The 69,529-nt window shown below is 58.7% G+C and overlaps 2 protein-coding genes across 2 annotated transcripts; both read right to left on the bottom strand.

The window, feature by feature from the left end:
• Nucleotides 1-21,243: 21,243 nt before the first annotated feature.
• FOXL3 (forkhead box L3) lies at nucleotides 21,244-22,483 on the bottom strand (the record flags this gene model as incomplete). Its single annotated transcript, XM_082671016.1, has 3 exons — nucleotides 21,244-21,630; nucleotides 21,885-22,053; nucleotides 22,377-22,483. The coding sequence occupies 3 exons, from the start codon at nucleotides 22,481-22,483 to the stop codon at nucleotides 21,244-21,246; spliced, it is 663 nt and encodes a 220-aa protein (XP_082527142.1).
• A 7,871-nt stretch (nucleotides 22,484-30,354) lies between these two features.
• Nucleotides 30,355-66,403, bottom strand: FAM20C (FAM20C golgi associated secretory pathway kinase). Its single transcript, XM_082671098.1, has 10 exons — nucleotides 65,556-66,403; nucleotides 63,646-63,821; nucleotides 58,413-58,491; nucleotides 39,294-39,386; nucleotides 38,769-38,884; nucleotides 33,352-33,532; nucleotides 32,704-32,813; nucleotides 32,464-32,545; nucleotides 31,809-31,868; nucleotides 30,355-31,244 (listed from the first exon to the last, which is right to left on the bottom strand). Exons 1-10 carry the CDS (start codon nucleotides 66,167-66,169, stop codon nucleotides 30,995-30,997), a joined length of 1,761 nt encoding a protein of 586 aa, XP_082527224.1. The 5' UTR covers nucleotides 66,170-66,403; the 3' UTR covers nucleotides 30,355-30,994.
• Nucleotides 66,404-69,529: the final 3,126 nt, after the last annotated feature.

Below are 69,529 nucleotides of genomic sequence, written 5' to 3'. Positions count from 1 at the left end.
GTAGAGTCAGCCCTGCGTCACGTGACAGTGTCCTTATCAGAAGAGGGACTTGGGCAGGAGCCACGTGACCAAGGAGGCCGAGATCCCAGTGATGCACGTGCCAGGGAGCCCTGAGGGGCCGGCAGCCACCAAGAGCTGGGAGAGGCCTGAGCCAGATGCCACCTCCAGTCTCAGGGGGAGCCAGCCCTGCCCACACCTGGACTTCCAGCTTCGAATAAACGTCTGTTGTTTAAGCTGCCCAGTGTGTGGTCACTCCAGCAGCCCTGGGACTTTCATAAAACCCCTAACCTGGAGCCTGTCAGGGCACTACTGGTCCTCAAACATTGGGCGCACTGCTATAGCGCTTTCAGTTAGCGCACACTTGCTAAGCCCCAGCTGTGTGCCAGCTACAGGGGTATAGACAGGCAGGGGGTGCAGACAGGTACAGGGAGCAGACAGGTGCAGGGGTCAGACAGGCGTAGGGGTCAGATAGGTACAGGGGTCAGACAGGTGCAGGGGTCACACAGGTACAGGGGTCAGATAGGTACAGGGGTGCAGACAGGTGCAGGGGTCAGACAGGTACAGGGGTCACACAGGTACAGGGGTCAGACAGGTGCAGGGGTCAGATGACAGGTGCAGGGTGCAAGGCAGAAGGTGCCGTTTTTCCATGGGTGGAACTTGCTGCTTTAGCAGAGGCTGCTGAGGTCCCACCCCCCAGCCCGTTGGCTCACCTCCGAGGTCACCTGCAGCCTCAGCCACCAGCCCCTCCAGGCACCTGCGCCTCTGAGGGCTCTCTTCATTACCAAGGAAACGTGCCTGTTCCTGGGAGCAGCCTGAAGGTGCCAGGGCTTCGGCCCTGCAGGGCAGCCTCTGACCAGTGACAGACAGTGTCCAGGATGAGTGGCCCAAGGTTCTGTGCTCCCGTGGACGTGGACGGTGCCGAGGGCCCGACACCAGCTCCTCGTGGCCACCCGCGCTGAGAGGCGCTGTTCCCGCTGTCAGAATCTGTGCGTCAGCAGATGAACTGACACCCCTGCCCCGTCCTACTCTCGACACCACTGTGCTTCCCGAGATGCTTCCTAAAGCCCCTCGTGGGCCCTGACTGAGGAAAACCAGAGCAAGACAGTGTGTCCGGCAATGCCTCTGTGTTCGAAGAGGGCTTCCCGCGTCACCCGGGGTGGCATCAGGGCCTGCTTGAGTCTCCTGGGAAGATGGGGCCTGGTGGGGGCGGAGAGCTGGAGGGAAGAAGCATTCCTTGGCCATCTGAGCTGCCACACACACTCTTTGAGCGCCTGCTGTTTGCTTGGCTCTGAGCTGGGACGGAGAGGCGGAGAGACCTTTGCCCTCGGGGCGTTGGGGTTCACGGGCGGTAGGTCAGAGGGCTCAGAGGGCTCTGAGGACAGGTTCTGTGAGGGCTAAGCTTCTCTTAAAGCTGTGCTGAAGCGAGAGGAAGAAACCCTGGGATGCGGGGTGTCAGAGAGACAGAGCGGGAGCCTGGGGGTGCATTGGCTCAGGACAGCGGCCGAGGTGACAGTCATTACTGGTCACTTCATCCATACCTGCTGCGCTGCCAGGTGCCTTATAGCAGTCTCCCTTTTAAACCCTCCCATCCCCCCTGCGAGACCCTTCTGCCGAGTGGAGAACAGGCTGGGGAGGGGCCTGCCCTGCACCGTGAGGCAGCATGGAACCAGGGGTGCCCAGTGCCCAGCCAGGAGCGCCCAGAGGACTCTCCAAGGCCAGCATGCGGTCTGGACACTGCCACCCTCGCCGCCAGGTTGGCAGGTCCTGCTGAGGCCTGTCCTCCCGAGACCTGGGGAGGTGTGCAGGTGAGTGAGATGGATCCCCAGCTCTGCGGCTCGGGGAGTCAGCTTCCCTCTCTGGGCCTCAGTTTCCTCATCTGTGAAAGGGACCAGCAGTTCTGTAGGAGCCGGGCTGCCCAGCCAGTCACCTCTGGAGGGCGTGGGGCCCATCTCCTGCCAGGCAGGTTGGTCCCCTGGGACACCCCAGAGACAGTGGGCTCTGGGGGTTTGGGCTCCAGGCATCTCCTGGCCCCGCAGATCTGCCCAGGGTCTGGCCAGGTTCATGAGGCCTACTCTGGTGCCGCTCTGTCCCTCTGAACTGCTCAGAGCATGGGTGTCCCCGGGATGCCCTATCCAGGCGGGACTGGCGCTCCCAGCCATCCAGCCGGTCAGGACGCCCGGGAGCAATGCATCCTGCGACTGTCGGTGCCTGTGAGCACAGCTGCCAGCCTGAGCCTAATTACTTAATTTGCACTAATTCTCATGCCATTAATACACGCTGCCTAAAATAACATTGCCTAGAAAACGAACTTGTCTGTGACACTATTTTTATCATTTTTTGAGGAAAAAAAGGGGAGTCACATTGTTAGCATTTCCAGCTGTTTCCCATTTCTTTCCCTTTATTTGCTGTTTGGTGCTAAAGCTGGAGATGGGGTTCTGGGTGAACATTAAAGGGACACCAGCCCCGGTTCATGTGTCAGACTGGATGCTGTGTCCTCCCCCCACCCCTCCGCCCGCCAAAGACTCGTTGGTGGACGAGGTTCCGCCCCCTGGGGTGCCCACGCCTGGTCCTGTGACAAGCTCCTGACACAGGCTGCGCCCACACACGAGACCCCTGCATGAGTGCCCTAGCATCGAGCCCTATCCCTGGGGTCCACTGGGCATCGAGGCAGGGACCCCAGAAGTGCTGAGGCATCAATGCATCAGGAGTGACCCTCCGCCTACAAGGAAAGGGAGTTGTCCACAAATACAATCAATCCTCCAGCTGCCTCCCCTGCCCCCTGGTGGCCCACTCGGCCTCCAGCAGGTCCAGGGCTGGAACAGTAATCTCTGTGAACACCCCCCGCTCTCCGCCCCCTCCCACGGGTGTGGGTGTGGAGCAGAGGTCACAGGGCCAATTTCCCCGGGTCTGTGGGACAAATTTCAGGCCAGCCCAGCCCTGGCTCCCTGAGGACAGCACAGAGCCTCCGGACTCTCCCTGAGGGTGCATCTGTCAGAGGGCCCCTGTGTGCACACGTGTGTGGACATGGTCCTTGTGCGTCCCCGGGTGCAGATGCCCTAGTGTCCACCAGCTCCCGCGGACAGCTGGACGCCTGTATGCACACACATGTCTGCATGCGTGTGTGGACAGGACGGTGGCGTGGGACCAAGTGCCCCTGGAGACCCACACATGACACGCTTCCAAGCTGTCTCCATTGTCACGTCAACTGAATATTTCCAGCTCCACGTCCAGGAGCACGCTGTCTCCTCGCTGCTCGCAAACCCCGGCCAGACTTCCAAACCGCCAGGCAGATTTCGAGTCCCTTTTTTTAGCTGCCGAAGGAAAAAAAATAAGTGAACACAAACCTGCTGATCCCCGTCTGCCCCTTTTCTGGAGAATTTAATTTCTGAGCTTTGATCTGACACCAGGACCTGGAGGACTTGTTAGTTCTAAATAATGAGCGGAGTGCCTGTGCCCCGAGCCTCAGCTTTTCTGGTTTGAGGAAAAATATGACTTTCCATAGAAGCTCTTTGATGCGACCAGTGGCGCTGTCCACACAGGAATGAAAAGGAGTTTCAGAGGGTCAGTGGTGGCGGGGTGGACAGCCCACCTGGGAGGGGTGGGGGTGGGAGGGCCGCTGGGGGCCTCTGCCCCCTTCCTAGGGGCCTTGCACTGTCTAGCTCCACCTGCAAGCTGTCAGGGACTTATGGGGGTAAGCGAGCCCCCCAAGGCAAGGATGGATGGGGTATCCAGGATGAACTTTGGAACCCACCGCTGTCGATCTGGGGGGCTCCCGGGCCGCCTCCCCTGGGGGCTCCTTTGGAGGAAACCCTCCTACCAAGTTAGTGCCTCAAACCCAGGTTGGGGCAGGACCCCTGCTCTAGAGGAGGGGCCTGCAGGCAGGGCAGGCCGCCGAGGGCTGTCCCTGCACGTGGCACCTCCGGAGAGTCAGGGGACAGCTTCCCTGGGCAGACACGGTTCTGCAGGCGCACAGCCGGCTTGTGAGTCGAGGCAGAGGGCAAGACATAGCGTGTTGGGCAGCAGGGCTTGGGGAGCAGATGCAGGCTGGTCCTCAGTGACCCAGCTTCCTCCCCTCAGCCAGGCGCTCTCCTTGGGATCCAGAGCCTGCACCGTCTTGTATGTGGAGGTCGGGGCATGGGAGCTAGTCTGAGCCCAGTGTCCTCTGTAGAACACCGGCTGCTTCCTCCTGCCCCCGGAACCACTGGCACCTGCAGGACGGCCATACTTTCCCTGGGAAATGATCATTCCAGGTCAGGGCTGGGGTGAGCCTGGGGCCCCCTCCCCGCCTAACCCAGATTTCACACTTAAGATGGCGTTTCCCCTGGAGAGCAGCCCCACGAGCTGCAGCAGGCCTGTGCCCAGAGGCCAAGAAGCAAATGCTGTAGCCACTCGCCCCGTGAGGGGCTCTCGGGCAGTTGAGAGAAAACATCTGGCTGTTCCTGGGGCTTTGGCCTGAACCTGTCCACACCGCATCTGCTGGCAGAACTGAAGCCAGGCCAGCCGAGGGCCTCGCGGAGCCGGGGCTCGGACAAGCGTCGAAGCAGAGTGTCCCCGCCGCCCTCCCCTTGCCCCAGATGGCAGCCCTGATCCCAGAACTCACACCTGTGGCTGCCTGACCTAGTCTTGGACCTAACAGTCATGGGCCCGGGTCCACTCCTGGGTCAGAGTGGGGTCGGGACACACCTAAAAAAGAAATTAAATAATTGAATTAACAGGTAGTACAGTAACATGGTCCCAAACTCCAGGCAGGTTTGGCAGTAGCAAGGAGCCCAGCAGGAAAATGAATGAAATCCAACAAGTGTGGGCCCGTCAGTGACAGCATGTCAGCGTCAGTTCGTTATTTGTGCAGAGACACTCTTGGGACGCTAGTAACAGGGAGACCTCCAGGTGTTCAGGAACTCTGTACCGTCTTCACGATTTTTCTGTAAATCTAAAAATATGCCAAAATAAAAGGTTTATTTAAAGAAAAGTTGGGTGGGGGCTGCCATATGGGGCCCTGCCAGTGTCTTGGGCAGCTGGGTCTGTGTCTCCTGCTTTAGCTGCGTCTCTGGGGGAGGCCGAGGCCGAGGGGCGTCAGAGACCATTGTCCTAATGCAGAGGCAGGAGAAGGTCCAGCCGAGTGGCCAGCAGGGAGCGGTGGTCCAACCCCAGGCGCTTTCTGAAGGTGAAGGCTGGCCGCGGAGGCCCGGCCTTGCCTGCGGAGGACGGAGCTGCACTAACTGTGGGTGAGAGGCCGGGCCGGTGTGAGCTGGGGTTCTGTCCCAGGTGCGTCCTGACATCCTGGAGACCACGTTGTCTCCTGGAGCAATGAATCCGGGTTGGGGAGATGTCTTGGGGCCCAGTGGGTGTGCACCAGGGGCGCCTTCTCCAGTCTTTACCCCCAACACCACAGGCCGACACTCCTGCCCAGAGCGAGTCTCCTGGAGGTCCTGCGGTGAGGGCCTGGCTGCAGGGGGACCCTGGACCCCAGACGAGAGCTCTGCTGAGACGGGCCCCCACGCCCCCCTTCTCTGCCACGCTTGTCCCGGCCACGAAGGCAGCTGTGACGCTTCTGGTTGATTAAAGCCAAACCCAGACTCTTCATTCTTTTTAAAAACTGTCTTTCATTTTATGGGCTTATTATGCTTTATTGAGCAATTCCCTATGAATGGGCTTTTGGTCATTATAAATAATGGTGCAGTGAATAACTGTACAGAAGCCACCTCACCTGTGCAGGCACGGATATGGGGGAGGTTAGGCCTGCTGGACCAAGAGATGTCACCTTCAGGAAGGCGACATCGAAGCGAGAAGAGGACGCCGCAAACGAACCGCTGGTTGCGGGGTGGGGGGGTCTGGGGCCCACAGCACACCTGCCGGGTCAACGGGGGTACGTCCAACAGAACGAGACCCGCACATGACTCAACCACAGACAAACACCTCGTGTCCAGCTCACCTCACACAGACAAACGGGGAGAATTCCGGAGGCTGCCCAGGCTGGCCAATGAGATAGGGCTGCCCCTGAGTTACCGTGTTGGGAAATGACTTAATAGCATCTCGCTTGTTACTGATTAATTTTGTTTGATGTGGGAGGCTGCACGGATTTTTAACAAGCACCGCTTGTGACTGCAGACCAACCGAAGCTTCCAGAATCATGAAGTGCATTTCAGGGTATTTTAAAATACACAGGGCACGGCCGGCCTGCCCAGCACTCCTGGGCTGGTGACGAGACGGCTGTGGAAGGGAAACCTGGGGCTCCTGTGAACTAACAACATGGGATTAGAGATCCATTAGGGCCTCTGTCTGCTGCATCAGTCTCCAGCCCAGATACTTCTTTGCCTCCCACCAAGAGGTGGAGGTTTTAGCCTGTATATTCTAGAGGATTGAAAAGGGGAAGACAAAACAGAGAAAATTCCAGAGGCTCTAAAGCCAGGGGACACCCGCGTGCTCCTGCCGTCTGCGCCATGCTGCTCCATCCTTTACAAAGAGGCTGTGATGACAGCTAGGCAGCTAGACTGGGTGCTGGGCCCAGGGGCTGTGACGGCAGTTCCTACCTGCCCCGGTCTCACACAGGAACAAGCGCAAGCCTCTGTCTGAACTGTGCCTGGAGCAAGCCTGGTTTGTGGGCAGTGGCCACTTCCAGGGGCCTTTGGAGGCTTGGCCGTATGTGCCTGCTAGCTTGTAGGCAGAGCAGAGGGCTGGCCAGACTGGTGGTAGAAAGCACACCGGACAGATAGTCTCCCAATGCCTGGAGCACAGGAGAGCAAGTACAAAGACAGAAGCCAGCTGCAGCTGCAGCAAAGGGGAAGTATGTCAGTTAGGATGCATTGGGCCTCAAGTAACAGAAAAGCCAGCTGGGACTGCCTTAACTAAGAGGGTCGACTGGCTCACAGTACTAGAGGTCCCTGAGCAGGTCAGCTTTCAGGGCTGGTCTGATCCAGTGGCTCAACAATGCTGTCAGGGCCCCAATTTCTTTCCATCTCTGTCTTCTGCATAGTCAGCCTCATTCCAAATCCAGTTCTGCCTCATGAGCACAAAATAGCTGCTTCAGTTCCACACTTCACATCCAAACACCACCCTGACCAGAAGGAGAGAAAATGTGTCTGTGGCAGCAGTCCACACAGGGAATCACCCTGACTGGATCCCTTAGGTTACATGTCCATCCTTCAACAGGCGCACGTGGCGGGAATGTGTGATGGATACAAATGAACCATGGCCCCTTCGGAAGAGGGGGTGTGGGCAGCCTGGTCCCAAGCAAGTGGGCTATGGGCACTGGGGGTGCGGAGGGAGGATGGATGCTGGGTGGGCAACCTCGAACGCTCAAGACAGCACAGGTGGGGCTGGCTCTACACCATCGCAGGGCCAGACGAGGGCAGCCTGCATGCCAGGGCAAGGCATTTGGGTTTCCTGAAAATTTTTTTAAGATTTATTTATTATTTATTTTATTTATTTATTTTTGGCTGTGTTGGGTCTTAGTTGCGGCACGCGGGATTCGTTGAGGCCTGCTCGACCTTTCATTGCGGCGCACAGGTTTCTCTCTAGTTGTGGCGTGTGGGTTTTCTCTTCTCTAGTTGTGGCGTGCTGGCTCCAGGGCACGTGGGCGCTGTACTTTGCGGCACTCAGTCTCTCTAGGTGAGGCGCGCGAGCTCAGTAGTTGCAGCGCGTAGGCTTATTTGCCCCGTGCCATGTGGGATCTTAGTTCCCTGACCAGGGATCAAACCTGCGTCCCCTACATTGGAAGGCGGATTCTTTACCACTGGACCACCAGCAAAGTCCCGGCATTTAGGTTTTATTTCCAAGAAACCTGAGAGCTAGAAGTGCCTTGGGGGAGGGAGGGAGGCCCATGCAGGCCAGTGTCCCCGTGCTCACCTGGCAAGGAGGGGCTCCTGCCAGAGCTGAGCCGCGAGGCCCCAGAGGCCGGGCTTGGTGTGTGTGGGAGGAGGTGGGGGGCACAGGAAGAGAGCTGGGTGGGTGGGGGGGCTGGCATTCCTACTACTAACCAGACACCCAGCCAGCTCTGGTGCATCTTCTCTACACGTTTTGTCCTCACAGTCGCTTGGCAGGGTGGACGAATCTGCCATTCCCATTTAGCAGACGTGGAGACCCAGCCGCGGAATGGGTGGTTTTCGAGATCGCACAGCTACTAAATTGCACTCAGGATTCGAACCCAAATCTGCCAGGCTCTTCCCAACCTGCCACTCAGTACAGGCAGGCAGCTTCTCCCAGGGAGGAGGGTTGAAGACCAGACTGAGGTTACACATGGAGGACGGAGGGCTGGGAGAGAGGCCCTGGACCAGGGAGTGGACCAGCTTGGCTTCCAGGGCCTTCGCTTTTGAGGCAGTGGGAGCAAACCAGTGGCCTGGCCCACACGGGAGCCTTCCTGAAAGACGGAAATGGGTCCTGTCTGGGTTATCTCTGCCTTCTGTGTGAGCTATTTTACAGAAAACTGACAATTATGCAAGTGATTTCTGCCCATAGAAATCAAGTTTATTTTGTCTGGCCGAATGTAATTGCTGACAGCCCTGTGGGTGGACCTGCTTTGCATCATTTGTGAATTCCCTCAGTATTCCTTATTTCCCATAAATGTGGTGTTTTGAATTCTCCTGAGAGCTGGTTCTAACATGTTACTGCTTTCCTCATTAATTAATGAGCTGAATAAAATCTCTGATGATTTTTACATTTGTATGATAGTCATTATTTCACCATTTAAAAATGATCCTTTGAGGGGCTTCCCTGGTGGCGCAGTGGTTGAGAGTCCGCCTGCCGATGCAGGGGACGCGGGTTCGTGCCGCGGTCTGGGAAGATCCCACATGCCGCGGAGCGGCTGGGCCCATGAGCCATGGCCGCTGAGCCTGCGTGTCCGGAGCCTGTGCTCCGCAATGGGAGAGGCCACAACAGTGAGAGGCCCGCGTGCCACAAAAAACAAAAACAAAAACAAAAAACCAGAGGACACTAAAAGTGTGCCCCTGACCAGGATCTGGGGGCGCACCCCCAAACAGCCCCACCCATTTTCAAAATTTCTCCAACATTCCTGTTTTGTTAACTAGGATTTCATGGAAATGCTGCATTCTATTCCAGAGGGCATCTGTGTTTGTTTTAGTACAAAAAACTAGGGGACAGGTTAGAGTCAGTCTGATTTCCAAACTCCATGGCTCCCTCAAAGGGGCACCTGGGTACCGCCTTCCAAGGTCTCCCTCAAGGCAGCAGTGCAGGGGTCCCTCCTCGCGTCGGCTAAGAGCCCTGGCCTGAGGTCTGAGCAAGGCCCCTCCCCAGACAGGATGGGAGGAACTGGGCCTCAAGTTCACTCAGAGACCCTGAAAAGGTATTTGGGGACAGCTGGGAGCAGGGGGACAGGAGGGCAAACAGGAGCTGGACACCTGGATCTGAATCCGTGCCTGCTTCTCAGGGTCGGTCTCCTGTGCATCTCATGGGCAGCTGTCCTACAGGACCCCCATCAGATCACAGTGAGGGGGGCTGGGAGGGACGGGGAGGAGCTTGGCTCAGGGGAGAGCCCACGTGGGCCTGGATCACAGCCCACCCTCCCCTCGGTTTCTCTGCCTGTGCCCCAGGTGTCCCAGTGAGATGTTTCTCTAAGTGTTGGTGTAAACGGGGTCTTCTCCATAAAGATGTCAGGAGAACAGGAGTGTCAGGTGCTTAGAGAGGCCTGGCCGTTGATAAGCTCGCTTGACTGGTAGAGCCCACCTGCCCCCACCCTGCCTCCCGCACCTGCCTCCCGCATCATCCACTGCACCAATTTCTTTTCAGGAGGTGGTCCTGGAAGACCGTGGACCCCAAACCTGGGCACCTTTCAGCGGGGCCTGGGCCACGGGGCGGGGCTTGGATCTGGGGAGGGCGGGGCCCAGATCGCTACCCTCCCACCCAACACCCTCACCCCAGGCTGCCGCCTCTGTGGACCGGCCCATCCCTGGCTCTCTGCTGCCACCTGGTGGCCAGGCGCGGGCGTGCACCCTCTGGGCCTCGCCTGTGAGAGATGCGGATGCCGAGCTTTCAGGCACCCTGAGGCCGATTCGCAGGATCGCAGGTGGGGAGAGGTGGGGGTGAAGCGGAAGCTGCCCGCTCCACAAAGGCCAGCCTGGCTCAGCTTTCGTGCCCGGAGGGGTCCTTGCCAAGGGCATCGCTCCCTGCGGTGTGGAGCCACCTGCGCTGCACCTGGAGAGCTGAGGAGGGCTGTGCACCACCACCCGCTCCCCTCGTTTTACAGCTGGGGAAACGAGCTCGGGAGGCCACCGTAGCGCCTCCCACGGGCTGCTGCTACGGGCCCGTAGCCGTCCTGGCGTCTGGGGACAGCCACGGGGGGAAGGGCTGGTCTGTGGGCGGAGCCTGTATTCTAGTGGGGGATACGGGTGAACGCCAAAATATGTTAATATCGTGAATACAACACAACATCATAAAGCATGCTGGGAGTGCCGTTAAAAACCAAGCGAAGGGAGAAGACAGCGCTGCGTGGTTGCTGGCTTGGTCGCGGGCAGGAAGGCCACTGGACTGGCCGCGGCACTGAGTGGAGGCTGAGTGAGGACGAGGACTGGGGATCATTCCAGGCCTGGGGACAGCTCTCCAAGGGCGCCGCGTGGCTGGAGCCCAGTGGGCGAGGCAGGGGCGGGGGATGAGCGGAGCGGCCCTTGCCTGGTGGGGGTGAGGGCTGGAGCTGAGCTTTGCTCTGGGGGCAAGAGAGCCTGGCTGGGGCAAGGGGGGCGGCAGGGAAAGGGGTGGGCCTGGCGTGTTTCCAGCGGGCCCACTCTGGCGGCAGGTTGGAGGATGGCTGGAGGGGGCCGGCAGCAGGTAGGACACTTGCTGCCTCAAGTAAGCGAGGTGGGGCGAGGTGAGGGGCGTGGGGAGAAGGCTGTACAGAGGAGCCGCGTTCTGCTCAAAGGCTGAAGGTGCTGCTGTGGGCGGAGGCGGGTAGGGTCAAGGCCACCTCCCAGGTGTCAGGCTCGATCACCCACAGGTGTGATGGGCACAGGGCCAGGTGACGTACTGTGCATGGCCCCAGTTTGTGAGCCTCGTGTCACATCTCGTGCATTATCTCATCCAGTTGGTGCAATAACCGGGCGTTCTGTGCCTTATCGCTCTTGGTTGGCACGACAACCCTGTGAGTCAGGACTATGGCCCCAATCTTGGCACAAGGAAACTAACACTCAGACAGCGACACACGTGCGGTTTCTGTGACCAGAGGTGCTGAGCAGGGCTCTCACCCATCTTAGGTTGTGTGTGTGCAATTCTAAAATTAAGATATAATCCACATAACACAAAATTCACTGGTTTTTTTTTTTTTTTCTGTACTCAGGCCTCTCACTGTTGTGGCCTCTCCCGTTGCGGAGCACAGGCTCGGGACGTGCAGGCTCAGCGGCCATGGCTCACGGGCCCAGCCGTTCCACGGCATGTGGGATCCTCCCGGACTGGGGCACGAACCCACATCCCCTGCATCGGCAGGCGGACTCTCAACCACTGTGCCACCAGGGAAGCCCCAAAATTCACTGTTTTAAAGTGTACAGTTCAGTGGTTTTTAGCACATTCACAATGTTGGACAACCATCACCACTATCTAATTCCAGAACATCTTCATCACCTCGAAAAGAAACGCCGCATCCCCAGCCATGGCCCCCACATCCCCCCTCCCTCCTTCCATGGCAACCACCGATTCACTCTCTGCGTCCATGGACCTGCCTGTTCTGGAATCACACAACACACAGCCTGTTGTGACAGCTTCTTTAACTTGGCGTGTGTTCCAGGCTCACTCATGTTGTAGCATCACTTTTCATGGCTGAATAATATTCCATTGTATGGATAGAGCACATTTTGTTCATCCAGTTCATCCACTGGTGGACATGTGGGTGATTTCCACTTTTTGGCTCGTGTGAGTCAAGCTGCCATGAACATTTGTGTACAGGTATCTGTCTGAGTCCCTGTTTTCCATACTTTGGGTGTATTCCTAGGAGCTGAGCATCTTTTCATGAGCTTCTTGGCCATTTGTACATCTTCTTGGGAGAAATATCTGTCCAGATCCTTGGCCTGTTTTTGAATTGAATTATTTGTCTTTTTATCGTTGAATCCTACATCAGGTTTTAAATCCCACTGCCTCTACGTCCTGGTTGAAATTAGCTGGGCTTGCATAAAATTACAGGCTGCTCGGCACACGGTGGTCTCCAGCGGAGTGGAGTGGTCTGTGCTGCAGTGTGGCAGCTGGTGGCACCTCAGGGCCAGGTGAGGGGGACAAGGGGGAGCCAGCGGCTGACAGCCCCCACTCCTTCCCTTTTGACTCCTGCACCCTTAGCACGGGCCCTGGCCCCCAATCCTGCCCCACCATCGTCCCCTCCCCCAGGACCTGTGACATGAGCTGCTGGCTGGGTTCCCCCGACCTTTGTAACTGGGGCCTCTGAGGCCTCGGCCTTCTCCCCGCAGAGCTTCCCTGCTCACAGCTACTCCTCTCCCTCCTCAGATGTCCTGGAATCAGGGAGGGCGTCAGCCCCCCGGCACGTGACACGCACGGGAGAGGCTGGGGACAAGGGCCCTGCAGCTGCACAGCCTCTCATCCGCCCCATGACCTTGAGCCCTCACCTGGGGCGGGGAGCAGGGGGCTGACGCCCAGGCTGGCGTGAGGCGCCCCTGAGATCAGGCAAGTGACAGGACTGGGACACAGTGAGAACTCAGTACGGATGGTCCTGCATCACGAAGTTCTCAAGTCCTCTTTGGAGGACGCCAGGCCACACAAACAAACAGGCGAACGCGAGGTCTAAGGCTGCGTGTCTGACTCTGCCACGATCTCGCGGAGCCCGGCCGATACTGCCGATGGCTCCCTGGGGTGCACAGAGCAGGACCCGACTTGTGCAGCAGACGTGGGGTACAATTATAGGTCTGTGTCTGCAGAGAAAGCAGCGTGTGGCGCGGCACATGAAGTGTTCAGGGCGGCTGCCTCTGGGGTTTGGGATTGTGGCCAAGTGTGTGAGGTGGATAAATTATCCAGAGACACCCACCCCCTTCTTCCGTGGGAGGGGTCCTTCCTGGCCCTGGACTTGGGGTCTGGCCACGTGACTTGCTTTGGACACAGGATGTCTGCGGACCTGGTACCTGCAGAGGACTTGCAGCTGGGCTGCCCTCTCGTACCTCTGCTGCCATCACATCATGGAACGAGCTTCCTCCAGGTGGTCTGAACCCCAGAAAAAATGCAGATGGCAGCCTGAGCCCAGCCTGCCCGGGGGTGGGGCGACACGCGCGCAGTTCAGCTGTGGAGCGTAGCCGCTGGCACGTCCAGCTCTGCTCCACGTGACTGCTCCGCTACTGAGTGTCGGCGTGGCTCTCTCAGTTTTATTAGGGCAGGAGCTGATGGATACAAGGGGAGAGTGAGCAGGGGCTCACTTTTTACTTTACATCAAAGTAGTTTAAGCAAATATGTTATAGTTTACAATGAAAAGAGGAGTCATATAGAGACGCCCAGGGTGGTGGGGCGTGGGGTTACACCCAGCAGGCCCCCATGCCCCTAGCTCACTAGTCTGTGAGCTGCTCAGGGCACCTCCCGTCCTTCCTGGCAGCAGCCCCAGCTGAGACCGGCCACCGCGGCTCGGTCACTGGGTAGGACGCCTGAGGCGCTGCTTTAGAAGTGATGGGTCTGGACGGGGGGTTCAGGGTTTTCCCAACTGGTGGATCTGTTTTGGCAAATAGTCCTTGGCTTTAATTAGTTATATGTGGGAAGTTACTGGGGTTCCTTTGGGTTTCTCCTCGATGCTGAGAGAAGGATGCGCCTCCAGGTGAGAAGTCACACCTGGAGTCCAAGGTCGGCTGGGGGCGTTGGTGCTTCTCTGCTACCTCTAAGTAGACTGACCAGGAAAAAAGGAACAATGTCAGGAATGAGAGGCGACCTCCTTGCAGAGTCTATGATTACTAAGAGGATACAAAAAGGAATATTAGGAACCATTTTTATAAATTAGACAACATATATGAAGTGGACAAATCCCTTAAAAATCGGAAACCACCACAGCTTATTAAAGAATAGATAACCTGAATAGCCCTACATCTATTAAATAAATCAAGTTAGTAGTTAAAACCCTTCCCTCACAGAAAACCCATGTGGCTTCACTGGTGAATTCTACTAAAATTTCAATTCTACACCAATTCTCCATGAGATTGAGGAGGTGGGAATATTTTCAAACTCATCCTACAAGATCAGATCAGCATTACCTTGAAACCAAAGCCAGACCATGTCCTTAGAGGAAAAGTGCAGCCCAATTTCTCTTATGAACATAGAGATTAAAAGTCTAAACAAAAAAATCAAATTGAATCCAATACATATAAAAAGAAAAATATATAATGACCAGTGGAGTTCATCCCAGGAATGCAGGGAAGATTTAACATTTGCAGTCAATGCAATCAACCATATTAACAACATAAATTTGACGAAATCCAATATCCATTCCCAGTAAGCCCTTTCAGCAAACTAGGAAAAAAAAGGAACTTCTCAACCTGATAAACAACATCTATTTACAAAATAAATGTAAATAAATTTACAGCTGGGTTCACACATCACAGTGGAAGGTGGAATTCTTTCCCCTCAAGGATACCGACTCGTGCCACTTCCATTCAACGTTGCACTGGAGGTTCTACCCTGTGCAAAAGAGCAAGGAAATAAGGCGCATCCAGATTGCAAGCCACGAGACGAAACTTGTAATTTATTCGCCGAAGACATGGCCATCCACGCAGAAAACCTGATGGAAACTACAAAAAGCTAGTAAGTGGGTTTAGCAAGGTTTTGGAATTCAAGATCAATATACAAGAATTAATTGTATTTCTGTAGACTACCGACAAGCAATCAGACCTTTAAAATTTAAAAATACAATTCATAGTAGTATCAAAAATATGAACTAATGTCAATTTTCCCGCAATTGATCTATGGCTTCAACACTATACTAATCCCTCCCAGCAGGTTTCTCGTAGCAATTCACAAACTGATTCTAAAATTTATTTGGCATTTCAAAGGCTCTAGAATAGCCCAACCAACTTTGAAAAAGAAAAGCAAAGCTGTGAGACTAACACTCCACACCTTCCATATGTATTTTAAAGCTATAGCCATAGATACAGTGTGGTATTTGTGCCGAATAGACGAGCAGATCAATGGAACAGAATGAGAGTTTAGAAAGAGACCCATACACGGACAACTGACTTCCAACAGAGACATCAAAATAATCCCACAGGGAGAGGGAATTAATGGTGCTGAAATGACCCTATGGGGAAAATAAACTTTAACGCATTCCTGATGCCATACCCAAAGCTTTATTCAAGAAGGAGCGTATAACTATGTGTAAAGTATAATACTGTGAGCTTCCAGATAATATAAGACGTTTATAACCTGGGGTTACAGGATGGGCAGTGGGGAAGGTTCCTGGATGAGGCAGGGCACAAGCATGAGTTAGCAAGGCTGAGAGCAAAGGCGCCCAAGGGGAGGGCCTGACGTTTGGCCCTTCACGGGGAGCGGAGAGCCGGGCAGCCAGGCGCACTCAGCTCGGAAGCTGGCCCTCGGCTCTGGGTGGGCGGGCAGGACGCGGTCATGGTCTCTTGAGGCAGAGAGAGGGGAAGTGGCCTCTTTTATTTACTGCAGTTGTAGAAATGCTAAAAAATGAAGAATTATTTTTTTTAAATGGAGTAACTGACCAAACAGGGCTGTGAGTTTTAAGAGTAGTTTTAATGCTTACATTTAACAATGTTAAATACCGACTGCAAAGCATCATCTCATTTGGAGATAATATAGAAAGTGTACCTGCAGCCCTTTGCAGATGTAAGGCCTGGAGCCCCGACATCCCGCCACGGCTCAGGCCCTGCGCTCGATCCTGCCTGTCAGAGGCTGCCTGGAGGCCCTGGGGAGAGTCTTGGCCTCATTTGGAGTGTCCGGCGTGAGGCTGGCAGCCACAGGCAGACAGAAGGCACTGGGGCCTCGACCGAGCGGGGCAGGAAACAGGCTGCGTGGGGAGCTCTTGGGGAGGAAGGCGTCTGCTGAGCTTTCTGTCAGGCTCCTCAGGGACGATCCCAGGATGCACGTGCTCTCGGGCCATTTGGAAAGTTCTCGTGGCCTGACCCCGTGTTTGTGACGCGTCCTGGATGTCCTCAGCACCAGCAGACCCGCGCCTGAGCGCTGGACACACGCTCCCACCTGGGAGGCAGCAGAGACTTGCGTCTGGAGTGAGGGGCCATCAGTCTGGGGATGTTACGGACGTGATTCTTCTGAGGTTCCGTGAGCAAGTGCCCAGCGCTTGGTCCTGCTCCAAGTTATGCCTCCACCAGTGTTAGAAGGCATTTGACATTTCCTTTTGATTTATGCACTAACCTTTACAACCATCAGCTCTGATCATGTTCATCAGCTGTGGCTGCCCCTCTCTGAGAGCACGTCTCACCTCGTCCTGCTGAGCGGCTCCAGCAAATGGGGCTCACCACGGAGACCCCAGTGGGACCCCCACCAGCCACCCCACAGAGGAGCTGGTCCTGCAAGACCTGGGGAGCTCCCAGGCACCTTTGCTTTGCATACACGTTTCTTGGCACAAAAAGGACCGGAAAAGATGTTGATGTGACACACACTCACGAGTGTACACTGGTATGTGCACACACTCTTGTATGCACACCCATCTGAGCACACTCGCAGGTGTATGCTCTGCTCAACCATGTGCACACACAATGTACACTCATTCACACCCACACGTGCACACTCACCAGGGCTCACAGAAGCACAGCTGGGAAACACACACACATGGCCCGTGCACGCCCAGCGTTCAGATACACACAGAGCACCCCAGGTGGGGAACCCTCTCTGCTCCCAGTGGCCAGGGCCCAGGGCAGACAGGACTTCCCATCGCACCTGGTGGACGCAGCGATCCCACTGACGGTGCCCTTGGCCTGGACCAGTATCTGAGGGAGGCGGCGTGCTGAGCCCCTGACCTGCCCCCGCAAATTGCACCAGGCCTCCCTCCCGTGTCCCTCCTCTGGCTGAAATGCCAGGCTCCCTGCGTGTGGATGGAGTCCAGGCTCCAGTGCCCCAGAACCAGTGGCGTGGCCTCCTCAGGCTTCTCGCGGGGAGCAGACCCTCCTGTCCCCGTCACCTGAGTGAGACTCTGTAATCCAGGATGCCCGTAAGTGGGTGGGGCGGGGGCAGGCGGTGTCACCCTCAGGAGCCTGGCCTCTCGCGCCTCGGGCTTTGCTGTGCCCGCCACGTCTCCCACACCGAGAGGCCCCGGGACTTGCGGTCTGTGGCTCCCCATCTACGTTTGAAGGGATGGAGAAGGGTATGAAGCAATTAATGGCAGGAGTGGTTACGGATCCCCTCACCCTCTGGAGCCCAGTGCTTTTCGTGGGCGTCTGAAGAGACAGCTGGTCTGAACTCTCTCTTCTTGCCCCCAGTTCAGGGACAAACAGTGTGGTCTCTTGGATCGTGGGGCCCTGGGCTTGGCAGGGCGGGGGGCACACATCGGCTGCCCCAGTGGACGGCGGGCTCCTGGGTGAGAAGTGTGGACGGAAAACCACCACCTGATGGGCAACAGGGTGAGGGCCGGGCAGGAGCCCGGGAAGGGAGCGCCCGTCCTCCCACCTCCCCACTCGCATCCCGCACAGAGCCAAGCAAAGTCGGACGGGGAGCTCCAAAGTTCCCACCCCATTTCCGCTTTTTGAAAACGGCACAGCCGCGCAACCTCTCTCAGTTTATTATAAATCTAATACTGTGAGATTCAGCTGAATGAACTCACGTCTTGTTTGGACTCTGGGCCTGAAGTCACCTAAAGCTGGGGAAACGTAATTGCACAGCCGCACGTGAGGACAGTTAATTTGTCCTCAGCGGCAGCCTGAGGAGCTGTGTCTTCGGTTCTGGGGAACCGGCTTCTCCAGAAAGGCAAGGCCCATTTACATAAGATGCGCTTGGTATTTTAATGGGATGGAAACAGCAGTTTTGCAAATGTTTATGGACTGTTAATTTGTCCTTCCTGGGTTCCTCCTGAAGCCAGGCCTGGGGGCCTCACACCAGGCTGGCCCCGTGGTGGGGGCGAGGGCAGTGCTGGCGCCCCCTGGCGGGGGGCGGAAGGTCGGTCTGCTCGGGGCGGGCAGTGCTGACGCCCCCGACGGGGGAGGGGGGGGTTGGTTTGCTCGGGGCGGGTAGTGCTGGCGCCCCCTGGCGGGGGGCGGAAGGTTGGTCTGCTCGAGGCCACGCCCTCGAAGTCCCAGATTCGGGTCCCTGGCACTTGCTCAGGGCTCGAACGCTAGTGGACGCAGTGAGTGGCTGGAGGGGGCCCGGAGTGTGGTTACCTCTAACCTCCTGGCCAGAGGGCGTTACCTCCTCCTCAGCTAGGCATCCTGGGCACTTGGAGTGGGGAGGGGGGGCCCAGGACCTGCCCCCCTGAACCTCAGTTTCCCCATCTGTGAAATAGAGCTGTGTGTCTGCCTGTCCCTGCTCACCGGGCTGCTGGAGCTGGCAGGACAAGGCCACTCGTGTTTACATATAGGCTTGGCAGTCGAGGGCCCTGGAGAGGGGAGCCACCCCTGTGGGGTGGCCCTGTGGGGATGAGGGGATGCCGCAAGAGGGGGCATCCACCCTCCCCTTGGTTGTCATTACCCTGTCCTCCCCTCACCCCTGCAGCACCCAGCTTGGGTGGAGGCCCCTCTCTCGGCCGGCTGCTCTGAACAGGGACACCCCACGGTCCGTGGGCGGGAGGCCGCACAGCCCGGGAACCTGCTCTGCACAGTGGCAGTTCGCACGCGTCGCCCACACGCGGGTCCCCGACTTCGCTAATGGAAACCTGGTGATCCATGACGCGTGTGGCAGACATCTGCTTGGGGTAATGTGCTGGTGATGTACGTATCGGTGGTCAATCAGCGGATTTGCAAGAGAGGCATAAAGTGTTTAATTATAATTGCGTTGGGCAGGTGTGGCTGGTGGAGGCGACATTTGAATAGGTCAGGCCAGCCCTCGCCCCGCTGTGTTGTTGGGGATTAAATGCCATTCACTCTGAGGGCTGGGAGGCTTTCTGAAGTCGCAAGGTGTCATACGCTGGCAAATTGAAAATGTCCCTTTGCTTCTAAAAACGTGATTGATATCCTTTGCAAAACAAATGCTACACCTCACAGTACACAGGTCTCGCGGCCCGGTGCCGCCCCGTGGCTGCGGCCGCCGTGGGCCTTTGCCCAGGAACGTGTGCAGGGAGGCCGACCCGAGGCCTCCTTCCTCTCCAAGGCTGGTGCGTCCAGATTGTCTGTTCAGGGCAAAGGGTCTTTCCATCTCCGTGAGGCTTGATCACCGGAACGAAACTCAGGAAGAGAACTCGAAAGATAAAGTGAAACGTTATTTGCTCAGTTGGTAGCAGAAAAATATATCTTCAGATACTCTATATGCCGTATACTTGCGTATAGAACCACCTGTATCCTGTCACCATCTGAATTACACCTGGTATAATTTAAAATGATGCTTTCGGCACAACTGACAAGGGGATATAAGTAAGAGGAATGAGACAGACATAACACATGCCCATGAGGCACATGCATGCACACATGCATGTGACCACGGCATGGAGGAAGCCGTATGTTAGCAGCCTGACCCCGGAGTCACACGCCTGCGTCCTGGACCTGGGCCTGCTGTGCCGCAGGTCCCCGATTTGTAAATGGGATGAGGGGAACAGGGCTGGGGTGCTAGCCAGTGGACAGTTGGCACTGGGGGCTCAGCACTGTGCCTGGCCAGCCCTGAGAGCCCACAGACACTGGCTGCTTCCCCAGCAAAGAGTTCTGGCCGTGGGTGTTTGCGAAGGCGCAGTGATCTCCACGTTACAGACCCTGGTCCTCTCCCACTGACAGAGGCTGCCTTTGGTGGCCTGGCCAGGCCGAGAGGACGCTGGCGGAGCGAGGGAGCACATCACCGCCAGTGCCCATCTCTGGAGTCAGGGCTCGGCACCTCACACGAGTAACCCCCCTCTTCTCAAAACCACCCAGAAGGAACACGTGGGGTTTCTATTCACAGGGCCGGTGAAGGAAGGAATTCCGTGATTTAATGAAATGCCCAGCCTTCTCTGAATCAGCGTGTATTTTGCGTGATTCGGCCTGTCTAGCTGCTGCCTACCTGCATCTACCCCCAGCCCCAGTTTCTCCGAGTCCAATAAAGCAAGACTATAGTTCCCAGTCGAGACAGCCGGCCTCCTTGGGTGTGTTTTTGCCGTTTACAAAATTAGCCAATCATTGTCACCTAGTGAATCAGATTAGGTGTAATCCATACTAATGTTCAAATTAAGTCATGGAAAGCAATTAACTCTGCAAAAAAGGACTGGTGAAAAATGATAAGGTTGGTCAAATAGTTTCACTGCGCATAATTGTGTTTTTTAAATGCCCATCTCTACACGGTAATTAAATCATTTCCATTTCAGATGGGTGCACCCACCTCCATTGCTTGTAATTGTGCAGTCCCTAACCTCACAGTGTAGCAGGAATTTACCAGCCGCCTGCCTCGGAATGTCTGCTTTCTCGGGAAACCAGCTGGATGGAACATGCCAGGACAGGGCTTACTCCCTGCTCAGAACAATCAAGAAAAGTGCACTTTGCGCCCATGCTGTCCCAGATTTGGACCTCCCTCCCTTCGCCCTCCCACCCTTCCTTCCTTCCTTCTTTCGTTTATAAAAAAAGTACACAGAAGTTTTAAAACAATCATCAAATATTCTGCCCACAACACGAGATGCATTTGTCACTTCCAATCACATTACCCATAACAGGGACACAGTCAAAAACCTTGGGCAACATTCACGGGATTGATTAATAGCCGACTCGACCGTCTGCACTGTATTATTATTGCCTTCAGCTCTAAAGGAAGATGCCCACCAGCTTCACTGACTGGACACTTAGCTCATCGGCAGCTTCGTGCGCATCCGTCCATGAAGCAAACGCTCCAGCGTTACCTTGACTCTAAGTGAATGTGACCCTGAACCCACGTTCTTCGTCCTCAAGCAGGATCACCCGGTGAGTCTAGAGCAAACCCTTAAGTCGACAAACGGGAACCCGATGGGTTTCATCTGAAGGGATCAAGCCACAATATGGAAATGAGTGCCTTTCATCAGATCGCCTTCTTTCCCTCCAACCTAGGCTGGTTTCAGCGTTGAGCCTGAGTCTTTGGAAGTTTGTGGGATGTGGCAGAACCTCACTTCTCCACTTGAGGTGGGCCAAAACCACTCAGAAGACCCCAGACTGATTGGCTGCCAGCCCCGGAGGCGGAGGAGCCTCAGCCCCTCTCACATCGTCCAAAGGTGAAGATTCATTTGCTGGGCCTCCAGCCGGGGTATCTGCCCTCCTGCGCGTAGGGCGACCTGAGCCCGGGAAAGGGGTCGGGGGTGGAGAGGATGTAGTCGATGCTGAACTTGATGTCCCTGTGTGCCTCCCTCCCCAGGGCGGCGGGGCTGGCTGGGATTGGGGCCTCGCGGCGGGGGACGGGGTTCCCCCTCGCAGTGGCCGGCTCAGGGGGACTCCGGGGCGCTTCCGCTTCTGCCGCGCGCGTCCCCCTCGCCTCCTCGAGTTTGGGGCCGCGCCGCCGCCGCCTCCGCCTGTAGTTGCCGTTCTCGAAAAGGTCCAGTAGCGACTCGCAGCCGCCGGCGAAGGTCCAGTAGTTGCCTTTGCCTTTCTCGTGGCCGTGGGTCCGCGGCACCTGTGGGAGCGAGGGGCTCAGCGCCCGGCTGGCTCCCAGGTGCGACCCGCCCACCGAGAGCGCTCACTTAGGGCCGCTTAGGGTGAGCCCTGGGCAGCCCTGGAACGACGCGCCCGGACCTGGGGCTTGGGGGTGTCGCCCGGTGAGCCGGTACACCCCCGCTCCCCCCGCCAATCAGGGATGACTTGGTCCAGGTGTCGCAAGACCTGGGACCCTCAGGGGCCGCTCGGGGGCGGGGGAGGGAAGGGGCTCACCTTGACGAAGCAGCTGTTGAGGGACAGGTTGTGGCGGATGGAGTTCTGCCAGGCGCGCTGGTTGGCGCGGTAATAGGGGAACTTGTGCATGATGAAGTCGTAGATGCCCGACAGGGTCACCTTGCCTGTCGGGCTCTGCTGAATGGCCATGGCGATCAGCGCGATGTAGCTGCAAACAGGGGCGCTCAGGCCAGGCGGGCGCCGGAGGTGGGACCCCGGAGCGAGTCTGGAGCCTCCCCCGCCTGCCCTTCCCGGCCGGACCCGCTCTGCTCTGCCTTCCCCCAGCGCGCTGAGAACTCCCAGCGCCGTTCTGCGCAGACCCCAGAAGCTCTGCCTCACACCTGGGGGTTCCCCGGGGAGGGTGGAGAACCTTCTCGGCTACCTCCAGACGTGCGGACGAGAAGAGACCCCTCCCTCATCCCAGGCGCGTCTTGGCCCCCTCGCGGAGGAAGGCCGATGTCCCCTGCGGCCCCGCCCCGGCTCCGCGGTCACCTGTACGCCGGCCTCGTGAGCCGCTTCTCCTCGTCCGAGCTGCCCGCGGGGTAGTCGTCGGCGTCGTAATTGAAGCAATTGTAGGGATACTGCGAGCTGTCAAACATCGTGGTGCGCCGGACGCCTGCGGGGCCGCCGCTGCTGCCGCCTCCTCCGCGCCGCCCGCCGACGCTCCAGGTCTGCGCGGAGGTTCTCGCTGGCGCGGCGCAGCAGCGTCTGAACTGCCGGCTGCTCTCCTCCTGAGCTGGGAACCCGGGTTTCTGGGGTCCCCCCGCCCGCCCCCACCCCGTCCTCTCGCATCCAATCCCGAAGCGGGGGAGGCCCCAGTCACCGGTAGAGCGTCCGAGGGGAGCGGAGCGGGCTCGCAGTGGGCCTCTGACCGGCGGCAGGAGGAGGGAGCCGCGCGCTGGGTGGACCGACGGGCGGGGCGCCCACCGTCACCACTCTGGCCTGATGCACCTCGCGCTTCCCGCGCCGGCCCCAGACTTCAGGGCAGAGCTCGCTGGGTCCCCCAAGCCTGGGCGCACCCCGAGACATGTAGGTTCTTCCCTGGCTCCTGGATCCCCATAGTGGGCTCCTGCGCTGCCAGGAGCCAGGCCACAGAGAGGGCGGGGGCTATCGCCCCTCCCCACCAGGCTCTGCACCTCCGGCCTGCAGCCCCAGAGCAGCAGTGGTCCAGGGTGTGTCCTGCCTGGACACTGGATCAGAGCCAGGCCAGAGACACAGGGTCCAACACATCCTCCAGCGCCCTGTGTCCCTGACGCACTGTCTCTCACTGTCCCCTCCTCCAGGGGCCCGGTGCAGGGCTCTGAGCCCAGTGACCACCTGCCCTGTACCCGGCACCTGCGGCCTGGGGTGAAGAGCTTGCTCTTCTCATCAGCCAAGCCGCTGCGTCACCGGCCCCTTCTGGGGGGAGTGGGCCGCTGGTGGGCGCACGTGGGAGAGAAGACGGGGAGGACGCTTTAGGAAGAAGTGAGGTGGGATCTTAAGGGGGCCCCTTTGTTTCAAGTTGGATGTCCACCCAAAGGCATTTCCGTGAATAATCTGCAAAATTCCAGCCATGAGACTCCAGACTGTGAGTCTGCCCAAGGCCAGGACACCTGGATCGTCTTCCAGAAGATTTCGCCTTCAAAGCTGCACCTGTAGCTCTGAAATGACCTGTGCTCAGTCCAGCCCATTGGCCCAGGAGGGCCTGCTGCTGCCCACCTTGCTGAAGAAGAGTGGTCGCCTGCTGGGGTGGGGCGTGTCCAGGACCTGGGGCCACCGGGGCAGCTACACCAGCGCCCTTCCTGCTCTGGCTCCTGTCCGGGTGGGATCTGAGGTGCACTCGGGCTCAGATGCATTCATTGGCTCCAGCTTCCTCTCTGCCAGGTGTCAAAATTTAAAATGCTGGAACGCGGGAACGTAAACCGGTACAGCCTTTGGGAAAACATTTTGGTTGTTTCTTTAAAAACTAAACTTGCAGCTACCATGTGACCCAGCAGTTGCACTCTTGGGCGTTTATCCCAAGTGAAGACTCAACTTCACACAAGCACTTGTGACACGTGTTCATAGTGGCTTTATTCCTCTTTTCCCCAAACTGGAATCAGCCCAGATGTCCTTCAACAGGGAAGCATTGGACAAGCTGCGGTCCAGCCACATCACGGACACCACCAGCAGCACAAAGGGACCAGCGGCTGATATAGCTGAGACCTGGGTGAAGCTCTGACAGAGGCAGGTCTGCACAGTGAAAGTAGCAGGACTCCTACCCTCACAGCAGTAAAACCAGAGCTCTGCACAATCATGACTCTACTTGAATCTGTCAGAGAACTAAGGTTTCAGGGCAACCGGCTCAAGCCCAGGGGAACAGGCCCGGCAGAGGAGAGCGGGTCTGAACGCCCACTTACCTGCAGCAGGTGGGGGGACAGGATGGTGAGTTGCTGAAGCCATGCGAGTGCTGGCGGGAGAGCCCAGAGCCCTGGACAGGACAGGTGGAAGCACGTTCTGCTCTCTCGTGGACCGGCTCTCTCGCGGATCTCACTGGATGCACGGGAGGAAGAGAGAGAGCAGGGGACCGTCTGGAAAGGTCTCCTGCGGGCCAGGCCTGGGGGTGTGGAATCGCACAGCTCCCTCCCGGAACAAAACAGAGTCTGCCCAGGGAAGGTGGCAGCCAGCTGTCGCCCTGTCCCAGAGGTGCTGCAGGTCCTGAGACAGGGAGGGGCCTCTGAAGCATTGAAGAGCGGATGGTAGAGGAAACAGCTCCATTTGTTCACTGGTTTAATTGAATAGAAAATGAAGTCTGGTTGGTTAGAAAACCTTCCGAACGTGTTTTGGTTTCTCAGGCTTCTGAAGCCTGCTTGACTTACTTCTGAAAATAACATTAATTTGGGGCCCGGCAGTGAGAAGGAAGGTTTCTCTGGTCTTTAAGCCAAAAATTCCCTCCCAATACCACTAATACTGGCGGCACCAGCCGCAGTCATAGGCCAGCAGTGTTCTAAGGTTCTTTTCGCTTTTTATGCTCACTCACTTCTCAGGACCATCCTGTGAGTCAGGCCTTTTGTTTAGTCCCCTTTATCCGGACGGAGAGGGCAAACAGCTCACCCGAAATCACAGCACTCGTGTGGGGTAGAGCAGGATTTGAACCCAGGCCCTTCAGGAAAGGATGTGACGGCAATTCCAGGGCTCGGGAGGTGGCCTGCGGGAGCTTGCACGCCTGTCCACTGGGAGGCCTATACGCAAACGTGGGAGACCAGCCAGAGGGGGCTGCAGCCTCTTTGGGGACAGTCCTGGACCCCAGCAGCCCTCACCCAGCATGTCTGATGCAGAAACATCACAAACGGTACAAGAGGAGGGTGTGGGGGAAGACGGGACTCACGTGATCGCTATAGTGTCTTATAAGTTACTCATACGCTTTTTTTTTGTTACATCTTTATTGGTGTATAATTGCTTTACAACGGTGTGTTAGTTTCTGCTTTATAGCAAAGTGAATCAGTTATACATATACATATGTTCCCATGTCTCTTGCCTCTTGCGTCTCCCTCCCTCCCAACTCACACGCTTTTGTGTTTTGTAGTTAAAAGCTGTGTTTGTTACAGAAAGTTTATAAAGTAGAGAAAGGTGAAAAAATAAAAATCCTCACACGTGGCAGCTCTCCCCCTTCATAATAGGTCCAGAGAGAGGGGCAGGAGCCCAGGGTGTCCTGTAGACCAGGTTTGGCCGTGACCGGCTACCACTCATGTATCCTATTGGCCTCAAAGAGAATTTGGGCACCAGGTGGCGGGGGCTCACCCGACGTGAATAGCAGGAGGTGTGGACCCTTGGGGGCCTGCCTGGGGGCTGCTACCACACACGGGGAATTGGGAACCCTCGACCCCAACGGCGGGACTGCATGGGGTCTGCAGAGGTTCAGAAAGGCTGGAACGATGGACCGGGCCAGCCTGGATGCAGGGCCGGGAGGGCTGTGCCTCTGTGGAAGCTGACCGTTTCCGTGTCAGGGGAGCAGGCCAGGGCGGAGGGGGCCGAACCAGGCAGAGCTGCCGGCCCGTACGTGCTGGAGCTGTGCTCCTTTTTGTCCTCACGTGGCTCCCAGTCTAGTGAGAAGTGGACACTGGCCAGATGACCTCAGAAACACATGATCTGACATGGGGGGGGGGGCGTCCATGGGAGAATGCACTTCAGTCACCCAGGCTAAAGGCTAGGAAACCTTCCAGGATGAGATGTTTCTGCAGCACTTGGAATAAGAATGAATGAAATAAGGGTGGAGCGGGGGCAGACAGCTCCAGGGTGGAAGGCTGCGCCAAGACCCAGGGACACCATGGAGATGGTGCTTCTAGAAGCTTCCGGAAGGCCAGAGCACTTCAACCCTCCACATGAATTCCATATTCTTCTTCTTCTCTGGTGTTGGAAGTATGTATCAGTGTACAGAACTTGTATTCAGCACTCACTGAAGAACGACCCACTGACTCTATAGGTATTTTGGGGCCCAGGCACTGTGCTAGGTCCTGGAAAACAGGGGACCAAGGTCGACAGCCCCCTCACCTGGGCTCCGAGCCTGGCCTGGGGGGCTGGTGGGGCCACCCTGAGCCCCTGGACCCTGAAAGGACAGGCTGGCCTGGTTGGGGCCCGGGTAGCCACTGGCAGGCCTTGCTGCTGCTCTCGCTGGCTGAGGGACCCATCTGCCAGGCAGCTGAGGGTCTTCGTACCCCCTCTGCTTCTGAGGTGTTGGACTCCGATCCTGAGGACCTAGGGGGCTTCTGAGGCCAGACTCTGGTCATCTCTGCCCTGGGGAGGCTGGTCTTGCTTTTCTCAGGTTCTCCTCTAGATGGTGCAAGGGGACCAGACATGGGCTGTGTCCCCAGCGCAGGCCTCCCAGGGGCCCCCAGGACGGCAGTGACCACAGGAATACATGCAGCTGAGTGTAGCTGGGGTGCTGCGACCTACAGCAGGGACGGGACCGAGCACAGGCCTTGGGCAGGGCTGGCTGCCTGGAGCCGCCACAGCAGCCCAGCGGGGCTGCCCTGGGCCTGGTGTGCACCCCACAGACGCTGCACTGCAGCCGGCCCCGAGGCCCCCCCAGCCGGTGTCCTCTCCCCGCTTATCCCATCAAAGCCGAGAGGCCAGGAGCTGCCCCTCCCCTTGGGGACGGGATGGACACTGTTCCCAGGCCCCGGCCAGCCCACACCCCGCTTCCCGAAAGCCAGCTCCGAGAAGAGTAAGAAAGACCCCTCTGTGTGGGTGGGGACCCCTCCCACAGGGGCTTTGGAGCTCTGCTCTCCTGATGAAGGTGAGGTTCCTTCAAGCCCCCTCCGGTCCCCCAGGCCAAGGCTCCTGAGGCGTCTCTGCTCGCCTGCTTTTGTCATGGTCCCTCTGGGTGGGGAGGACATTGACTTGAGGGAGAGTTTCCTGCGAGGGCTGAGCAGGACCTCGGAGGGTGGCCTGGGGCCGCTGCGCCGGCCTCCTAGGGAGCCTGCGCCTCTGGGCATGGCGTCTGGGGGACTGGCCCCAGGAATGTGCACATGTGATTTGCTCCCAGGTGGGGAGGCGGCGGGGAGGGCCAGGGCCCTCTGCCAGCCCCCTCCTCGGGCCTCCCTGCCCTCCATCCGTCTCAGGCTTGTGGGTGGGGCCCGGAGTGAGGGTGAGCCCACCACCTGAATCCCCAGAGCCCCACTGACACACTCCGTCCCTCGGGCCCACAGGGCAGGGGTCGTGCACGCGCCCCCATCTATATAGTGATTTATTTGTTCATTTACTTGTTTGAATTCAGGAAGTGGTCTCTGCCCTCAGAGGGGTTGCCTCCTGCCTCTTGATTCTCCACAACCAGGCCCCAGGCCGACTGAAGGAGGATTTTTGTTTTGATTTCCCCCCAGTTTGTCTTTTTAATTATGTTTGAATTCTTAACCCTTTCTCCTCAGCCCTGTGGCAGGTGCTGTCCTACTGTGGACCAAGCAGGCTGCCTAACTCTTGTGGGGAAGTAGCCTTTCACCTGGAGGAATTTAACCGAAAACCTTTTCTTTCGTCCTGTTCCGGGCTTCCTCCACCACCCTCGCCCCCTCAGCCCCTCCCTCTGCAGATCTGGGTCCCGAACACCACACGCTCCTGCGCTCATTCAGGAAAGTCCCTTTACCTGTCTGGGCCTCGGTTTAGGTGGTGAAAACGGGCGATGGAATTCGGATTTGACGGCACAGCTGTCGTGAGTAGCGCACGGGACAAGGCAGGAGGGCCCTGGGCTGGTGGCGTGCGATCTCGCGGGGCTCACAGCTCAGGCCCTGCCCCCATCTCTCCTCCCACCCAGCCCCTTTACCTGCTGTTTGAATTTGTATCAAAGTAATAGATAAACACAGTTTTAAAAGTCAAACAACAGGTCAGATCATGGACAAGAGCAGACCCCTGCCCACCTCACCCCTGCTCCCGAAGCAAAGACCCAGAGAAATCACTTCTGTGAGTCTCCCTGGCTGTGCTGTCTCTTGTCTCGTTTGCGCATCACCTCCGTGTTTCTAAACGACAGGCTTTTTAAGTTCTACAAAATCCCTGCCAACTTCCTACCTGAGAGGACCAGCCCCTCCCAATTCAGCTGCATCGCATTTTCCTTCGGGGAAACATGCTGACTGCTGACGGCCATGTCTGTGAACCTCATCCCGGCCGAGCCAGACTGTGCTGGACTGCGCTTCCTTCCTTGTGTGACTGTCTCCCGGAGGTGGCCTGTCTCACAGCTGCCGCTCTAGGCCTGTCCTCACCCTGACGAGGCCACGGCCTTCCCCACAGAAGGACCGGCTCCTCTTGGCTTCCGTTTGCCTGGGGACTCTGTACTCCGCGCTGTTTGGCAACTTTCATCATCACGCCAGGGGTCCCACCCCGCCTCCCGTTTTCCCTTTTCTGGACTCATTCCTGGTCCCACACCCCGCGGCAGCGTCCTTGGGGCCTCGAGGTGTGCGTGCACAGTCTGTTTGCTTCATGTCTGTCTGTCTCTCCCAGGCTCACCTCCCGGCTTCCCACTGGTGTCTCAGCCGCTGCCCCAGCTCTGGAGCCTCTGAGAGCACTGCTTGCTGTGTGCTAGGGGGACGAGACCCTGTGCTACCCGAGAGGTGTCAGTCAGGCTCCTCCGAAGCCCCTCCCAGCGAGGCCTCGACTCCCGTGTCTGGCTTTGCATCACCCAATTTTAGCAAGAATCCTGTTAGCTCAGTTGGACGAGAGACCCCTGGCCCGCCATCACCGAGAACCCTGGTTTAGCCAGAACCCCGATGCAGTGATTTCCCATCCCCCACCTCACCTGCTCCTTGGCTGTCAATCCCTACCTTCCAGGCTGCACTGGGAATTCGGCCAGTTCTGTACTGAGGCCTTTTTGTGTCCCCATTGCAATGGTGCTGAACGAACCTGTCTCCATGGCTTTAACTGCTGTCCAGCTCTGGGCCTCTTGGGCAGCTCTGCAGAGCTCGGAACCTCCTTTGTGACACTGCTTGGCCTTTGAGGGGAAGCCATGTCACCTAACGTGTGCCTCTTTGGCGTAACGATTATTTTGAGAAAAAATAGAGCAGAAATTGCCCTTTTGGGAGGGACGTTCGCACTGTTAAGGAAATCTCCCCCTGTACGTGTCTCTCTCTCTGTACCTGAACGGGGGTGGCTCTGGATCAGGAGAGACTCCTACTGGGGAGAAGCCCAGATTGAAATCCACGTAACCACCACACCCCGCTTTCTGCTCTTCTTCGTCACCCCCATAACTGGCTTCCCCCACATCCTTCTTCTTTTGTCTTTAGCTCAGGGAATTCTGAGGGACTGAGAAGCTCTGTGTCAGCAACGCGGGGCAAAGACCACATGTGTGTTTCTGATCGTGCCCTGGGTGCCGCACCAGGACGCCACAGACGGCGCAGCTGAAACACAGACTCTTCTCTCTGTTCTGGGGTTGTATCTGGTGAGGCCTCTCTCCCGGCTTGCAGACGGCCATGTCCTCCCTGCATCCGCACGTGGTCTCCCCTCCTGTGCGCACAGGGAGATCTGTGGGGTGACAGCTGAGGGAACCCCCAGCAAAAGGCACAGGGGCTGTGATTTCTCTGCTTCATGAACCGGGGTTCACGCGAGTCCTCATGTGAGTCCTCCAGGGTTGGGCCCCGCCCACAAGCCCCAGCCTCCGGGCCAGGAGACCAGTGTCCCCTCCCTCCAGCAGGGCGTTGGGGGGCTGGCTCTCCCAGGCCACCCCTGGCTCAGCCCCTCCCTCGCCGTCCCCGTGGCCAGTCCAGCCACCACTGTCCTGGCTCCTGCTGGGTAAACACGGTGCCCACGTGATGCCAGGCCTGTAGAGACTCTGGGGCGCACCTTCAGGGATCTCCACTCAGCTCCCCGGGAGCAGCTGCAGCAACAGCGGGACAGGCCACACCAAGGCCCACCTCAGACCTTGCGCCAAGCCCCTCCTTCCAGCCCGGACGCCGGGCCACGCCTGGTTCTGGGACTCACTCTTTTGGAGGGCGGGTGGGCAAGCAGCGGAGCACCACGGAGTGGGGGACCCAGACCCCAGCGAGGCCCCAGCACACACCTGCTGAATCTTTATTGCACCTTTACCGCATTGCAAACCCTTCCGCGAAGATGCCGTGAAAGTAACCAGCTGCCCGGCCACATGACTGTGTCACACACGTGCACAGGCTTCCGAAGCAAGTCAGAAGGTGCCCCGAGGCAGCCTGGGCAGCCAGGTAACGATTGGTCCTTCACGTCGCCCGAAAGCTACACGGTGTTCATCTGTCGACGGGAGTCCGTGACAGCCTCAGGAGCCTCCTGCAGCCCCAGACACCTCAGCCCCAGGCAGGGAGGAGCGTTTTTACTGTACGTTCGGTCCAGAGGGGGAGCCCTTCGCAGGGGCACTTGGCCCTGCCGGGTGGCCCTCCGTGTGACTTGCTGGGTGGTCGGGGTCTGCATAGATGTCTCTATTTATGTACATTTACACCAGGTATAAATACAAAATAGTAAGTAAAGGCTTCCTTTCCATACAAAAGGGTGGTGGGCCGCCGCCAGGCCGCCTCTGTCCACGGGGGCGGAGTGCGCTCCCGCCGGCCCGCCCTGGTCTGGAAAGTGAGGACACGCGTCCCCGGGCAGCCCGTCCGCTCCTGCGTTGGCCCGTGTGCCCCGGCAGCTGGCCTGGCCACGGCTCACGGTCACTACCTCCCAGCAGAGGCTCTGTGCTCGGGGCTGAGGTCGTCCTCCACGACACCGGGCAGCCCGTTCTTCTCCACGCAGTCCCTGACCGCCTGCAGCACGACGCGCAGCCGCCGGTCCAGAGCCTCCAGGTGCGGCCGGTACAGGACGGGGGCCACGCGGTCCCTACGCAGGGACTCGGCCATCAGCAGACTCAGCTTGTACTCCTCCTTAGCCAGGAGCTGCAGCCGTAGGTACGTGGACCTCCTGATCCTGCGGGGAGAACGACGTCAGGCCGGCACCGGGAGGAAGAGCCTGGCCGTCGCTGCAGCCGCCCCGAGCGCGGTGCCGGCCCAGCCCCTGGCCCACTCCAGCCCCGGCCTCTCAGAAGCACGTGGTGAGGGTCCTGCCTCCAGGAGGGGCCCGGGTGGGCCCAGCGGTGTCCAACGGGCCCCGTTACTCCCGGCAGACAGTAGCGGGGAGGAGGCAGCCCCGGCTTGGCCTGCTCGTTGTCTGGGCCAGGCGACACAGAGCTGCCCCGGGGCCGAGCAGGTGTTTAGCCCCACAGCCTGTTTCCCCATCTGCTAAAGGAGGGGCCGGGCTGGGAGCCCCGAGAAAGGCGGCAGAGTGGGAGCCCGGGGCCTCGGTGTCTGACGCTGCAAGGTGGGCTATTACGGTGACACGGAGCTGGGTCCCGGGAGGAGCTCTGGGAACTGCCGGGGTGGGGACAGGAAGGCTCGGCCTGATCTGCGGCCGCGGCTGTGGCAGCATCCGGCCTCCTGTGCAGTGACAGGGCCAGCCCAGGGGTGGGGCCCTCGGGGAGGGGCAGAGCCGCACCTGCAGCACTGCTGTAAAGGCACCAGGATGGAAAGCTCGTCGTGGGAGTATTTTCCAAACCTGCGGGAAGAAGAACAGAGCTGTGGAGAGGCCACTCGCAGGGGGACACCGTGCGCAGAGCCCAGGCACTGGGACGGGAGCATCAGAGCAGGCGGTGCCCGCGTGGGCCCTGCCTGGTGTTGCGGGGGCCTGGCCCCTGCTGTCCAGCCCCGGGTGCAGGGCCTGGGACGAGGCAGGTGCCTGAAAGCGGCCTGACCTTCTGGCCACTGGACTGAGCAGAGGTTCGAAGGGGTGAGTCCGGGCAGAATGAGCGGAGAAGGCTCGAGGGCGGGTCAGCCAGGAGTCTAGCTGCAGGGGCGTCTTCTACAGCTGGGAACGCGTGACCCACAGACGTAACTGCCCAGGTGCCCAGAGCTGATTCCCTGAGGCGTCTGAGAACTTGCAGCTCTGACCGCTGGAGTGGTCTGTCCCCTGCACACACACCCACTGCAGGCCTCAGTCTCCCCAGCTCACAGGCTCACAGGAGTCCTGGCCAGAACCCTGTGTCACATAGGGGGGCCTTTGGGGGCTGGGCCGTCCCTCCCCACAGAGCGCCTGCTCCCCCAGGTCTGGGTGGGGACACGGCCAGCCCTTCGCTGCGTCTGGAAGGACTCACCCTCTCCCATTGTCCAAGTGGATGATAAACGTTTTGTTCCCAAACTTCTCGAAGGTCTCGTAGTGATGGCGGTCCATGTTTCCTGTAGGGACAAGCCTGCTGGGAGCCTGTGTGCAGCTCAGAGGCGTCCCCTCCCTCCCCCGTCTGGCCTCCAAGCTGGCAGAACCGAGTACAAGCAGGACCACGGTGGCTGGATCTGTGTCAGGCGTTCCCAGGGCAGGCCGGTGGCCCCGGACATACCCATGAGGAAGTCGAAGATGGTCATGTCCATGACGTCCAGGATGCGGTGGCTGCTGTCGTAGGGGGGCGTCTGCTTCACCTCCTCGCAGTAGTCAGGGTCTACTTCCCACCTGCAGGGGAGCCGGCATGAGAAGGGCGGGCTCCCCTGTAGACAGGAGGACCCAACCAACCTCTGGGGCTGCCCAGCTCAGTACACCGGGTTCACGGGGCAGCAACAGGCACCGGGTGAGAAAAGGTGTCACCGCAGAACGGAGCGTGGGCAGATGATACCGACCAGCGGCGGGCTAAGGCTGCATTAACAGGAGCATGGGGCTGGGAGGTGATGGAGCTATAGCACGCGGATGCCACGTATTGGGGGGGCCTGGACAGCACACTTGCAAGGACGTCTCCGTGGCTGTAGGGACTGTGTCTCTCTTGCAAGAAGAGCAGAGGTCTGAAGCCTCATCTTAACACGGACAGATCCCAGAGGCCAGTGAGCACCCAGTTCCCAAGTGAGGGGCCCTTTCTGATCATCTGCTCCCACACACTTGGCCCTGCCATTCCTCACACCAAGCTTGTTCCCTGCTGCAGGTCGGGCAGAAGCCAGCCCTCTGGAGACCCCGGGGAGTCAGGATCCTGGAGTCCCCGCCCAACGTGCGCCCAACTCACTCTGCCTTCTTGCGCTTGTGGTATGAGCGTCGCCAGGGGTTCCGCCAGGTCTTCCTCTTGGCCAGGGCCAGGTCAGGCAGAAAGGCGGCCAGCGAGCCCTCGATCTGGTCTGGCCGCCCGCACAGGGCGTGCTCCGTGGAGCAGTAGTAAGAGCACTCCCCGTAGAAGCAGATGTTGTTGGCTGTGGGTGGGGGACACGCAGGCAGTGGGGCCACTCGGGCAGCGTCCCCATGCCGGCCCCTCCCGGACATCCACCCCACCCTGGGCCAGCGTGTCTGCGCCACATCCGACTCGTCGCTCCCCTGGGCAGGGCTCACCCACACTCTCACGCCTGACCTCAGCCGCCTGCTCCAACCCCGCATCACAGACCCTGGGGCTCGGACCTGAACCCGAGCTCTTCCTCGTTACCCTCGAAACTAAGTCTGGAGTCTGTGGGGATTCTGTCCAGTGGCTTGAAAAAGGCCCTCATACCAAGAAAAAAAAGTGAGACTCAGCCGGCGGGGAGAGGCCTGCAAACCGTAAGCTAGTAAGCATCCAGTATTTGCACACAGAAGAGTTCTTACGTCTCAGTAATGAGAAGATGAACAGCCCCATCAATAAATGGGCAAAGGAGTTCGAAGGGTATTTCTCCAAAGAAAATATAGAAATGGCCAACAAGGACACGGAAAGATGCTCGACAGCGTTAGTCACCAGGGAAATGCAAACCAAGTCCACAGTTTCTCAACCGGGAGGATAGTTTTGATCAAAAGAACAGATAATAACTAGTGTGTTGAGGGTGTGGAGAAGTCGGGTCCCTAACACAGTGCTGGTGGGAATGTCAAATGGTGCAGCTGCTGCGAAAAACAGTCAGAAAGTTGGACCCAGAACTACCGCATGACCCGGCCATCCCACTCCCAGGCACACGCCCGAGAGGAATGAAGACACATCCACACACACACTTGCACACAGACGTTCACAGCAGGCCACTCCGGCAGTCAGAGCGGAACCAACCCACGTGCTCGTCAAGGGATGGGCGGATAAACACAGTGCGGTTCATCCATGAAGTGGAACAGTATTAAACCACAGAAGGAATGAAGTGTAACACCTGCTACCACGTGGATGAACCGTGAGCATTACGCCCAGTGGATGAAGCCAGACACCGCTCACGTGAAACGCCGGGAACAGGCAAACCCACGGGGAGACAATGGCCGCTGTCGGGCAGAGCGGGGGTGACTTTGAATAGGGACGGGGTTTCTGCGGGGTGAGCAAATGCCCTGGAATCAGATAGTAGTGACTTGCACAGCACTGAGAATGTACTAAAAACCACTGAGCGGCACACTTCAAATGTTGGCTTGACGACGTGTGGATTATACCCCCACAGAGAAGAGTGATTTGAGAAGCACTGGGCGGGGAGCAGGCTGCAGCCACTGCTCAGTGCTGGGCGCGGTGGGTCTGTCCGTGCAGTTACCAACCGAACCATGTCCGCAGGGTCAACCACTTCCTTCCTTTGCTGGGGAAACAAACCCCGAGCCTGGGGTGTGCAGAAATACAGGGCCAGGGCCCCAGGCACCACTGCAGGCCCCCTTCCCTCCAGGGCCAGGGGTCCCCCCTTCTGCTGCACAGCCTGCCCGAGTGACACTTGTGACCTTCTCTGGCTACAGACAGCAGTCACACCCCCTGGAATGGAAGCGCAGGCTCGGCGGCTCCTCTGAACACGCAGAGTCCCAGGCAGGTCGGGACACGGGGATGGGAGACAGCTCCCTCACACCCCCTGCTTCCCCCCCCTCAGGATCTCGCAGCTGCTGCTGAGTCATGACTGTCAGGCGATCAAAGAAAGATCAGCCTGAGATCTCGTCTGTGGAGACACAGTTCAATCTCAGCCCATTGTCAGGAGGAAAATACTTTTCTGAGCCCTGGAATCGGTCCCTCTAACAGCCTAGACTGGCTTTAGATGGACTCATGTGAAAAGACAGGCAGTCCCTTGGGCCCACGGCCTCTTCTTCATCAGAGACCCAAATCCAGTCTCTAAAGGGACGTCCAGGGTGGGGCTCCGATAGCCCGTAGCCTGTAGCTTCTCAGCTGTGCAGCCTCGGGGGAGGCCCTTCACCTCTCTGTGCCTCGGTCTCCCCTGAACGGGGGCTGCAGCAGTTTTGAGGCTGAGTGTTAAACTTGTGACCCGAGGGAGGAGTGAGGGGCCGGTCATGGCAGTGCCCTGTGTGTGGAGAGGAGGGCGCTGGAGGAGGCAGTCCTGGCTCATCTTATAATGACACTCCAGACAGACAGCTGGGGGTGGCCGGGGCCAGATAGCCAGGAGGGCCTGCCTGCTCCAGCCCCAGAGGACTTGGATGAGATGCACTGCCTGTGCAGGGAGCCTCGTCTCTGCGAGGATCAGTGTCGATCAGAGGACCAACACCCGCCAGCCTGAGGGTCCCGGACGGTCCAGGTGCGCCGTTCTCTGAATGTTTCAGGGGTTTGCCGGCTGGAGGCTGCCAAGATGTCACGTGGGGCAGGGCTTCTGGGGGGGGGGGCGCTGAGGATGCCCGGGTGCAGTTCTGGGAACCCCTCTGGCCCTCAGTGGGACTCTGAGTGGGCACTGACCACAGTGTGTGGACAGAGGCCCAGTGACCACCCAGCCAGACCGCAGCCGGCATGGCAGGAAAAGAGCCGATTTAAAAGTGGGGCTGAGTGGCTGGGAGGGGGCAGGAGAGGCTCCTGGGGGGTTCACACGGGGTCCCTGTAGAAGCCCACAGAATTTGCGCAGGAGGACGCGGGCTGATCTCAGGATATGAGGCACGTCCATAGGAATCTGCCAGGAAAGCACGAGGAACGTGTTCCGTAGAAGACGTGGGCTCCAGCCGCTGGCCTCCGCGCAGCCCCACGGTGGCAGGCACTCGGCTGTCCCACAGTCCGACGTAGCCCTGCACCTCCGGCCGCACACTGCTGCCCCGGGCCTGCCGGCAGGAGGGCCGCCTCCACCTCTCACCCCGCGGGCTCCCTGCCCCCACTCAGGCCCCTGGAGGCGGAAGGGAGCTGGCGTGGATTAAAGTCTACAGGGAAGCTCGGCATCTATGGTGAGTTTGGCCTCCGATGGGTGCAGAAGTGCAAGCAGAGCCAGAGTGGTCCAAATGAATCCCGACAGATTTCATTTTCCAAGACGAGGTGAAAGCTGGCTGCTTAAGAGAAAAGCAAACCTCCCCCAGGGCTTTCAGGAAGAGGTCTGGCTGGCAGAGCAGGGCGGTGGGGACACAGACAGTCTGGTCAGAGAGGTGGGTGTCAGGAGCGGCAGACCAAGCTGAGCCTGCGGCCAGCTGCTCCGAGGACAGCGTTCAGGAGTGCGACCCAGGTGGGGAGCTCGGGCGCCAAGCAGGATTCTCGGAGAAACCCGCGGGGCCTGGGAGAGCAGCTGGGAGCTGGGAACCCGAGTGGGTCCAGCTGTCGGAACCGACCAGTCAGAGTGACGGCTCTGCTCAGGGTGAGGACGGGTGTCGGCATGAGGCTGTGTACTCGGGGACAACCAGGGAGACCGACAGTCATGATTCGTGTGGAGGACAGGGTGGGACGCCAGCATCTCAGCTCATCTGCTTAGGCTAACAGCTGACTCCATCTTCTGGTTGTAGAAAGGACTCCCCACTCAAAGCCCAGGCTAAGGCTGCCTTTCCCCAGGAGAACACGGAGCGGGCATCAACTCGGAGGCCCCTCTGCCCCAGAGGAAGTGGAATCCAGCGCAGAAACCCCTTGATTTGTGTCCCTTTCTCAAGATTTCAAACTTCAATCCCTCCCTTTCCTTGTGGCAGGTTACATCATCCCTTCCGCTCGGGGCCCTCAACTGTCGGGGCAGAGCTCAGAAATGAAAGAGAAAATGCGGGGACAGGCAACAGTGTGGGTGACTCTCAAAATAACCACGTCGAGGGAAAGACAAAGAACAGGCCCAAGGCCGCCCAGCCTCCACTGTCAGAAGCAACCCAATGCACAGATGGAAGGTGGCCCCAGGCCGTCTGGGGGGACGCAGGGGTGGGAGGGGACTCTGGGGGACGGACACGGTCACCATCTTGACCGTGGGGATAGTTCAGACTCCAAACGTCAGTTAAACCATTTAAAAATGGGGATGTGGAAACGATGGGCCACCCCAGGGCCTGAGCGAGGAATCCCACGCAGGTGCTCGGCGAGGCTGGGGCGCCTGCCGCTGTGGCTGCGTCACCTGAACCTTCCCACCTGTGCCATGACAGAGGCAGGGGCACACGCCCCCGGACGGGCCTGTCCCACCCATCCAGGCGGCTCGGGCACAGGCAAGGCGACCCCGGAAAGCCCTCAAAGACCCCTCCCGACGCACAGGCTCTCACTTTGCCCTTTGGTTTCTGGTCACATGGGTGAGACACTGACACAAAAGGGAATGAGAAGCCTCCTGCCTCGGGCGGGCGGGTGGGTTTCTGCCCTACTTTCCTCTCTTTACGGGCTCTGAGAGGAGGAGCCAGACGAGGCTCTCGGTGAGCAACGGATGACAAACATGGAGCTTCATGAAATTAAGGACGTGTGGCCTCAGTTCTGATGAATTTGTGAATGCAGCTGAGAAGCGTGCCGAGTATGTCAATCCGAACGTCAGTCTACAAGAGAGGAGTTTCTAGGCTGGGCTTTTATTCGCCAGCAGGTCTTCAGACACAGACAATCCAGGGCTTATGTGGCTTCTGTCGGCATGAACTAACTGGGGTGGGTGCCAGGCATGGCGGAGGCATTCCTGCAGGGGAGTGGGGGGCGAGGTCCACTCTCTGTGGATCTCGGTGTCCCAGCTGGGTCACCCCACTCTGCTTTGCCAGCATCATTGGGACAACTCAAAATGTTCCAAGATGAAATACAAGAGAGTTCTCCATGGCTCAAGCCTAGTGAGCGTGGGCGCCTGGAACAGCTCAGCGCAGGGCCTGGCGCAAAGGAAGTGCTTGGGAAAGGGATGGGCGGATCGTGGAGGCCCAAGTCTGAAACAGGCTGGGGCAGGTAACTCAGCAGAGCGTGACTTACGTTTATGTGTGCACTTAAGGTTTATAATATGCAGTCTTGAAGGTTTTCATAAGTGTCAGCACCTCCTGGTACATGGAGCGTGCAGGGTACCCGAGTGCAAGGGGAACCAGGGTCAACCCTCCAGGGGACCAGGTGAAGTCGCTGCTCCCCGCCGGCACTTGGTGGAGGAGGGGGGCGCAGCACGGCCCCTGCCACTATGGGAGGGTCTTGCTGGGGTGTTTTAAATCTGGGGGAGTCCAAAGGACGGAGTTCCCCTCTGGCCGGACCACCTGGAGGAGAACCCCGAAGAGGTGACGAATTTCCTTTTGCCTTTGGTAGAAACAATATCTATGCCAGCCCGGGGGGCGGAGTCAGGAACGATCAAGACTTTTAGACGTAGGGTGTGTGGCACGCGGTGCAGGGGCAGGTTACCTGGGGAATGAGGTTACCTGGGGAAATGAAGAAGGTTCTCCACAGCTTCTTGTCCCGCGTGACGTCCCGGATCTCCTTGGTCATGTTGACCATCCTACCAGCCACGGGAGGGACCCGGCGGAAGTCCAGGATCCTGGCAGAAGGACAGGGAAAGGAGTCCTCACCTCCGTACCCTCCAGCCGCTCCCACCGGAGCTGAGTGGACACCTCACTCTCCTCCGTTAGGCCCAGACCCCTCACGTCGGCTGCCCACCCTCCTCCCCAGCAGCAAGGGGCCTGTGAGGCCACAAAGAATTTGCATTCTGCTGGCAGAGCTGCCCTGAAACAGGTGATCACGGAGGGAAGGGGCCCAGTTTTGCGAGACTCATGACCTTTGGTCTTGCCAGAGAGGCTGATGCCCTGTGAGTGTCCTCTTTTCTCCCCTTTATTCCCGACGGCCGGCTCTCTACCCTGGGTCACCTGGGCAACTCCTGTCGGCCAGGCACACAGCAGGGCATGGCCATGGGGTGACAATGCCACGAGGGTGCCGGCGGGAGGGCTCACCTGTCCAGGTGGAAGGCAGCGATCTCTGCATTGTGCCTCTCGTAATCGGAGAAATAGAAGAAGTCAGGGGGTGTCTCCTGCTCCCTCATTTGCCTGGAGAAAATGGAACAAAACAGAAGTTTATCAAAGAGAAGTCGTCCCAGTGGAAGGGGGCGTGTGGCTCGTACCAACTCCGGGGAGCTGACTGTCGAATTCCCAAGGATTCTGGGAACAAGTCGTTAAATGTAGTCATTGTTAAAAATTAAATTATATAGGGAATTCCCCGGTGGTCCAATGGTCAGGACTCCAAGCTTTCACTGCCGAGGGTGCGGGTTCAATCTCTGGTTGGGGAAGTAAGATCCCACAAGGTGTGTGGCACAGCCAAAAAAAAATAAAAAATAAATAAAATTATATAAACCTACAGCTAAATAAGTTGCATTTAAGAATAACCACTTAGGGCTTCCCTGGTGGCGCAGTGGTTGAGAGTCTGCCTGCCGATGCAGGGGACGCGGGTTCGTGCCCCGGTCCGGGAAGATCCCACATGCCGCGGAGCGGCTGGGCCCATGAGCCATGGCCGCTGAGCCTGCGCGTCCGGAGCCTGTGCTCCGCAACGGGAGAGGCCGCAGCAGTGAGAGGCCCGCTTACCGCAAAAAAAAAAATAAATAAAACAACCACTTAGATCTCACGATGTCCCAGCTATTTCCTGAGCTGAGGCTGCTCCTCTTGTCTGCAGGTGGAAACCCGTGCTGAGACACCTGTTCCCAGCCCACCTCTGCGACCTCGTGCTCGGAGCCTGCAGCCTGAAGTGTCACTGCGGAAATCGGCAGACTCTGCCCATCAGGCTCTAATGACCACAGGGGCTGGTTATTAAATGATGGGCAACACCCCCCACCACCGCCCACCATATGCAGATTCTCATGAGAGGCTGCTGGTGAGGATGGCCAGGCAGCAGAGGACCCGTCCTGAGCAAGCGACTTCCCCGGGTGTGAGCCGGGGCCCGGGTCAGGTTGTGCAAACGGACCCCAGCCTGCTGTCGCTGCCCGGCCGCTGCCTGCACAGAGCGCTCCCCGGGGGTGTGCAGGAGGCCACGTGCAGGACCCTGCTGAAGGGTGGGCGTCACCCCGCAGACATCAGTGCTTAGCAGGCGGCTGGGGGCAAACACGGCGAGGGCCGGGCTTTGACCTCACATTTTGGGGCGTTTGCCCACTGTCCAAAGTCATGTGGGAGCATGAGATCCAGGTCCGTTCCGTGCCCTGCCTCCACCGCTGGGGACAATTTCCCCAGGAGGCCACCTGGCGGCACCCAGGGAGGAAACCCAACCTTCAGCCTAGCAAGAATTTACCAAACGCCAGCGATCTTCTCTGAGCCGGGAAACGGGTCGGGTGAGAGTCAAGGGCCTCCCACGGTCTGGCCCCCACCGCCCGCCCAGGCGGAGGCCGTCCAGCACAGGCGTGCATGCGCCAGCGACAGGAGACTCACCACATTTCCCCAGGTAACCCTCCCAGCCTGGCTGCCCTGAGGCCTCACTCCCCAAAATGCAGCTCGAGTTGGCCAGAGACCGCCTGACCCCGAGCATCTGGACCCAACCGCCAGCCGACATCACTGCTAAGCACACAGGCACACGCACAGGTATCGAGTACTGGAGAGCCACCCTCGGGAAACTGAGGCCACGCAGGGAGGACCAGACCCAGGCCTCAGTCCAGTGGGCTGCACATCCACTGGAGGTTCCCTCGCCCCCGTGCTCTCAGAGCTCCTGACGGGACTCGCCCCTTTCCCCGTGCTTCCCCAAATGTCACCTGAATCAGCCTTTCCAGAACCAGCCTGTGACTCTGGGAACAGACCAGTGCTCACGATTCCAGCTGGTGTAACTCTGGCCTGGGCAGGACTCTGACTGGGGACCACCCTGGCCTTGCACCAGTCCCTTTGTGAGCCACTTAGGGAAACCCTGCAGACGGCTGCTGGTGACCAAGGCACAGGCCACCTAGTCACCCGGCGGAGCTGGAGGTGGCTGGCGTGCATTTCCCAGTCACAGACCCTGCAGGGGGCTGGCACCAGGGCGGGGACTGCTCGGCACCTGGGAGAAGGGAAGGCCACGCTGGCCAGGGCTCCTGAGACATAAGGAAACCAAGTTCAGGCTTCCTGGTGGGACCTCCTGACTTTTAAATGCTGGCAAGTAAATTTCCTTTTTTAAAAAACACTGTGGGTCGAATTAAATATGTGCGCCTCCCTCACTGGAAGCCACCCATGCCCTGGTCTGCAGCGGCTGGAGGACTGGGCATTTCTGAGACTGAAGGTGGTGGCTGACTTAACTGAGAATCCCTGGCTGAGCCTAGCACTGTCTACACAACACTGGTTCTACGGACTTTGACGTTTAAACTGGAAAAGAGCTGGTGCAGATTTAAGTCAGATTTCTTCCCTGCAGACCCCAGAACAGCCCTCCCCGCAAGGCAGCGTCTCCCAATTGCACAGCCTGCAAACCCCACCCGATACATCCCCGGCCTTTTATTTTTTCAGTCTGTCGTGGAATTAAGAATTATTTTCGTTGTAAAATACATCAGAACTCACCACCAGCTCCTGGGGCAGAGTCCCTCAAAGAGAGCCCTACAAAAGTGTATGAAGCTGTGGGCCCTCAGAGTCCCCGGGGCCATGCCCGGGGCTGGCAGCACAGCTCTCGCCTGTGCTGCCGGAGGATCGGCCATTCTCGCCCCACCCAGGGGCTCCGGGTCACCGACTCTGCTTCTCAGCGTGGCCTGCACTGCCCTCCCCAGCCCAGCAGGACTCTCCTCGGTGATGGACATGCTCTACACCTCACAGGCACACCCAGATGTTGGACACAGGACCCGACTTTCACATTTTATTTTAATTAACTTACACATAAACAGGCACATGTGGCTGGTGGCTACTGTCCTGGACAGTGCAGATCTAGAGGACGGCCTTTCTGAGGCCTCTCTGCTCCCTCCGACTGTCCCTCTGCCCGTATACCCTCACGCCTGGGTCCTCCTCTGCCCTCTGTCTCCCAGGCTCTGCCTCTCCACTCAGCTCATGGCTCCCCTGACCCAACAGGGCTCTCTGTCTGCCCCCCCAGTGGACCTTCCTTCTTCCACTTTCTCGGCCAGGCCATCATCACCATCACCAGTGCTTCAGCCTTTGTTCCCTCTCCCTCACCCTGACCCACCCCTCTGAGCAGGTCACACACGTGGAATGCAGGTGGCTCTGAGCCCTGCTGCTCTGGGAAAAGCCCAGCCGCTTCCTGAAGGCACTGTGACCAGGCTCCGGAACAGTTCCTGGTACCTTCCCATCTCCCGCCTTGGGGTTTTCCGGTGACCTCTGTCCCCGGGCCATTCACAGGAAGGCAGCTCTGCTCACCTCCTGGCGTCCTTGCCAGCCAGTTCACAGCTGGGAGAACTCAGGGAGTCTTGGAGTTTCCATTTATCTGCTGTGGGGAGGATGCTGGCCCATCCCAGGGCGCAGGTGCTGAGCAAGGGGTAACCTGGGAGCGTCTGTGGGATGCCAGGGGCCAGCGGCTCCGGCCCCACTGTAGAGACTGGGATTCTTTCCTTGCACTGAGTAGGGAGCAGGTGGACCATGGCCCCCTCCATGGGGGGCCGGCCACCTTCCTGCCACTTCCTGGGCTGCACTGGGAAACAGCAGGTACTTTGGAAAACTACTGAACGCAAAGCACCAGGCAGGAGACTGGACTTGGCTGAGCCGGGTCACCTGGCAGCCTCTCCTTCCTCCAGGTGTCCCGGCGGAAGGTGTGCTCAGGTGCAGGAGGGCAGGTGTGGGGTGCGGCCCGCCCCAGGCTTCTTCCTGGGAGGGGGGCATGGAGGTGTGAAAAGGAGACGCTATCGGACCCTCTGGAGCTGGCTGAGCACCCAGGGCTTGCCCTGACGAGGGGCGGAGAGCCCAGGGGCCAGGGACCAGCATTTCCTGGAAGGGCACCTGCAGCCCAGGAGTCACGGCCCTCCCCCACCCTGGCCTCGGGACTGCAAGGCAGGGAAATGAAAAGGTGTTAAGGCTGATGACTTCCTGGTCAAACAGCAGCTGAGGAACGAGGCAAACCACGGATCTAGTGTCTGTTGAAGTGAAAGATGGCCTTGGCAACGGCGACTGGGGTTGAAAAGGGAAGAAAGGTAGAAACTGGTGGAAGTGGGAAGGGCCAGGGTCCGAGGAAGGTTCGGGTCCGCTCCTCCTGTCAGGAAGGCCCTGGAACTTCACACTCCACCTGGCTCAGACAGTCAGATGGAGCCCCAAGGCCACCAGAAAGCAGGCCCTGGAGGGCGGTCCCTGATACCCTCAAAGCCCAGACCCGCTAAACCCTAGTGAGAGGCTGCTTGGGACCAGTTCTTGGGGCCTCCTGCATGTCCCTCTCCCCTTCCTCTCCAGAGCTGACCACACCCAAACCCCCTTCCTTTAGAGGGACTTCCCTTAGCTCGGAAGGAAGCACAATACTACGTGATGGTGGTTATTCACACTAAAGTGAGAAGGACTGCTATGTTGGCCTCTCCCAGGAAGTCTGTGCTCTGAATCCCCAGAACCTGTGAATAGGCTGCCTTAAATGGCAAGAGGAACTTTGCAGGTGTGATTTAGTTAAGGATCTTGAGATGAGGAGATGGTCCTGGATTATCTGCATGGACCCTATGTCATCAAAAGGGTCCTTATTAGAGGGAAGCACAGGGAGATCTGAAGCCAGAAGAGGCTACACTGGCGGCCCTGAAGATGGAGGCTTGGGGCGGGGGGGAATCTGTTTCCTTCTCTAGCTTCTAGAGGCGCCTGCATTCCTCGGCAGAAAGCCAACTCCAGAGCCTCCAGAAGCCCGCAGCCCCCAGATCCATTTTACATTTCGGACCTCCAGGACCGTAAGAGACCAAGCTTGTGTTGCTTTAAGCCACTAAATTTGTGGTAATTTTTTACCACAGGAGCAGGGAAGGCGTATGGAATCTTTGGCAACACGAAAGCAGCACAAAGGACACAGTGATTTAGCAACCTTGGAGAGGTTGTGAAATTCCGTCTGTTTCCTCCAGATCTGGTCACGCTGAAATGCATTACACTTTTAAGAAGTGACGCAGACGTTTTGAGAGAAGCACCTCTGTTTTCACATAAGCTGAGGGGGCAGAATCCGACGCGCATCGTGGGCCCTCCCTGGGCTGCACGATTTGTGCTTGGGGCGCCCCTCAAGGCTCTGATCTTTGCCCCTGTTTTGATGACACAGACGTCTGAGGTTGGGAAAGGGCGAGTGACGTCTGCAGAGCCACATGGCTGGAAATGGCTGGCCCTGGGTCAGGACCCGGGTGTCTGACCCAGTCCTAGGCTCTTTCTTTAGGCCCCAAAGTCAGACATGGCTCCGGGTGTGGGTCTCGAAAGCCTGCGTTTCCTCTGGGATCAGAACCGCCTCTGGGCACAGCGAGGCCGGAAGACGCTGGCTGCCAGCCGCCAGGTCAGGTGCCTAGGCTCACAGGGGACAAGGGGCTGCAGCCCCAGAGGTTCGGCTGCAAGAACCGTCCCCATGTCCCCAAGAAAGGTCCTGGTTCCTGGTGGGAGGAAGGGCCCACCAGTGCGTCCAGTTCCTGCCAGACGCTTGGCCCAGCTCCCAGCAGGTCTGCACCACTGCACCCCTCTTAACAGCTGTCAGACCCCTTGTCCCTCCCACAGACCAACAGCCTCCCTGCTGACCTCACTGCTACTGCCAACATCTCAGCATTCTTTCACTTGTGGGAAAACAGAAAACTTTTGCTCTGATTGAAAGCAGAGTAAGTTGGCAGCTTATGACCAAACCCACGAAGGGATAAAAGCCAACATTTATCCAGCTCTTACTCTGAGCTGAGTGCCCTGCTAAGTGCTTTCCGCGCGTTCACTCTCTGCGTCCTCACGACCCCTGTGAAGTGTCCCCGTCCTACAGACAAGGACACAGCCAGTGAGAGGTTTCAGCTCACCAACAGAGAGGTCCCGATACAGGGCCCAGCGCTGAGGTCCAATGCCCTGCGTTAGTCCAAGGGGACCCCCGGATTGAGATGGGGGGACTGGGGTGGGGAGTGGGCTGGACCATATTCTCTTCACTGGACACCTGGGGAGGACAACTGGTGGGGAAGGGTCTGCTCACACAGGCCTGCCCGGGCTGCCACCCTCTCCAGGCTGACGGAGCAGGTGCGCCCTTGGTGCCTCTGTGAAGTGGGGCAGGTAAGACGGCTCAGGGGTGACACCGCCAGGGGGAGCAGAGCCCCGCCGTGCCCCTGCTGCTGGCTGCCCCACCAACCCGTGCCGAGTTGCACACGGCGAGCCAAGGCCAGTTGAACGGGGATGCGGGAGCCAGGAGAGAGAACGGCAAACCGTTGGGTGAAACTTTGGAAAAAGGGCAACGGTGCAATTTGCCCAGGGCACACACAGCTGTCACAAGGCTTTTCCGTGTCCTTGTCAGAGCTAAGGGCCCCCGAGATCCCTGAGCCCAGATGGGAAACTGAGGCCCAGAGTGAGGTGGGCCACACATACACCTCTTGTGTGTCGTGCAGGCCCAGCAAGAGAGGCAGAACGAACGAGAGCGTCTCCAAGGCCACGTGAGAATCGCGAAAGGCACCCCTTCAGGTGTCTGCAGGTACCCGCTCGGCCCCGGAGATGCTCACAGACGGACGGCGGTGCTCCCGGGGTCCTCCCCTGGGTCCCCGTGCACCCAGCCTCCTCTGACCCTCTTCTATCCATTATTCAGTAAGCTACTGATGACAGCAAACCCTCCTGTAGAACTTTCTAGCACCTGGCTCTGCTGTCAACGCTCCACTCACACTGACGCACGCAGGTCAGGACTCTGGGAGGCAGGCAGTGTGACTAGACCCACCTCACAGGTGAGGCACTGTAGCCGGGTCACGTGCTGGGAAGCGGCAAAGCCGGGCGAGGCACGTGGACCGGAGATCCTGGCGGCGTCTGTATCCCCACCGCCTCCTCCTAGTTCCAGGAGCTGGGGGCCCAGGAGGCGCGTGGATGGGCGTCCTGCAGCTGCTGTAACAGATGCCCACAGACGTGCTTCACACAACAGGAGTTCACCCCTCACGGTTCTGAGGACTGGGGTCCAAAATCAGGGCGTGGGCGGGTCACACTCCCCCCAGGGGCTCCGGGGGTGGCGGGTCCCTCCAGCCTCTTCCAGCTTCCTCAGCCTCAGCTCTGCCTCCATCACCATATCCCTCCTCTGGTTTCTCTGTGTCCAAACCAAGGACACACGTGACTGCATTTCGGGCCCATCCAGGGGTCCAAGGTGACCACCTCGCCCCAAGATCCTGACTCCATCACTTCTGCAAAGACCCTTGTCCTAACCAGGTGGCCTGATGTCCTGGGGGGCAGAGGCCACCGCAGGGACGAGGCTCTGGCTCCCGTCCCCGGGCCAACCTCAGGGGCAAAACACCCAACGAGACAGACGCTTGCTCGTTCCTCCAAAACGCGCAGTGGATCCGGTCACCCGGCGCAGGCGAGGAGGCAGAAATCAGCCTTTCTTTCTCGGACAATCTTCCCATCACTCACACAGCAGCAAGCGAGCACCTTGTCATTAAGGAGATGTACTAAGCTGTTTAGTATCAGGTTTTCGGCTGGTAGACATTCTGGAAGGGAGAGGAGTCCGCCCCCTGGCAGTTACCTCGGCGAGACCTTTCCGTCAGTATCTCCTGCCAGTGGTGGCAACGTCTGTCCTGGCCCCTGCGGGGGTTGGGATCTGTTTGGTAAAACACGCTCTTCCTATTGAGAACCTCCACCACCTGTTGTCCACTCCTACCAACCTATTTTCTTTGGGGGGAGGATTTCCCTGAAGGCTATGGGCCTCATAATGACCACACCCAGGGACGGGTTCCCCCAGCATCTTGTTACTCGCCCACAGACCTGCCCATGCCTCGACCGGCCACGCCGTGAGTCACAGCCAGAGCATCAGGACCAGTCAGCGATTTGCCGCCATCAGGTGATCACGAGGGGCCTTCACACCCGCTGACACCCTCCCCTTGGGTCTCCAAGAGACATGGTGACAGCTCTTCAAAGTAGGACACAGGGGACAAGTTGCTCACTTATGGTTGGGTGGAAAAATTAACTCAGAAGAGACTCAAACCTCTTATGGTCAATTTCATGAAAACCAATTAAAAAACAATTCAAAGATCTGTAACTGCAAAGAAAGTCTGAAGTCGTTTCCATTGAAAAATAATTGCAGTGACTCAGACTTGCGTTCCAAAGCAAAGGGTCGGGGCGGGGTGGGGGGTGGGGGGGAAGAGATTTGCTTGAAAGTTTAAGATCTATTGTGTTTTAAATACTTTTCTGTCTGCTCATCTGGAATTTGGGGACGTGACTAAGGAATGACATTAGAGTGCAAATGAATGCTCTGTCCCTGGCAACCATGAACACAGGCCCCTAGTTCTTCTTTCCGTACTTAAGCCTCCGTTGCTCATCTTTTTATTCAAGGTAAAAAAAGATGCTCAAATCTACTAAACCGTGTATTAAATATTTAGCACCAAGGCTACTGCTGTGATGTTGTTTTTCCTGCTGAAGGAAAAACAAAGTCAATCCCGAGCGTAGGGTCGATTCCAGCTTATTTTCGAGGCTTTTTAAGGAGATGTCAGGTCTGCAAAATTTCCTTTTACGGTGTAAAAAACAACCAGCTGACCAAACTGCTCTTGAGATGCCCGACTCGGTTTCTTCTCTGGCATGTGGGAATGAAGACCAGAGTTTCTTTCCTTCTTCTCACCTTCTGCCCCTTTCACGATAGCCCAGTGACGGCCCCCAGAGACCCTAACACCAGGGAGAATCTCCACGCTGCCGCTCAGGAGGATGTTTTCGGAAAAAATGACTTGCTTGCATTGATTTGAGCAAAGGGGATAATCTTTTCCAGAAGCTTCCAAGGAAACATTTGTCATGGTCAGCTGGGGCGGGCGTCCTGACGAGGCTGGGGGGACCGGGAGATGGCACAGCCCCCCACCTGCTCGACAGCGGCCAGAACTGCGCCCTCTGCAGGTTGTACTAACTTCTTACCTTTACCCACTTCCCTGCCTGCCTCCAGTAGTTTCCTTTTTCATTTCTTTCGTCAAGCAAAGGAATCCCAGCTGCAGGAACAGCCGTGGTCGCCCGAGTCAGGGAGCTGTGGCCGCTGGTGAAACAGCAGGGTGTTTGGGGAGCCTCAGTGGCCGGGCCCTGGCCACTCGAGCCCACGCACAGTGGCGGCCCAGCATAACGGCCAGGCCAGCCACAGGGAGCCACCCGGGAACCTGGGGCGGGCGGTCCCCTTGGCCACGACGCTGGCCTCGCAGCTCTGCGGGCAGCCATTCCCTCCCTGGGCCTCTGGGTCCTGTCTGAACGGGCTAGGATGACGAGCCCCCGGGGCTGCAGTGGGGACCAACTCAATGAATCCTCCCGGCGCTCAAGCATGCCAGCGCCCAGGGCACGTGGGAGGCGGTGGTGCTGCGCTGCCTCGGACCCTTGGGAGCCTCTGACTGGGCAGCATCAGGCCAGCCCTTACTGGGGGCCTAGGAGCTCAGCTGGTCGGGGCAACCATGTCCTCCACATGGGGACACGGGGACGCTTGGACCCCGGGGAGAAGGCTTGCAGTGGACCCTGGAAGCGAAGCAAAGATTGGAGCGGGAGAAGCCCCTTCTCCAGAGACCCTTCCCCGAGGCCCGGCACCATGCTCCTCAGGCAACAACCCCCCACGTCTCAGGTGAGCCCCTCTGTCCCCCAGAGTCTTCTCCTGCCCTCTCGTTTCCTCAAGACACTCACTCTCAGTGATGGTGGATCTCGAAGGTGGACAGCTGACTCCCCAATGTGCTGTCGGGCAGAGAGCCCAGGGTGGCCGTGCAGGCTCAGCTGGGGTCCTGGCTGCTCTGCCCCGAGCCTCCACTGGGCCAACAGCTCTGCTCTGCTGCTGACAAGCTTGGGAGAGTCTCTCAAAAGCCTGTAATGGGTTGTTACTCGTTTTTCAATTAATAAAGTCCACGGCTTTCTGACTATAAAAATAACCCATGAAATTGGAGACAACCTAAGTGTCCTACAACTGGGGGCCTGTAAGGCGATCAACCACGTGAGACATGGTGTCTGTTCATCACTCCCAGTGGCACGGGGAGGGCGCCGTGGAGACGCACCAAAGACCAAGGACTGGACCTGGAATAGCTGCTGGAGAGCCCCCTGCACGCTCAGACCCTCACAGGCCAACCGCAGGACCCGTCCACCCACCCCCGTCACAGGGCCTGTGCTGGCCGAGGAGGCCCCCCTGGGCCTGGTGCACTGGGCTCTGCAGCTCTGGACGTTTTCTGTTTGCACCACCCGCAGAGGCCAGGATGGCCCTCAGAGGTCCCGCTCCTTCCTGCAGGGGCCACGTGGGGACACCAGGTGCTGCTCTGAGCCCGCGGGAGCCCCGCACAGCATCCCTGCCGGGCTGTACACGTTAACTGCAGGAGTTTGGCGCCCGAAGCTCCCCTGAGTCCACTAGGCCCTGTGCGTATTGGAGACATAGATGGTCACACCCAGGGCTCAGTGGGAGTCAACTGAGGTTGTGGACAAACTGCAGGGCACTGGGCAGCCCCGGATATGGAGCGCAGGTGGGGCCCTCCCCCAAGGTTAAGTGCAGGAAGGGGACTCTGGGCGCCAGCAACCAGCTGAGGTGATGAGACCAGGCCAGCGGGGTGCAGAGCTCCAGAACGACCCGGCGACCCCATCTGTACTTAAATCCCACAGTGGCTCAGAGAGGGAACGGCCAGCCCGGCTGCCCTGCTGTGTTCCTAGTGTGGCCCCTGTCACCGGCAAGGACGCCGAGGCCCAGGGGAGCTCAGGGCCCACAGGAGGTGGCACCTGCCTCTCTCAGCAAAGGAGGCAGCTCTGTGGCTCACAGCCCAGCCCCCGCTGTACAGGATCCATATGGCATGTCTGACGGGAGCATCAAGAGATTAAATATAGGAGAGGCGCTGTCTGACTCATATATAAATCGGTCCTGGAGACCAACACGCAGTACAGGGTCATGGACAACAAAACTGCATTTTACACGTTAATCTGGGATAGCCGCTCAGCATGCAAGGCCGTAGCGGCACCTGTGCTGCAGTAACAACGTGGCCATGGCTCCCGCTCTGGCAGCCAGGAGCCTCTTTAAATCCTCTCCTCGTAAAAGTGATGAGTGCAAATAGCGTGCAATGGTTTCATGCTTTGATAACGAGGCACCGAGCCCCAGGTCCACGGACGCGGTGGCCACGTGGGGACCACGGAGAACGCCACCGTAGACCCTCTGCCTGCCAGCCCTGGAGGGAGGGGGGAGGGAGGAGGTGTCGGGGAGAGCCAGCCCCTCCAGTCGCCTCCCACATAACTGTTCCAGGGACAGATAACCTCACAGAGTCAAGCCCCTTGCGACTCCTGCCCTGTGTTGCCCCAGAGAAGCTCGCCCCACGAGGTTGTAGCAAGTGGGCTCCCCCGGGCCTGTGCTCACGACAGCTGGATGCGGTCCTAGTGAGGAGGCGCCCCAGCGAGGGGCAGGGCCTGCTCAGGGCCAGGCGGTGGGTCTGGACCCCCGTGTCACTAACCCAGAGGCAGTGCAAGCACTGGGAAGACAGCCGAGAGGGCGCCCGTCTGAGCGCCGCACCCTGCTGGACGCACTGGTCATCGGGAGGCCCTGGCGGGGCCTGGAGGGCAGGCGGTTCAGTGAGGCTGCCCGCTCGCGCCCCTGGGCCCCAGCGCGGGCCTGAGCAGGGCTCAGCAGGCTGAGGTGCAAGTCACCAGGGGAGGCCCTGCCCTCCAGCACTTCCTGTTCTCAGGCCCGCGCTGCCCCCGGCGGGCCAGGCTGGGGGTGGGGGGCGGCTCGCGTTTCTGCGGTGAGAAGGGCTGGCTGGCCAGAAGGGGTTTCTGCAGCTGCCTCTGTGTGTGCACCTCGGCTACAAGGAGCTCCTGGGCCTCAAAGAGCTGCTCAGGGATGGTTTCTCCGGGAGATGCGCACAGGCGCGCGCACACACACACACACACACACACACACACACACACCCCTGTTCTTTGCAAAAGTAATGCAGGTACTTAGAGCCTCTTCACATGCGATGCCTCTGGGAGGAGTGGGCAGCATGGGCGCCCCCCCAGCAGAGACCCCGGGTCCAGGGTCCCCGGACGGCCGAGCCTCGGCCTGACGGTGCCTGAGAGGCCTGGGACCTGACGTCCAAGACACTGGAACCAAGCCCTGGCCGGCCTCCCACGCCCGATTCACGTTTAAACCCCCTGAGCCTCAATTTCCTCCTCCTTGAAGGAGGGCTGGTGATAAAATTAAAACATGACGTGTCAGCTACAGGGGCACTGGCTTCGCCGGCCAGAGTGGAGGCTGTCAAACCCTAACAGACCTGAGAAGGTGAGGGAACGGGTCTCACTGGCGTGGACAGCGCGGCCGAGCGTGGTAGCCTCAGGGAGACCAGCCGTGGCACGAACAAGGAGCGCGTGGTGGGCACAGGCGGCCATGTGTCCCTGCAGGGCGGGCAGCAGCCCCCGGACGGACGTGCAGACACAGGCCCCTCCGCCCGCAAAGCCACACACGCGGCTGTCCCTCCAGACCAAGGCTCCCAGAGCAGGACAGAGGGGAGCTGCTGCCCGCAAACAAAGGGAGTGAGGCCCCAGGGGCCAGAAGTGGGGTTAGGCCTGGCCTGGTCCAGAGGCACAGGGCATTCACGGCCTGCGACCTGTCCAGGCTCCGTGTACGGCCATCACAGACACTGGCATCAAGCCTGGGTGCCACACCCTGCCCTGGAATGAGCTGCTGGAGTGTAGACCACAGGATGGCTGCCCTGGACAGCGGCTCTACTGAAGCCAAGCTGAACAGAGCCCGACCCTGCCACCCAGCACTGCGCTCCCGGCACAGCCCTGCCCCCAGACGAGCCCTCAGAAGTACGAGAGCGGTCAGGGCAGCTCCACTAACAACATTCTTTAACTGAAACCGCCCACAAGTCCGTCAACAGGAGAGGGATGAAGAAACCGGAGGTTTTCACACAATGGAACGTGACTTGGCCACGAGAACGAGCCACGGGAGAGGCATCTCTCAGACGCGCGGGCAGCATGGGTGGGGGCAGGGGGGCGGGGATTCACTCACTGGGAACCGGGGGGCAGGAGCCACCCTGGGAGGAGGAAACTGCAGCGGCCACAGGGGTCTGGGCGCTGTCAGTTGGTCCTGACCTGGTGCTGGTTTGCTGGTTACCTGGTCACCTGGTTACTGGCGCGTGTTGTAAACACCCGCTTACCATCTGTGTGCATTTCCATATGAACGTTCCAACTCAACAGAAACGTGCATTTTAAGAAGGCGGGAAAGTGGGGAATTACAAGTGTCGGTAAAGCTAAAATTGTATTGGATTTTACCAGCACTGATAATATTTGCCCTTGATCTAACTGACCCTCCTCATACAACACACAGAGGAGACCCAGGCAGGCGGGGCGGCGGGTGAATCCATCAGCCGTGAAGATGAAAACTCTTTCCTACCTTTCGTCACCCAGGCGCTGGGAAGAGGTGCGGGTATACACGGAATATAGTCTTACCTGGATGTTGGAAAGGGTTGAATTGTGTTCCCCAAAATGGGATGTTTAAGTCCTAACCCTGGGGACCTGTGACTGTGGCCTTATGTGGAAATAGGGACTTGGCAGGTGGGGTTCATTAAGAAAAGGTCATAGTGGATCAGGCTGGCCCTGAGTCCAGTGACTGGTGTCCTTATGAGAAGAGGGAATTTGGACACAGACCGGCAGGAGAGACCATGCGACAACAGAGGCAGAAAAGGGAGTGAGTGACCTGGCCACAAGCCACAGAACGCCAAGGATCGACAGCCACGCCCAGAAGCCGGAAGAGGCAGGAAGGACCCTCCAGAAGCCTTCGGGGAGGCGGTCCTGCGACACTGTGGTTTCTGCCTCTGGCCTCCGGGACTGAGGAAGAAGAGCTTCCTGACTCTCTAAGCTGCCCGGGTAGTGATGCTTCCCGACGGCAGCCTGGGACACTCACACGGTGTGGACGCACAGGGTTAGAGCTCAGCTGTTGTTATAAATTAAGGAACCAGAAACGAACCCACACGTTAACGACATCAAAGACGATGATGACCACTGCGCTGAGATCTGAGTAGGGACAGTGCAGTGGTCACTCCAGCCACATCTACTGCTGGCCAGTGCCCTTGGGTGCCCTCGGGCACTCTGAGCCTCAGTCTCCTTGTCCACAAGGTCTGTGGGGTAACAGTGGCCTCCCTCTCTGGGTCCGTGAGGCACTGTGTCTGGCATGGCGCCCTTTCCTGCACCCACGACCTCGGTCCCATCTGCCTCCAGGCTGTGGGGGTGGTGCCTTCTTTGGGGGCGCCTTCCACTGTCGCCCCAGCTCCTCAGCCCTGCCTGACAAGTGCTCAGTGAGCCAGACTCGACCCATTTCAGACTCACTGAGCCTGGCCCGTGGGGTTTTTCTCTTCTTCTGCTTTGCAAGTGATGCCGGGTCTGTGGAACACCAGCGACCGGCTCGTCTGTACTGGAGGTGTCGTCTTGCTGTTGGAGCTATTTTCCCCTCAAAGCTACCACGGGGGCAGGTGTGCTTTCCTTCCCTCCCTGCGTCTGAACACGCTTTGGATCCCAAAACACACACAGCACAGAGGGCGCTGTAGCTCCGGATTCCAAACGCTCAGGAGGCGGCCCGGCTGTTTTGGTGAAAACGGACCGTTAAAGCAGCCTCGCCAGGCCGCGGGGAGCGACGGGTCGCCTGCTGGCAAGTGACCTGAGCAGAAGCGCGGCTGCAGCTCCGTTTCCAGCCTGCATTCAGCTGCTGTGCCCTAAATAGCCACTGCTCAAGCGCACCAAATAGTCATCATCCCTCGAATGTCTGCAAGTCACAACTGCAAACTCCAGCACACCAGCCAATCAAAGAGCAAGGGCTGACTCGGGGAGGCGACTGCAGTGACTCCGGGAGCCCCACCGGTGCTGAGTTCACCGTCTTCCTTACTGGAGATACAGAGGTCCCATAGGGCAGGGGCCCGAAGCCTCCTGTAATCCAGCCTCATGCAGCGTAAGGCAACCAAGGCCCAGAGAGGGGAGGGAGTGTTGCAAGGTCACACAGCAAGGATACTCTCTACGGCTAGGCCTCACCTTCTAGGTGCCTCCATGTGCACCTGCTCCCTGCCTGGACCCCCACCCCCCACCCCGCACGGCCCCGCAGGCCACTGGCACCTAGGTTGGAAGGCTTCACTCTCTCAGCCCCGACCACGTCCGTCACTGTGCCCAGGGGGTCTTCCTCTCCCAAGTGTCTCTAAGAGCCACGCTCATCCCCCATCCTCACGCCTCCTCAGGCGCAGACGCCAGCACCTCCCATCCGACACCCGATTAGCCCTCCCACCCTCCCCGTATAACGTGGCTGACTGACACTCCTGGAAAAAATCCCAACATCCAGGCCCAGATGCCCTGCAGAGTCTGACCGCTGCCCCTCTCCAGCTGCCTGGACCCGTCTCCCCTCGAGTTCTGTGCTCAAACACAGAACTGTCCCACAGAACTTCCTGTGACGCTGGGCATGTCCAACACGGCACCACCAGTTATGTGCAGCCCCTGACGCCTCAGGTGTGGCTGGTGTGACGTGAGACTAGGTTGTAACTTCATCTCACTTAAATGAACCTCAGTATAAACAGCCCCGTGATGTACTCTGCACAACAGCACTGGTCCTCCAGACTGTAGAAGCCGCCCGGTCCTGGACTGTGCTGCCTCCTCCAGGCTGTCCTCCTGAGCGTCACACCTGTGCTCAGGCCTCAGCTGGAGGTCACTTCTGAGAAACTTCCAGCTGCCTCCCAAGTGCTCACCAGCCCTCAGTCTCCCGTCTGCCGTCAGTGGCTCGTTCTCTTGTTCGTTCTGCAGACGTACGTGTGGCACCCACCGAGGACCAGGCCCTGCGCAGTGGAGCAGACACACCGCTCTCCATCCCACCCTAAGCAGCAGCAGTGCCGGGCCTGAGTCACGCCCGCATTCCCTGCACCTGGCAGGAGGCCAGGCCGGGCTCAGTGCTCGTGGGGTGACTGAACGCGTACCTCTGCCAGCAGGTGGTCACAGCTAGTGTTACGGGCACACCTGGACGCTTCCTTTCCAAGAAGCAGGTTGAATCCTATTGCAAAGCCCGTACACTCTGGTGCATCTGCCCAGCCCCACCCCATCTTGCCAAATACCAGCTCCTCCTGCTTCCTTCTATAAACTTGGTGCCCTGTCTCCTAAACCAATCCAACAGAGTTTAGACCTCAAACCTCTTCCTACAATGCCTTTGTTGACAGATGGATAAACTGAGTCCCAGTAAGGGGGTGAATTTACTGGAGGTCACACAACAATGACCTTGCCAGGCCTGTTGTCTCTGTGGATACACCAATGCTTCTGAACTTCAGCCACACACAATCACCTGCACCACTATTACCTAGCATGTACATTTTTCGATATTACAATTTAAATACTACACCAAAAGCACGAGCTACAACAACATAATAGTTAAATCCAACATCCTCAGAATGAGAAACTTGTGCCTCAAAGGACACCACGTATGTGATAAGGGTCTTATATCCAAAATATATAAAGAATTCTTACAATTTACTAATGGAAAGACAATGAACTAAACAACAGCAAAAGATGTGAACAGACATTTCTCCAAAGAAGATCTAAATGACCAACGAGGACATGAAAAGACACTCGACACCACTCGTCAGTAGACAACTATGAATCAGAACCTCAAGGAGACACCACGTCACACACCCACCAAGATGGCGAGGACCGAAAAGGCGGATAAAGACAAGTACTGACGAGCAGCACGTGGAGGTGGCTGGTGGGACCACACGATACGTAGCCGCCGAGGAAAAGCGTCTGCAGCTCTTCAAACAGTCACACTTAGTTATTATGTGACCCAGCAATTCCACTCCCAGGCATACAGCCGGGAGAAATGAAAACATGTCCACCCCAAAACCTGTACATGAATGTTCATACAGCGTTATTCATACAGCCAATAAGTGGAAATAACTCCAACGCCCATTAACGGATGAAAGTACAAGTAAAATGTGGCCCATCCACACTGGGGAGTGTTGTTCGGCCACAGAAAGGAAGGAAGCTCTGACACCGGCCACAACGTGGATGAACCCTGAACACATGATGCTCAGTGAGAGACGCAGACACAAAGAATCAGATAGTGTGTGATTCTGTTTACATGAAACTCCAAGCTGGCCAAGTCCACGGAGGCAGAGAGTAGCCCAGCGGCTGTCCAGGCCTGGAGGGAGGGCAGCATTGGACAGGCTTTTTCTGGAGCAACGAAAAGGCTCTAAAATTGTGGCGATGGATGCACGGTTCCGTGAATATACTGAAAGCTACTGAACTGTAGACTTTAAGTGGCTGAATTATGAAATATGTAAATTACATCTTGATAAAGGTGCTAAAAAATCTTACTTTAACACTAAAGCAAGAATACTCAGCAACTCATGGGCTAATGCCCTATTTAAATATTTTTCAATGTCTATTAAAAATATATACCCATTAAACTTTAAATGGTGGGGCTTCCCTGCTTAAGAATCCGCCTGCCAATGCAGGGGACACAGGTTCGAACCCTGGCCCGGGAAGATCCCACATGCCGCGGAACAGCTAGGCCCGCGCACCACAACTACCGAAGCCCGCACCCTAGAGCCCGTGAGCCACAACTACTGAAGCCCGCACGTGCCTAGAGCCCGCGCACAGCAACGAAGACCCAACGTAGCCAAAAATAAAAATAAATAAAATAAATAAATTTAAAAAAAAACAACTTTAAATGGTCGTGCACAAACCACGTAAATTACACTTTGCGGGCCCCCCAGGCTCTACCTCCACCTCAGGGCTGTTCCTCTCTAGACCCTCTCAGCATACATCCTTCAAGATCTCAGAGGAAAAATACTACCACCTAATTAATTCAGAATCTTCAACTTACATAGCTCTGGGCGCATCTGGAGACGACTTACTGGACTGTGGACAATACACCACCGAGACGGGGGGACCTGTGTGGCCGACGGGGCGACAAAGACATTGTGGTTTTCAGCTATCGTCCTGGCTTCCTGCCAGGGAGGGGTCCAGGCCCACCTGTCACCTGGCCGTCAATGCAACATCTGAGCTCGACCCCGCCTGGCACACCCTCCTCCCCACACAGTTCCATACTCACTGTTGCGACATCAAGAGGCCTGGAAGGGGCCCCTCTACTCAAGCTCCAATCTGAGAGGGCACAGAGGAGCCCACGGTGGCCAGAAAGTTCTATGAGGAGCCCCCTCCCCTCCAGAACCTTCCCCAAGGAGCCCACATGCAGCCTAGGCCTCACCTCGCCCACATCACCCCTCATGAACGTTGGGGTTCTGTCCTGTGTGAACCAGGCTGGCCGTCCGCCCTGGTCACGGATAGCTGCTCCTTCTGGGGGGGCCCATGCCCTGGAGCTTTGCCGCAGTCCCCACCCAGCCCAGCAGCCCCACATGACCTGAATGGCCTCATGGGCTTTTGGGGGTGCAACCCATGCTTTAAAAACAATGAACCGTCTCAACAGTGCAAAAAAGGCCCTGTTTGGTAAGGTAGATAGCTAGTGGGAAGCAGCCGCATAGCACAGGGAGATCAGCTCGGTGCTTTGTGATCGCCTGGAGGGGTGGGACAGGGAGGGTGGGAGGGAGGGAGCCGCAAGAGGGAAGAGATATGGGAACATATGTATATGTATAACTGATTCACTTTGTTATAAAGCAGAAACTAACACACCATTGTAAAGCAATTATACCCCAATAAAGATGTTAAAAAAAAAAAAAAAGGCCCTGTTTGAAACTAACCAAAGATGGCAAACAACTGGGCCCATGCGGGACAAGCAAGCCCCAGGACCATCAGAGTGGACATCACAGACCACAGCTGCTCATTTCCGGGGTAGTCCCTTCTCCACCAGCCCCACAGTTTTCAGGGGCCACTGAGGGGTTCGTTTTGATTTTGGTAGCAGTTTCTGTTTCATCTAGAATAGGGATCGGGGTCAAATCAGCTGACCCACTAGTTTTAGAAACAGAGTTTTACGGGCACGGCTGTGCGCATTCACAGACATAGAGTCTGGCTGCTCTCGGGCGAGGAGAGCAGAGCTGAGAGGCTGAGACACAGATCACACGACCTGCGCACTCCCGACCACAGCCCCTCGCGCCTGACCCCCACCGGCCCGGCACTTACTTCATGGGTTTGAACAGTGCTTGCCCGTAGTTCTGGAAGGTCATGATGAGCTTGAGTTGTGTGCCCCCCGACTTCATGGCTGCAACAGGAGGGAAAGAATACAGGGTCACCTGCTGCCTTGGGGCAGGCCCGTGAGCTTGATGATGCACTGCTCCAGGCTCTGGGGGGACCCCCGGGTAGCGGTGGCCTGAGGCTGTGGGGTTAGGTCAGGGTATGGGTGCAAATGTGAGGGTCGTGGCGGTGGAGTGGGGAGGGTCCGGGACCAAGGCCCGGGGCAGGCAGATGTTTCAGGGTCAGGAAGCGCCAACCAGGGGCTGGAGGAGCCGTGCTGAGGAGGGTGGACGGGGCCCGGGAAAATGGGCCTACGGCAGAGGTGGCGGGAGGTTGCCACACTGGAGGGTTGGGTGTGCGGTGGCCCCAGCTGGCGCCCTAGACGGTGTCTCCGCTTGCCCCGACCTCGGCCCCCTCTGTTGAAGGGGGCTCACCACACCCACCCAGCCTCCCCCATGCGGCTGGGGGCAGGGCTGAGACCCACTCGTCGGTGCCTCAGGGGACTCAGGTGAGCACGGGGACGCCAGCAGGGCCACTGACGTTGTGCCCTCGGCCTCGGCCAGTTCATCTGTGAAGTAGGACCAACGTCTGTCCTTAGGGGTCACGGTCAGGACGCTGGTCCAGCTGTTTTCACAGCCCCTGCCTTGATTTAAGGGTCAGAAGAAGTGAGGCCTGGCCCAAGGACGGCTCAAGTTTGGAGAATGTGACACCAGGAGCCGCTGGGTTCTCTGTTCTCCCCACCCACCCCATCGCCACGGAGAAAGGCGAGAGCGCGTCCATTTACAGGCACTGAGGGGCCAGCCCCGTGGGCACCTGCCCCACGTAAGCCTGTGCCCTGGCCTGGGTCCTCGGCCCAACTTGGGGGTGCAGCCCAGACTTCAGGCCATGACACAGGCCCCAGGATGTTCGAGAAGCAACGGCTTCCGGCCTGGACTACGCCTGACGCCGTGATTTGCTACCCTCCAGCTCACCCTTATGGGGCAGTTCTGCTTACTTGCGAGGGAAACCACAGCACTGCCCCAAGTAGAAACCAGCTCCCGCCCTGGACTTAGACAGAACCCAGTCGGAACACACGCCTGCTGGATTCCGGGGCCGTGGCTGCCAACGGTCCAAAATGGAGAAGGCAAGCGCCGGGGGTGCAGCTGGGCCAGCAACGCACAGGTTTTGTTTTTGACCTTCAACCCGACAGCGGAGAGACACAAGGAGGACCTCAGCTATTCACCGCCTTCTCCGGGTCCCCTGGGGCGGCCTTTGTCCCTCCTCCAGGATGACTGAAGGCCCCTCTGGCCCTGGGCATGGGCGTCCAGCTTACCGGGCATTTTCAGTTCCCTTCCTCCGGGTCAGTGGAGCCAGGCTCCGGGGACTGACGCGGAGCACGATGCGGTGGTTTCCCCGGGGAAGGAGGGGGACTGTAGCCCTTCTGGGCCCAGAGCCACCTTCCTGAGCAGCCCGCTTATTAGGCAGGGCGGCCCTCCGGCCCCCTGGGCTGCTGTCCTAGCAGGTGAGTGAGCGCCCAGGACTTCTGTCCCGTGGAGCCGCGTCTCCACTGCTCGGCACCACCCAGGGCTTTGCCCTGATCTGGATGAGCAACTGTGGGGTCTGTGCTTCAGGCCAGAGGCTGCCCGAATCCTCTCCTGCTGAGTGACTTCTTTTTAAGTAACTCCAAGTACAGAGTAGTTAATTGTGTCATTTATTCTTTGCATCCATGATTGTGCACAACAGTGATTTAATTATCAACACTACCACTGGCCCAGCCAAAGCCTCTGCAGGCCTGGCTTCAGGGTCCTGAGCCTCTTTAAAGGCAGCTAATAGCCATTGCTAAGCAGCCGGGAGGCCAGCTCTAAAGAAATCTCCGCTGGCCACATGAGTTTTGTGAGTGGATCAAGGGGTTCTGAACGGGGCGCCTTGACGGAGCTGTTCTGAGGGAAAGCATCGGGGGCCTCGCAGGACCTGTTCTCATCGCCACACCACTTCTGGGCTCACGTTCCAAGACTGAAGTGACCATCTGGGTCCAGACACAGCCCAGAGGTGGGGGCGGAGATGTGCTGACCATGGGCAAGGCTGCCCTCCCGGAGGCCTGCCCCCCGATTTGCAGGGTGGGGTCAGGAGACGGGCTGGATTTCTAGCTCTTCTTCCACTTTAAGCTCAAAAGGACGGACGGCGCTGTTGAACCCTGACTCCCAAGGCAGGTTCCCGGCTCCCATGGGGCCTCCGAGGGCTGCACCCCCCCAGGCCACAGCAGCGCCAGGGGCAGGGCCTCCAGCAGCAGACAGCTCTTGTCCAGGGACCCCGGTCTGCAGACCCACCCAGTGGCTCTGCTAAGCTAAGGGCCCAGTCAGAGGCTGCTGTCTCAGCAGCTGGGTGTCCAACAAAAACGACCAGCTGGATGTGGGGGCAGACACCCCCGGGGACGCCTGCAGCCTGGCCGGGCCAGCCCTCCCCTGCTCCCCACCCAGCAGGAGCCTGGGCCTGGACACTTGCAGCCATGCTCCCGGGGGCTCCACTGGGCTCCAGGTGAGAAGATGTCCTGCTTCCTCAGGAAGAGGGGCCTCCTCTCAAGTGTGAACTTGCTGGGAGCCCCTCCAGGCACAAAGCCGCACACAGTGGGGCTGAGCGTCCGGCGGAGGCCTTCAGCAGGCTCCAGCTTGCCCAGTGCTGGCCGCCCCACGCACAGGTAACGAGCGGGGACGCTGCCTAGCCTCTGCTCCCATCTCTTCCTCACCAACACCTTTCAACAGCCCTGGGAGGCAGGTTTCATGGGTCCACGCTCGTCTTCAAAATCTCTGGGGCAGAAGTGTTCAGGGGTTTTGAAAATTTCAGATGACAAGAGTTGCAGGTGGTGTATCCATCCCACAGATCCTGTAGCCCTGAGCGGGTCGGGGGAGAACCCCAGAATTAAATGCACTCCATGGGAACATTCACTCCAAGTGAGAAAAACAAGGGTTTAACAGTCTCTCATGTTAGGCTTTGCCTCCATGTCCGTTCATGTTGGGTCGGGTTTTGCTGTCAAATGGGTTATGATTTCAGATTTGCAAGCTGGAGATTACAGGGTCGAGGATATGACCACGTCTGTGATCCACAGGAGACGTGGGGAGGCCCACAGAAGTTAACCCATCTGCCCAGAGTCACGCTGACTCGTGACTGGGGGAGCCGGGACACACCAGGCCTGCTGTTCGCTGTGGGTGATGACACCCGGGGTCCCACCAAGTCAACCTTCCCATACTCGTCAGGCACCTGTGAATGTCAGCCTGGGCTCTGACCGGCCCACGGCCCCAAGGAACATGCTGGGTTAGGACCACCTAGGCCAGGGTAGTCCAGTGGGTGAGATCAGCTCAAACAGCCCACAGGACACAGATGGGCAGGCACTCACCCCAGGTCACCCTGCCAGGCGCAGAGCAAGCCAAAGGGGGTGGGGGTGCCCCAAGGCCAGGCCCCCGGGAGAATGGAGGAGGAGGGTGCCCAGGGCGGGCAAAGCTGCCTGTGAGCCCCCGAGGGCTGTCCTCGGCCTCCGGCGGCTCCCTGGGCTCCTGGGCTCCTGGGCTCTGCTCTCTGCACAGGGCAACGTCCAGTGAGAGCTGGGAGGCTGTCTGTCCCCTGAGGGGTATGGCGAGCCTGGCTGGCATGTGGGATCCTTGCAGCCCTGCCTCTAACCAAGACCCTGCACAAAGCCTGAGTTAATACTGTACAAGCCTGGGTGCACTGTCCATCTTCTTGAAATAAGATGCAACGTGCCCGAGCCCACTTGACAGATGGGAGACTGGGGCGGACAGCAGCCTGCAAGCATGAATGCTGCACTTCCCTAAACCCCAACTTTAAAATGCTGTTGTCATTTTTCCAAAAGGCCCACGCTCCCTGCCGCCTTCCATCATGGAAGCCCTCGCCCCATTCAAGACCTGGTCCTCCCAGGTGGAGGTCGCCGCCTCGTAATCACTCTCGACTTTATCTGTCCATCGGCATGTGCAGGTCAGGACGCAGCAGAAGCTTGTTGAGGCTGGATTCACCCCCAACTCCCACGGCCCAGAAAGGGGCCCTGGGATGCAGGAGGTGCTCAAGAGAATCCACTGAACAGATGACAAACGGTCCTCGCATTGGCTGTTTCTCGAACAACCTCGTCTACTCAGGAGAGAAGGGGACACCCCGGCTGTGGCCTCTCCCTTGCAGTCCTCTTCGTCCGCACGGATTGCCTTCCAGCACAGGAGGAGGGCTGGGTGGGGCTGGGGGCCGGGAGGCACTCAGATTCCTCCTGGGCAGCAAGAAGGAGGGGAGACCACCGTCGTGTCCCGGCGAGTTCTGTCTCAGGGTGAACAACCATATGCCAGGGAGAAGGGTGCTGCCTAGCAGCTCAGCACCGGGCGGAGCACCCAGCACAGCGTCTAAAGCGCTCTGGAGACCCGGGCGCCAGCCTCACAGGCAACTCCCGGCTCCCCGGCATCAGCCCAGGTTGGCAGAGCCCCTTCAGCCTCAGGATGGCCCAGACGCCAGTAAGACGGTGCCTGGAACCCCCTGCCCCCAGCACGCGTGCTCCTGGGGCCTCCCTCCACCCTTCGCGCCTCCTGGGACTGGCCCTCCCACCCAGGGCCTCTGCCCACCCGCTCTGCCCTTGGAGCTATTAGTGACTCATCGGGACCTTCACAAACAGTTGCCTACAGGCCCGAGAACAATGGCGTCAAACCTCCACGCTCAGAAACCACTGCCGGCACACCTTCCTGGAACCAGTAACTGGATGCCCTGAAACTTCTGATTCAGCAGATCCCAAAGAACTCAGAGGCGTCTCCTCCAAACTACTCCGCGTATGGGGCTCTGCCCTGGGTAGAGCTGAGCCCTAGTCACTCCCCGCCCACACGAACCCCAGGAGCACCAGGTGGGCTCTGAGGCAGAGCCTCCCCAGACAACCAGAAGATGCCGAGCTCTCCAAGGCGTCTCCCTGCAGCTGCCGGGGGGCCTCTTCTTAACCCGCGGGGGGGACCCGTGGGGCACCCCCTGCAGCAGAACAACAGGACTGGGGGCGGCGTATTGCCCCGCCATGCTCATCTTGCAACAGCAGAAGACGGCCTCCTGCTGCCCCCAAATACTGAGAGCATCGAAGGCCTGCAGGCGCCTCCTCTGGGAAGGCTGCCAGTATAACTCGCCCGCGAGGTGAGGCTCCAGCAAGGAGAGCTGGCCGGGCAGGGAGGTCACCTACCAACACTGGTGATCTTCTGGGCGCCGAGGTCACGCAGCAGGGCCTCCACAGCTGGGTTGTGTCGAGAGTACAACTCATAGCGGTTGATGCCGATGTGGAATTTGAGCCAGTTGGGATAGGAGTCCACGGCCGTGTCCCCTGTGGGTAGGAATTCATCCTCAGGACCTTCGTGTGGCCTGCACAAATGAAGGTGACCCAGGTCAACAGGGAAAGAACAGAACAGCACGGTCTCGAGATGGATGGGGGAGTTGGCATCGATGCCAAGGTTTTCACTTTGGAGCCAAGCAAACATGGATTTACTCAGAGGTGCCTCTACTCAAACAGGGCCCTGCGACGTCCGCACTTTCTCTGTGGCCTTTGTTCCACCAGCTAATAATATATTTGAAGACCTGTAATTCTCACTTACCCTTGGGAGACGCCACAGACAGCTCTAACTAAAGCAGACCAAACCCAGACCGTCAGCGCGAAGCCCCGCCGCGTCTGGCCCAGGGTCACTGAAACACCTGACAAGCATGATGTCAGCCTGGGGTGCGAGGGGCTGCCGGCTTCCTGGGGGCAGATGAGCCCAGTCTGGCGGAAGCCTTCGCTGGGTGCTCTGCCTTGGGACAGCAATGATTCAAGAGGCTAAATTTGATTTTCAGGAAGCAGCCGTGGGTGGGGAGAGAGGAAAGTGGCACTCACTCCAGCCGAGGCCCAAATCGAGGACCTGCTGCCAACGTGGCCCATCCTTGTCTCTTGAGCCAAAGGGCCAGTCTGGGGGAGGACAGGCCCTGTTTGCCGCTGGAGGGAAAAGCGGAACTTGTCTAAGCGCTAATTCACCGGCAAGTGAGGCCTTTTCGGCCCCAAGTTCTGCCCCACAATGGACACGATGGGTTACGAGAAGCTGCCCAAGGGCCCCATCACTGACCACTGGCTCCGGGCTCTGTCTCTCCTACAAAGAGGCCCAGGCCTAGCACACGGCTCTGCCTCTCAAATTTCTGAGCGTTTCCGTGAACCTGGCCAGCAGACAAAGCTCAGAGGCCACTAAACACCTTGGTGTGTTTAGACAGAAAACACTGGGTCTGGTCCAACTGCAAAGGAGAAAGGATTTTATGAGATGTTTTGGAAACCTGGCCTTTCCCCTCTGTTGCCTGTGTAACCTTTGCAGGTACTTATTTATCGTGACCTTGCTGTTGGTTAATATTTCACCACCCAGGGCAGCAGCATCTGCTTATTTTGATCTGTGTGGCTGAGGAGGGCCTGGGGGGGAGGGGTTAAAGCAGGACAGTTTAAAGAGATGCTCCTGGGGGATGCTACTCGCCTTTTAGGAAGCTGTCACCCCCTTGCAGCCTGGGCAGGGGGAGAACCCCTTGGTTATGCCTCATGGGCGCCAGCATGCCCCTCTGCTAATGTTTTCCCAGGGACTGGTTTACCAGGCTCCTGAGGCCTCTCCAGACCTCCCCGACACGTCCAGCAGAGCGGTGCTGCCAAAAGCACCTGCAGGCAGCGGCTTCCCAAGGAAGCGCCTTCACTCACTGCCTGAGTCCCTTTGTGAGCCAGTGACCAGGGCCTTGCAGGCCAGCACTGCTTTCCTGTAAATGCAGAACTCACTCTTCCCGGCTCCTGCCTGCCATGTCTGCCTTCCAGGTCATGGGCCACAGGAAACAGCTCCCAAAGCACCCAGCAGCCCTTCTCAGGGAGGCAGTCATTCTGGAGACAAAGGCAGTGCCCAGAGCCTGCACGCTGCCCGCCCCACAAAGCTCCCCTTCCTGGGGCCTCTGCCTTGGGGTCCACGCCCTCTGCGAGTCTCTGACCCTGAGCCTCTTTACACAGCGCCTTGGATGTGCAAGGATCTTTATTCTCAAGGGGCGCTTGGCTGCCTTGGGTGTCGGGCCTGCCAGCACCCACCTCAGAGCTGCAGCCCCACTCACCAGTCTGGGTTCTCCGCCGCTGCCGCCGCCTTGGGGTTGAACCTGATGTCGCTGTTCACGTTGAAGAGGACATCGTCCTCCGTTAGCGGCGGAATGGCTGCCTGGTACAGTGGGTGCTGGAACAGCCTGGCCAGGAGGGAGCCGTCCCCGCTCGGGCCGGGGGGCGGCACAGGTCCACGCGTCCCGTGGCCTCTGAGCAGCGGCCGGTGACCGGGGTCTAAGGGTCGCAGGGCGCCGGGATCCTGCCCCGGCAAGGCGCCCTCGACCGGTTCGGCTGCGGGTGGCAGTTTCTCAAGCGAGTGGGACGTGAGGTTGGAGGAAGGGTCGGAGCTGAAGTCCTGCAGGATGCGCAGTGTGTGCTTGTTGGGCCAGCCCGCGTCGCCGGCGGCGGAGGCTGCTGCCGGGGGCTCCCCCGGGCGTCCGCGCGCCTGGGCCCAGCCGGGTGCCGCCGCCTCGGCCGCGGGCTGCGCGCAGGAGCAGCCGGGTTCCCCCGAGGGCTGCGCTCCGCTCCGCTCCAGCTTGGGCAGCAGATCCAGCACGATGTGCAGCGCGCAGGCCACCAGGAACGCCATCAGGATGAGCACGCGGAATCTGCGCACCAGGATCATCTTCATGGCCCGGCGGGCGAGCGGGGCCTGGAACTCCGGGCGCCCCCAGAGCGCGCTCCGCCCGTGCCCTTCTAGTCTTGGCTTGGCACGAACGCGGTGCCGCGGCGCGGATCAAGGTCCATCTGGCGTCGGCCAGCTACTCGTCCCGGGGCTGTCCCACGCGTAGGGCGCCCACCGCCAAAGCGCCCGCTCGCCGGGCCATTTCGGGGCCGCTCCCTCTCGCCTCTCCGGAGCGGCCGCGCCCTCAGCCGGCCGGGCCCAGCGGCCCTCGTCCGCGAAGCTGGGGGCGCAGCTCGGGGAGGCCCCGCGCACGTAGCGGCCCGCTTGGGTCTCCGGGGCCGCGGCCGCGCTCATCAGGCGCGCAGGGGCTGGACACTTAGGCCCATCTCGGCCAAGGCGCGGCGGCCTGGGGTGGGGGGTGGAGGCGACCGCGCGGCGCAATCCGATCCGAGGCTCGGCGAAGTCTCTTGCGCTGCTCCGTGGGCCGCGCTAGGCGCCGAGCCGGCCGGGCGGAGAAGGGGCGGCTCCTTCGGGCAGGGCTCGGTTCTCTCACGCTGCGGCCCGCAGGCGGGGACCTGGAGGGGAATGAGGGCGCAGGGCCGCGGGGACCGAGGAGGGGGCGGGAGCGGGGGGGTGGCGCACGGAGCGTCCGGCGAAGTCCCCGGGCAGGTGCACCGGCCGTCGCCGGAGCGCAGCCCCCGCACAGCCGAGCCTCTCCCCGGGCGGTCAGATATCCGAGCGCCGCGGAGCCGCCCCCCGCGTCAGCGCCCGCAGATTGGCGGAGCCGCAGCCCCGCGAGCCCGGGCCTACGCTGCTCCCTCTGTTTTCTCCTCCCCTCGGCCGCGCCCCGCGATGCTCTGCAGCTCCCGGCCCGCTAAAGAGAGGGCGCTTTCTTCCCGCGGTTTGCCCAGAGAAGACAGGAAAGCAGACGGCGCTGATCCCGCGCTGCGGGTTCTGCCGAGAAGGGCTCCCCGGCCTGGCTGCCGCGCCCAGGACCTCGGCCCACTCGGGGCAGGCCGCCGCCAGCTGCAGCCTCTCGGCTCCTCCCCGATAAGCCGAGGACCAGAACCCAGGCCAAGTCCCTCCCCGGAGGCGCTGGGCGTCTGCGCCGCCGGATGAGCTCCCTCTGGGCGGCGACCTTATGCCCCACGCCCCCGCCTTGGGCGGGTGCCGCGCCCCAGGCTGCCGGCGAAGGGGAGGAGGAGGGGGCGTTGGGGTCGCCACCGCGGGAGACGATGAGAGGAGCGGAGCGTTGGCCCAAATCCGGAGGGGAGGCCCGCACCGGGGCGAGGCTCCTGCACGCTGGGGCCCCATCCCACCTCGAGGGGACCACGCCTGCGCCTTAACTATGGCGGTGCCGGTGCCCCAGTTAGAATTCGCTTGGCACAGAGAGGTGCCCGGTGTGTGCGGGAGGCGGCACCTCCCTCGCTTTGGGCGGGACGTGTGTGTGTGTGTGTGTGTGTGTGTGTATCAATTGGCCTCGCCAGATGCGCAGAATTGGCCACCTACAGCCAGGGGCGTGGTACTTCTGTGCCCACACAGCTTCTGGACCCCCAGCCCGCAATAGGGAATTTTTTTTTAATTAATTAATTTTATTTATTTATTTTTGACTGCGTTAGGTCTTTGTTGCTGCGCGCGGGCTTTCTCCAGTTACGGAGAGCGGGGGCTCCTCTTTGTTGTGGTGCGCGGGCTTCTCATTGCGGTGGCTTCTTTTGTTGCCGAGTTCGGGCTCTAGGCGCACGTGCTTCAGGAGTTGTGGCTCACGGGCTTAGTTGCTCCGTGGCATGTGAAATCTTCGCGGACCAGGGCTGGAACCCGTGTCCCCTGCATTGGCAGGCGGACTCTCAACCACTGCGCCACCAGGGAAGCCCCCCAGTAGGGAATACTAATGTGCATTTCGGCCTAAAGTCATAGTTGGGAAGGTAAGTGAACCTGGCCAAAGGAGACGTCACAAACACACCTACCACCAGGCTCACTGCCCCCTGCCCTTCAGGGGCTGAAGTTTCCAAGGACGAAGCCTCTCTGGCAGGACTGAGGGGAGCCAGTCTCTGGTGGGAGCCCTGGGGTGGGACCCCTAGTCTCCCATTGACTCACTGTACTGCCTTCTCAGGACTGCAGTTTTCTCTTGCATGGATTCAGGGTCCATTTTCCCTGAGACTCACCATTGAATCTCAGTGCCTGGCCCAGTGCCTGACATTCAGAAGGCGCCCATTAGATACTTGGGGTGAAGGAGGGGAGTCCCAGCCCAGCAAGTCAGTGAAATAGATGTTTCTGAGGCCATCTGAAGTAAGTGAAGGGCTGGGCCCTCCTGGAACTGGATCTGGAGGATGTGTTGGGGCCAGGGCTGGGGGTGGGTGGGGACGAGAGAGTGAAGGTGGACTTGACTGGAAATGGAGCATTTGGGGACATTTTCATCCCCTGGAGATGGAGCTCCTCCCTCCCTCCCTCTCACACTGACGGCACCATTTGTGTGCAGAAGAGGTAACTTTGGACAAGGTTTACTCAGAGAGGCCAAGGAGATGCTGTGCAAACTGAGATGGAGGTTGAGAAGCACCAACCCCCATCTGGGGGAGGGGGAACCCGGCAGGAAGGAGCTTAGGTCTGTGGTCACCATGGCGTCTGCCTCGGCCTGGGGGTTCTATAGGCTCCAGCGCCCCACCCACCCACCCAGGCCTCCCATGTTCAGTGTCCGTGGGGTGGGCGGATCCCATGGACCGTGGACATTAAGAGTGGGGGCTTCACTGGGGCCCCCTGTGCACTTAGGTTACCTCTCCCCCCACCCCCATCATTCTCTTGGGACATATATTATTTGGACCCCACCCCTAGATGGCTCCAGTGCACAGTTCTTGCTTTATCTCAACTATCACCTTGGAAAATCATTGTCTCACTAGCCTCACCCCACTTCCTCTCATCCCGCCACTCTAATTATTTTCCCAGCAACGCCATCACCGTGTGAAGATACTGTACCGTCTTCTGTTCTCATTTATGGTTCGTATCCCCTAAAATGCACATGCTCCACAAAGATCAGTGCCTTGTTCACACCCGTGCCCTGCTCAGATGTGGGGCGTGTGTCAAAGAAGGGACCACAAGCCACCATCCAACTTGGGGTCAGGTGTCAACAGGCGAAGGTGACGTGAAAAAGCCTTTGAAAACAGAGCACTCACCACAGGAGGTCAGAGTATGGAAAACTCCTGGCCAGGTCTTTCTGCCTAACGGTTCCTTGTATTTTGCTCTGAGAAGTAATTTGATTTGGCCTAATGGACTCATCCAAGGAAATACACACACACAGACGTGCACAGACACACACATGCACATGCACACACAGAGGCACAGCCACAGACAAATACACACACACACTCAGAGACA

The sequence above is a fragment of the Grampus griseus genome (genome assembly GCF_964374135.1).
Source record: "Grampus griseus genome assembly, chromosome: 14".
In the NCBI taxonomy this organism is placed as follows: Eukaryota; Metazoa; Chordata; class Mammalia; order Artiodactyla; family Delphinidae; genus Grampus; species Grampus griseus.
Note: the sequence above shows the minus strand (reverse complement) of the source record. Positions and strands in the feature narration are given on the sequence as shown.

Bases quoted from the DNA above. Each gene is read 5' to 3' on its own strand.
- FAM20C (XM_082671098.1), bottom strand. From the start codon at position 66,169: ATGAAGATGATCCTGGTGCGCAGATTCCGCGTGCTCATCCTGATGGCG. The intron at 58,492-63,645 runs GTAGGTGACCTC...CTCCTGTTGCAG, and splicing joins CCAGAAGATCACCAGTGTTG to CCATGAAGTCGGGGGGCACA. The intron at 32,814-33,351 runs GTGAGTTGGGCG...GCTCCCCTGCAG, and splicing joins CACAAGCGCAAGAAGGCAGA to GTGGGAAGTAGACCCTGACT.